The 72089-nt window shown below is 38.5% G+C and overlaps 5 protein-coding genes across 10 annotated transcripts in view; 3 read left to right on the top strand and 2 right to left on the bottom strand.

The window, feature by feature from the left end:
- pall (F-box protein pallbearer) overlaps positions 1-7169 on the top strand; it is a 13184-nt gene extending 6015 nt beyond the window's left edge. Inside the window, exons 4-8 of the mRNA XM_045758707.2 lie at positions 77-293; positions 859-1034; positions 2558-2671; positions 4528-4737; positions 6006-7169. Of these exons, the coding sequence (XP_045614663.2) occupies positions 77-293; positions 859-1034; positions 2558-2671; positions 4528-4737; positions 6006-6419 (1131 nt within the window). The 3' untranslated portion in view covers positions 6420-7169. The remainder of the gene's footprint in view (positions 1-76; positions 294-858; positions 1035-2557; positions 2672-4527; positions 4738-6005) is intronic.
- Positions 7170-13549: 6380 nt separating this feature from the next.
- On the bottom strand, positions 13550-24563 carry mRpL48 (mitochondrial ribosomal protein L48). Of its 3 annotated transcripts, none has more exons than XM_045758442.2 (7): positions 24528-24542; positions 24147-24245; positions 23399-23491; positions 20711-20844; positions 19890-19992; positions 18585-18695; positions 13550-15987 (listed from the first exon to the last, which is right to left on the bottom strand). In XM_045758442.2, the coding sequence occupies exons 2-7, from the start codon at positions 24162-24164 to the stop codon at positions 15910-15912; spliced, it is 537 nt and encodes a 178-aa protein (XP_045614398.1). In that variant the 5' UTR covers positions 24165-24245; positions 24528-24542; the 3' UTR covers positions 13550-15909. The 3 variants fall into 3 exon arrangements, with proteins under 3 accessions (XP_045614398.1, XP_045614400.1, XP_045614399.1); XM_045758444.2 differs by having other exon boundaries at positions 15308-15987; positions 23399-23488; positions 24528-24563; XM_045758443.2 differs by having other exon boundaries at positions 15308-15987; positions 23399-23488; positions 24147-24268; positions 24528-24543.
- Positions 24564-30259: 5696 nt separating this feature from the next.
- LOC123768115 (superoxide dismutase [Cu-Zn] 5) lies at positions 30260-44826 on the top strand. Of its 2 annotated transcripts, none has more exons than XM_045758446.2 (5): positions 30260-30397; positions 38786-38942; positions 40135-40252; positions 42384-42586; positions 43165-44826. In XM_045758446.2, the coding sequence occupies exons 2-5, from the start codon at positions 38823-38825 to the stop codon at positions 43339-43341; spliced, it is 618 nt and encodes a 205-aa protein (XP_045614402.2). In that variant the 5' UTR covers positions 30260-30397; positions 38786-38822; the 3' UTR covers positions 43342-44826. The 2 variants fall into 2 exon arrangements, with proteins under 2 accessions (XP_045614402.2, XP_045614401.2); XM_045758445.2 differs by having other exon boundaries at positions 30269-30409.
- A 15015-nt stretch (positions 44827-59841) lies between these two features.
- On the top strand, positions 59842-66487 carry LOC123768117 (fructose-bisphosphate aldolase). The gene is made up of 6 exons (XM_045758448.2): positions 59842-59983; positions 63780-63994; positions 64554-64673; positions 64870-65115; positions 65253-65435; positions 65776-66487. Exons 2-6 carry the CDS (start codon positions 63791-63793, stop codon positions 66112-66114), a joined length of 1092 nt encoding a protein of 363 aa, XP_045614404.1. The 5' UTR covers positions 59842-59983; positions 63780-63790; the 3' UTR covers positions 66115-66487.
- Positions 66488-69748: 3261 nt separating this feature from the next.
- Ald1 (fructose-bisphosphate aldolase) overlaps positions 69749-72089 on the bottom strand; it is a 15184-nt gene continuing 12843 nt past the window's right edge. For all 3 annotated transcript variants that reach the window (XM_045758447.2, XM_069306923.1, XM_069306922.1), the window contains exons 6-7: positions 72065-72089; positions 69749-71617 (exon numbers count right to left, since the gene is read on the bottom strand). The exon at positions 72065-72089 is cut by the window's right edge and continues 224 nt beyond it. In XM_045758447.2, the coding sequence (XP_045614403.1) occupies positions 71522-71617; positions 72065-72089 (121 nt within the window). In that variant the 3' untranslated portion in view covers positions 69749-71521. The remainder of the gene's footprint in view (positions 71618-72064) is intronic.

Here is a 72089-nt window from a genome sequence, read left to right as displayed (position 1 = left end):
AAAATAATAGCAATTTAGGTAATACTGTATTCCTGATAAAATAAGACCAATATTACTATATATTGCTTTCTTGCAGGTTATTGATGAAATCTACCGTGTTTTACGGTTCGTCCAGTCTAATAAGACATTACCACGGGCTCATGAAATTCTAACAGAACTTAGAGATATATCTAGCATGGCGATGGAGCATTTTGAGGAGAAGATCATCCGCACTCTCAAACCTACGTCTCTAACGCCTTCCTCTCCTCGCTTCTCTCTCTCCACTACCTATTCAACGCTCTCACCTCTGACTTGTAAGTTTCATGTGAACTTGTTGAATTCTTCCACTGAGTTCTTCCCTTAGACATTTAGACAAGCTATCACTAATTCCAAGTTAAGATCTGGCATAGTCATAGTAAGTTGTCATTCTGCACCAGTGTATCTATAAACCTTTAAAATTTACCTCATCGGGTTGTACAGTGCCAGGGAGACATTGTAAAATACTTAATCCTTTCCTATCTGTTGACAGGAAGTGCATTTACTTAAAACTAATAATCAGCACAGCAAACTAGCTAAGTACAGAATTGCCCAATAGGTCACTTTTCCCAGTTGCCAGCACTTGGCAGCATCACCACCACCACAATAAGTTCCCCAAGACAACCTTTTAAGACTTCTAGTCTTGTCTTATCTAGACCAAGATAAACTTCAGCAGTACAGTATGTCCATTTGGTACAATACTAATCCCAGCACAGGGAGTATCTGAGGGTAATCTTCTATATTTCATTTTCAGTTAGATATTAAGGTACAGTATAGCTTATATAAGACATTTGTTGCATGTAATTTTAGAATTGGACTTGACTAATACATCACGTTTGACAGCACCATCTACAGCAAGCACAGCTGGGTCTTCACTTAACCGATCTCTGTCGTCGTCGTCGTCGTCGTCATCATCAGTATCTTCATCAGATGACCTCCCGCATCTGATTGCCTCTAATAAGTACTATAGAAATTGTGTTAACATACTCAAGAAGGAAGTTTCTGACCAAAAATCAAAGGTATTAAAATTAAAAATTCATTATTGAAGTAAGTTTCCAAAGATGGCTAGGGTTATTTTTTGTTTTTATATATAATTATTTCTCTCTTACTTTATTGTCTTTGGCTGATGATGGGCAGCAATGATCATATGTTTTGCAGTACATTCCATTTTAAATGTGCATACAGTTCAATAGTGCACTTTTGTTAGGTGTTCCCAGTAGGTATATCTTGCAGTTTTGCCATGTCTTATGTTTATAGGTTTTCACTTTTAACCCTTGATGTGCGGCTATCATAAAAGGTGCCACAAAAAGTTAAATAATAATTTGTCCTTATAAAATGAAAGATTTGCATGCAAAATGTACAAGAAAAAGAAGCTGCATGGTCGAGTCACTAGGATGGGATATGGTCATTTCGTACATAAGACGATTCAACAAATCTCTTTGCTGTTTGTTAAAAGCATTTATATTGTTAGCTAGGATGTACAGTACAGTATTAGGTTACATTAGGCTGTATTGAGCTTTGGTTGAGTTGGATTAAGTTAAGTTAGGTTAGGTTGGGTTGAGTTAGGTTAGGTAGGTTTCAATATCCGTTAGCAAATGGTATTGTGTATGATATGACTTGTATCCATTGGGACAGTGGCTCGTGGCGACGCAATTTTGTTAACTTGTAGTGGAGAGGGTTGTGATGTTCACGTTAGATGGTTTATATTTTTGCTGTGTCACTTTAGTTTACAAAATGTGTAGAATAACTAGATTTTGTACACACTATAATTGACAAAAACAGTGATTCGGTGCTGTGTACTGTACAGGCCTTCAGTGTAATAGTATGTACACCTATATTGAACATAAATTTGTTCCTGGCAAAGCTGAAGAGAAAGTATCTTGCAACGTACTCCTTTGCTGCTATTATGTCTGGTAATGTTCAAAAATATCCAAACAGAGGTGAGAAAGACCAAATTTTGATTTTAGAATAATGACAGGTTATTAATACATGGTAACTACATTCCATATTTGGCAAAAAAAAATTGTTATGGGGTCTAGGTTAACTCAATTATACCCCCCTATACAGTGGATGTATTATACCCATATTTACATCATTTGTAGAGGTATGACAACCAATGTGTGGGAAGCAGCGTGATTAATGCTAGCGTTTACTATCTGTACTCTGATCCCCAGCTTGTTCAACTACCCTCCTCAACCGCATGTGTTTTGCCTCACTTGTCCAAAACTGTTGTTCCAAGATCTGCCTAGACTATGATAGTCAGCCTTGGACTACTTAATACACTTGGTGCATGAATTATGTTCTGCATATAATAAATACATATAATATTTATGTATTTTTTTCCTTGAAACAATCCAGTAATTCCAAGTCTTATCATGTTACCCAGTAATTTGCTCCATAAATGTTTAACATGGTTCACAAAATAATATTTACCCAAGTTTTATCTGAATCTAAATGTATCCAGTTTACATCCATCGTGTTGTGTCCTATTTTGTGTTGATATATTTAAAACAAGATGACGTAACAGTTGTATGCTTGACAGCTTAATGAGCTGCGGAGGAAGGTGAGCGAGCAGGAACGAGTAGCACTGGAACAGAACCGCATCTTGTCAGAGCAGACGGTGAAATTCACTAGCCAAGAAGGAAAACTCAACGAGGTTTGTCTTTTTTTTTTTTAATGTACTTTCACATGCTTACAATTCATGACTTTTATTTTCAGATATTTTGTTTAACCCCTGCACAGTGCGCGCACGTTAAATGTGGCACTCCTGTGGTGCACACAAAGTTGTTTTCTGAAAAAATTATTTTTTTCTTTTCACATTGTTAATTAGCATCCAGGATGCACAAAAATCTAAGTAAAAAGTCACACTCTCTTGTGGTTTAGCTGTAGTAGCCCAGAGAAGTTGCATTTTTTTTGGTAGAAATGAGGTGTGGTACCACACCAGAATAACTTAGTCGATTTATTTTCTGTGGGGAGCCCCTATGGCTCCCATGGAGCTATCGGGCTAATATGTGATACATAAGACCGGGGCATTAGTCTATGGAGTTCAGCCTACCTGAACTCCAGGTAGCTTGGGCGGCCTTGGGGACTGCCCCTTCTGGATCGGTGGTGGAGGATTGGAGCCTGTCCCTCCTGCCGGGGCTTTCGGGTCTCGCCAGCGGACTGCCTTCATCCCTGCTTTTCCGGTAGACTCTGCCTTTTCTCCAGAGACAGATGGTTTGGAGGACGGCTCGGCCCCGGGTCCTGACTTGGAAGATCCTGGGGTTGGGGAGGAGTTGACTTGGGGGGGCTTGGGCCTCGTTTGACCCTGCTTGGGTGTTGGTACCCTCGCCACAGGGTTTGTTGTTACAGGGGGAAGGGGTTTTTGTGTTTTCCCTCCCTGTACAAGTTTGATATGAGTTCGACTCCACCCCCGGATTCGGTTCCAGGTTTCCTTGGGTTCTTCAGTTCCCTCCTTCACGCATTCCGCCTACGGAGGTGCTGGGAGGCCCTTGCGGCTTACCTCCTGAGAGACCCGGATTTCGCCTTGATAATGGATCCTTCTTCTTTTGAGTTTGGCTCCTCTTTTTCCTTACTGGGTGCATTACAAGGTAACAGAGTAATGCTTCGGAGCGTTCGTGTCACTCATGGAGTGACAATTTGACTCTATTTGGACTGCTCCCCGGTGGTTCATTGCCTGAACCAAGGGGGTTCGATGCAGCCCTTGGCTCTTTGGGGCCAACTTACGAACGACATTCGTAAGTTCGTGACTTTGGCTGCTGTTTTTGGCAATACGGTATGTCCTGGGCTGACATTCGGGCTTTTGGAGGACGAACAGGGTCCTGGCCGTATGGTACCTCATTAATGTTCCAGACCCCTTCTCGGGCTTGTGTAGGCTTGGGTCACAGGTTGTAGCCAGTTGTCTCGACTTCCAGTTGAGGAGCGAGTGGCAGCCGCTTCCCGGGTAAGTCCCTATTTTCCTTTATCTTTGGTTAGGTAGCTCCAAGGAGTTGAAGGGGCTCGCCGTAGAAAACCAGCATTGAATGTACTGTAATGAACTGCCATTTTCTGGGTGAGACCCAGAGGCTCCCCGGCATCCCCCTCTCTGGTCAGTGGCTTTTCGCATTTTTGATATTCAGTCTCTAAACTGGGGTTGGGTAGCTGGTGTGGGGGGACTGGGGTTCATGCTCATGTGCACAGCATTGCTCAGCACAGCAACCTTCGGGTACAGGACTAGCTGAAAACACCTTTCTCTCACAGTATGCACCACCAGCATTATTGATACTACTAAAATTGCGACTATCACCACATTAATGATAGTGGAACCATTACTATTATCAGTGCCATTACCATTGCCACCACCTCTACTACCACCCCCTCTATTCTGTATTCCTAGAACCCTGTAGTCATTGCACCACTTATTTTATATCTGGAGATATGACTGCCAGGGAGATCTTCTCTTGATCCGCTGTGATCAAAACATATGTAGCTATCTGTCCTGTCCAAACTTAATGCTTCATTATACTTTTTTAGGTGAATCGCAAACTGCTTGAATACGATCAGCGGTTTAGTGAGCTTGTAGCGGAGATGGCACGTATGAGAGAAGGGTGCATTGGAGATCCTAACAGCAGCAGTGTTACTGGCGCAAGTTGGGGAAGGGAGGGCAAGAATCATCAGTTTTATGGCTCACATAATCTCCCAAGCCCTGCCATTGGTTCCACTGTCTTTGTAGCAGCCAATATGGTAAATGACTTATATATAAGACTTTAATATTACTGTATTAAGAGTTCAGGCACTGTAGTTATCATTTAGCATTAAATAAGCACAACATAGTTATTTGACAATTTTTCCTGGTATAAGGGGTGTCAACCCTAGGCTCCAGATTATATGAGATGAAAGTGAGTGGGGTCAGGATGTCACTTTGGGTATACAGAGAATGTGCAGAAGTTGGTGCACATTTTGAAACAAGTCCCATAGTATTTGGACAATAAATGGAATTTCTACAAATTTTTTAAATTAATGACGCCGTTTGCATCATTGGGCATACTCCGAATTTTGGTTCCATGGCGGAATATGCAGCATCGGGCAGCGAAAGTGTTAACTCAAAGAATAGTTTTTGCGTTATGGTGCTTGCTTATATGTGATGCTGTATAGTGTTTATGGTATGAGGATGGACGAGTAGTTTTCGTAGTTTTAGCACAACAAGTCTGACCCTGGGCTAGGCTTGGGGAGTAGAACAATTTCCAGAACTCCATCCAGGTACATGACCTTCTTTTACAATATTGTAAACAAAAAACCTCTGGCCTGCTGCCTTTCTACTGCATTATAGTGGGAAAAAAATGTGGTAATGATATTGAAGAAATGATGATTATTATATTATATCTGATCATTTTAAATATAAAAAGTTTGTTTTTATATATAACATGTAATATTTCATATTAGTGTGTTAAGGTTATTCAAAGAATATGCTTAAAGGAGAGATACATAGAATAGACTTTTAAATGGCTGAACACATTAGGAAAGCAGTATGAGCGAAGGTTGAGTGGAAAAAGAACCTCCAGGAGTATCTTAAGAAATCAAGCAGATATATGATTAATCTACATGGATTCCCCTTGTAGCAATGATACAGGTACACTGGATGAATATATGAAAAAGATTTAAGAAGTTAAACACTTATTTAAATATTATCTCAAGTCTTGCTGGAAATATTTGTTGAAATATTCTTCATGTTTCAATAATTATGAAGCAGCAGTTACTACTTATTTAAGCTAATACACGAGCAATATGAGGATGATCGGGTGTAATGTAATAAGGTACACTAGTAGGAGAGCTGGAGTGCAGAAATAACCTAAAGGATGAGTGAAAGGTAGAGAATGGAAAGTAATGATTATATAAAGGAATTTGTAATTTGAGCAAATACAGTATGGCTTTTATGACCAGCTCATACAAAATTGTTTCCTAATTGTTTGTACCTGTCTTGTAAGATTAACTGTTACCATTTTGTCACTTAGGTGCGGCCAAATTTGGTTCCAGTTAATTTAGCCTCTGCTCAACTATCATCGCCAGCTTATGTAACATCGCCAACATTGTCAGGATTCGCCACCGGAGGGATTTCACTCGGTGAGTCTCCTGCTCCTGAGGCATCACCCACCTCCCCAGTACATTCACCGAACATCGTAAGCTCGTCGAATACTTTAGAAACAAGCCAGTGTATGCAAGGAACTGTGTCACAATCTTCAACATCATTGCAAAATCCCACTCAAGAAGACACACAGACTGTAGGTAGCTCGGCATCCTCTTCACAGACCATTTGTGAGGCAGCAGCTTCTGGTGGTAAGTCACATGGAAAGAAATATAGGAAGAGAAAATTGTCTGGAGGCAAGGGAACTGAAGATGCACCACAGTTAAAGTGGAAAAAGATTTGAACATGTTATTGTTAGCTTTGATGTACAGTTTGTATATAACCATAAGACTGAAAGGATTATTAAAAAGGTTCTAAATGAATATAGCAGTGCAATAGATGTGCCATTGCATATTCACAGCTGTAGCCATAAAAAAGATTAAGTTAAACTACTTTTGATTATAAAAAAGGAAATCAATTTAAGGTTCCTTTCATAAGATACTCTCCTGTATACCATATATATATATATAGCATATGATACTTCTATAAGAAGGTACCTCCCGGAAAAACTGGGATAACTCGCGTGAAGGCACTCGACACGACAGGTGATAATGTTATTGTCTTGGCAATCTTCTCACGAGTTAACCCACTGCTTTTGAGTTTTAGTTAAATTATCATGCCATTACCATGGAATTGCCAAAATTTTATATTGTGTATTGTCCTGCTTTGTCTAGCATGCAAACGGGATGTTGCATGCAGAATATGTGGTACAATTACTGAATAATTCTGCCAGGTTAGTTTCATCATTAAGTAAGTGGAGCGGTTATGTTGTTGCCTTATATTAGTACTGTTTGAAAATGATAGCATGTAAAGGAAACAATAAATTACAAGTGCTTTTGGGAACTGCATATATGACAATATGGTGATAAAAGCATTTTTATATAATGCATTTGTTTCCATGCTAGTTATAGTACACTTGAATAGTGTGTGATTTTGCTGCTTGTATCAATATGTGGACTGTGCAAGACTGTTTTAATGAAGGTGAACAAGTTGATTTGTGTGTTTAGATATCCAATATTGGGAATACTGTATTGTAGTGACCTCTTTTTCTCTCTCATTCTTTCTCTCTCTCTTTTTATCTGGAATTGTTTATTTCCAAATAATAGCTTAATAATTTCTCTACAATGACTTAAAATTTTAAACACCATCATTTTCATAACTTTTTTTTTAAATTGTGCAGTGTATTTTAACGTTGGCCATTATTTTATCAAATTTCATTTTTGATTGGGATTTTTAAACCTTGTATGATGATATGGTAGCAATTTCTGTGGGAAGCCCACTATATCAGTTCGCATAGCTTCAGGAAGCCTCCGGGGCTCACCCAGAAAATGGCATTTCATTACATTCAGCGCTGGTTTTAATTTTATATTTTTAGTTTATTTCTAATAGTACCTCAGGGATTTGAGAAAATATAATTGGCTTGGTTAATACCTTATACAGTACTATTATTCATGTATTGTACAGATTTCTCAGCTTTGCAACCTGCAAAGTTTTCATATTCATAACTAATATTTGATATAATGTGATATTTTGTAAAATGTTATTCCAGAAGTCTCTTCCAAATTTATATGTTATTCCAGAAGGTTCTTCCAAACTTATATGTACTATATTTCTTTTAAATAATATCAGAGACTGTTTACCTTGAGGGGGGGGGGGAGGGTATATAAGGGTAAAGATTACTTGTTCTCTCCTGAACAATTTTTGATCATCTTAAGAGTGAAGTGCAATAGTAGTACAACACTGCCTGGAGTTATATTGTAATACTGTATGTTAATCAACTACATTATCTAGGCCTCAGTGGCCATTTGTAATTCTTCCTAGAAAATTTCATGTCCTGTCGTACATTTTATGTTCACATTGGAACTTGTTTATCTAACTCTTAAGACCACTATGAAGGTATTTCTTAGGGTAGTGCATTGAACACTACTCTTTCTCATTTACCGTAATGGTCTTCCCTCTTATCTTCGATCAATCATTATGTGGACATCATCACCATTTGCTGCAGTGATGGTATTTTCTCCCTTCAGCACCAGCTTAGCTTGCAATTGATAGTTTTTCATCCTGAACTACCAGCTGCATGGCTTCTAGTTTTCTCTATTGAAGATTTGTGCCATAACTTTTACTAAATAGCATGTGGTTCCCCATCTGTATTTGTTGTGTTATGGGAGTTCCCCTTTGTAAAGAAGATAATACGAAGCTCTTAGGGTTGATCTTTGATGTCCGCCTATCTTTGTTGTTCCCTGTTCTTTACCTTTTAACTGAGTGTTCCAAGGCAATTTCATTACTCAAGGTCTTATCACATACCTTCTTGGAAGCTGATAAGACGTTCACTTCTTTATTTGCACTATTCTGTAGTCCTGTCTAAACCGAACTATGGTTGTCCTGTATATGCATCAGTTTCACCCTTCACAGCGTCATTGTCTTGATACTTTGCATCATAAGGGGGATGCATCTTGGCTCTAGTGCCTTTCACTCTTCTTCAGTCAATTTCTGAAAACCTGTGTTTTGTTCCGTACCTGCATGAGCAGGTACGATACCTTATACCAACATTATGATCGGTAGTGCCGTCGATATTACAAATGGTCCTTTCAACACCACCATTTTCATTTCTGCTGCGCCTTGACTGCAATATTCTGTTTGAGACCACTTCACTCTCTTTTTTTTTTTTTTTTTTACTTTTACTGCCAGGATGACCCATTTACTGGATTCACAATCACTCCATACCAGGAATGTATCTCACCTGTATAATCATGAAATGCCTCTTGAACATTTTCACTGCCACTCTGCTTATGGATGGGCCAGAGTCTGTTGATGACATTACTTTCTCCATTATTTTTCCTGATCACACTACATGTACAGACTTTCCCCAGAGACAAATTTTTTTACAGTGGAGCTGTATGCAATTCTGTTAGTAACTTTTGACTGATTGTTGATCAAGCATTAGGAATAATAAACGGCATAGTGTTAAGTGTAGACTCTCCCCATAGCCTTCTATTACTATTAGAGGTGGTGGGAAACAGTTCTGGCTAGGCTGTATATTAGTAACACATGCTTAACTCACGGGAACTTAATGAAACAAAGACCTGCACGTTAATGTCCGAACTGCATTGTCTTACTGACAGTCATGCCCCTCCTGGTAGAATGTCCCGATGCTGATTTTCAGAATGATTGGAATTCTTGTTTTCCCAATGTCCCTTGGAGTCATTTATCCCTCAATAAAAGCCCTTGTGAATAAAAAAAATTTAAAATGGCTCATTATACACTTTTTTTTTGTTTACTCTTATATTAACATCATGAATGGTGTTTGGGACTCTTTGGCCACAAACACTGCCAAAGTACTGTGCACTGTCTATGCCACAGGCAGCGCTAAAAAAAAAAAAAAGTTTCGTACTGACCTATACATTTTATTGAGGTACATCTTGACCTTCCCCCAGGATGCAACCCAAGCTCTCGGGTACCTATTTACTGCTAGGTGAACACAGGTATCAGGTGAAAGGAAGTGTTACCCAAGCACTTCTGTGCTGCAACAGGAATTTAACCCTGGGTCTTTTGTCTGTGAACCGATTGCACTGACCATGCTCTACAGGACCCTGTGAAATGATTATGATAGAATGATGTCTCGGTTGTTACTGGGCCATGATGCACTCTGGTGGCATTTTTTAGGATGATATTAGCACTTTATTAGGGCTAAGAGGAGAAGACGACTTAGGAAAATATTACAAAAGAAATAATGACAGCAGCATAAAGCTTTGTGTACACAAATGTCCGACGCCTGGGCATGCTCTCAGTACAGTAGTCTCAGTTTCAAATTGTCACCGTAAAATATTTCATACTTCATTTATTTATTTTTCATGGCAAGAGCAGTTAAAGTTGTTATATTCAAATGGAATGAATAAGTCTTGGAAGTATGTTGTGTAATATTTAAATTTTCAATATTTTACCCAAATGATTTTAGTGCTGTAACTTTGTGTACAATATTTATTGATCAGTATTTACACTGAAATCAAATTTATAATTGGCCTTTGCTCAGCTCCAGCTTCAGAAACTGCATTAATTTCTTGTTTAAACTTTAGTAGGTTTTACTTGATGTATAAGTAACCATACTGTAACAATATTTATTTAGGAAAGTATAGTACATATATACAAAATGGAATACAAGAAGGATGTTGGATATCTAGTATTTACTACACCTAAATCCACTGATACACAGTGTTTTTGGCATCTGTATTCAGGCATATATCTGTACACTAAAGAGCAAATCATGCTGTATTTTAAGTTAATATTTTTGGGGGTGTAGAATGGATTAATTCAATTTACATTATTTCTCATGGGAAAATTCGTTTTGGTTGATGAATTTTTGGATGACGACGTGTCTCTAGGAACGAATTATGATCGTGAACAAAGGTACCACTGTATAAGAATCTGAAAAGATGGGCTTTTCATATACAGTAATTATGTAAATTTAATATAGTATACAACTCTAGACAGATGATGAGTCACAATAAAGTGGCTTGAAGATATGAGAACTAAACCACACAGCAGAAGATGGGGAGATGACGACATTTCGGTCCGTCCTGGACCATTATCAAGTCGATTGTCTTGATAATGGTGAAGTCAACTGAAATGTCAACTCCTCATCGTCTAGTATATGGTGTAGTTTTCATACATCTATAGACATTATAGTAAATGGATATAACTTTTCTGAATGACTGAGGCAGATTAATTGATTGACGGATAAAGATTAAGCCATCCAAGAGGTGGCACGGGCATGAACAGCCCGTAAGTAGTAAAATTTTTGTTCAGTAAATCTATATCGTGTGCTGAGGTCGCATTCAATCGTCGGGCTTCTATCGCGGGGAAGGATACTGCTCGACAGTATTTATGAGGGTGTCCAGCTGCTGGACATCTCTTTTGACCAGAAGAGTGGCAGTGTTGATGGCTTCAGGGTGGTTACTGCAAGATTCAGGGACTCTTAAAGCTCATTGGTTGCTTCACATTCCAGGAGATAGTGAAGTAGTGGCTTCTCTGCGATTGTTTGGCAGAAGATTGGGGCAGATTACTCCTTGTCTGTTATATATTTAAGTACAGTACTTATGAGGGAAGTCAGGTGAAAATGTATTTTACTGTAACACTACAAAATTTTCATATAAGTGTACTGTACAGTTATTTTGGAAATACTATCATACTTCAATGGAGAAGTTCTTTTTTTTTTTGGAGACAATACCGTTGCTGCTAATAATATTTAATACATCTTGTTTTTTTTTTTTTTTTTTTAATAATAAGGCAAGTACAGACCAGCTACTTCACTTCTTATGTTGGTAAACTATTGTATAATAATATGCCAGTGTTAATGATCTGTCCTCATCAACCCAATTTTTAGAGGAAGTATTTTGCATAATGTTAAAATGAAACCCATAAAGTTTACTCTTTCTTGTGTTGCTTGTACATCTCGAACAACTTTTATTTCTGATCCAATACAAATACACCCACCATAACTTGATCTTGACGACCGACTGCCTTGAGGCTTGTCTGCGTACTTGGTGGTTTCACGCTGGAAGTGATTTCCAAGGTACTGATTACCTTGTATCCATATACAGTGTTGTACAGTTACTGTGATAAGTGCAAAGAATGTTTGTTCTGCATTTTTAAATATTCTGTAATGTAATAATAATTAATGATTATATTTATAAAATGCAGTTTGTCTTGATGCAGAGCACTTCATGTAATATATCTGTAATGTTGTATTTATTATTGGTGGTAAATTTATAATCCATAATTCATTTTGTGTAAAATAGTTTACAACGTGCTTTTTTCTGTCGGCTATATATATCGGTAACTCAGTAGGTGTAGTGCTAGTAGTTGTGATAGTGTGTAAATAGTCCATGTACAGTGGGACTCTGTTAGAGTGTATGTGCAGTGGAACTTGGTTAGAGTGCATACTATTGTTATGTGTCTTTGGAATGCACACAAGTTATATTGGTAGAAAGCTCCAGTATAACAGCAGAAAACTTAAATAGAGGTTCTGTAATTTAGAGAAGCAGAATTTATCAATTGTTTGCAAAAACTATACATAATTTTTTTTATATGCTCAAATTCTAACACTAATTAGCCATCCAAGTGGGAAAAGCTTTCTATGTTATTAGATACTTAGAGGCAGTAGAGTGTACACTTTTTTTTTTTAATGGATTTTAGATTTATACTTGCATCATGTTTACCACATACAGTGCATTCTCCAAAATCTGAACCTCCATTTAATGAATTTCTGTAACCAACAGATCAAATCTGTTTACAGAATCTTTGAAATCTGAATTTGCCAGAAAATTTTCGGATTCCAGAGAGTGTCCCGGTGACATTTAGCAGACCTGACGTTTTCCTTAATTTTTGCTGTTTTTTGTGCTTTCATATCATTTAGTGGAGGTCAGAGCAGATGTCAGAAACATTTTGAAAATTGTTGAGACTATCTCTCTTTAATTATTAACTGAAACAGGTTCCCATATTTCATGGAAAATTGTTAGCAGAAGAAAGAGTTTAGGGCATGGAACAGTAGATGGACAAAGTTCATTTGCACAGTTAGGGAAATCATAACTTTACCTTGAAAAAATAAGATTTAGGGGTTGGGCATGGGAAATAATGTAGGCGAGAAAATTGCTTTGCAGACAGGCTCTCCTGGTAGAAACCCAACTTACGAGAGCGAAAATAAAATCAAGGACGTAATAATCAAGGAAACTGCTGACAGCATATTGACTCATATGTGGCAGCTACTATTTATATCCACCTAAACTCGTTCGTACATGTGTCCAACTTGGGCTTTGTTCTGTCAGTCATTCCATAACAATGTATAATTTTGTTAATAATTGGTAATATCCTGTAAACTACTATTTTTTTTTACTAGTGCAAAATAAAGTGCAATGTTAACGTTGAGCAAGTTTATTTTTATGTTAGGACTGTACACGTTTTATGAAAACGACTTAATTATAAGCATATCCTGACTATATCCAGTAGCAAGAACAGTTCATGGCACAAAGTGCTGTCTTAAGACTTTGAATGCAAAGTTGGTGTAATGTGGATTGTACTTGTTCATGTTTTGCAGTGCATTCATTAGTTAATTTGCATTTGTTATACAGGATCTAAGGTTGTAGTAACACACCCACCTTTGTTTTTGTTTTTTTGGCCATTTTTTATATAACTTTCTTACAATATTATAGCCTGACTACAATCAAATAAAAATAAATTTATTGTATCAATTAATTAACCCAATTTTTATTTCTGTTCAGTTAGATGCAATGCAAGTTTGCTGCGGCAGGTTTTCCATTGCAAAATTTATTGTCCCTATGATGAACTAATTTACTTAATGTAAAGCATAAAAACTATAGAAACTTTCTGTAGTTTTTATTCAGTAGATGGAATTATAGTTCACAGGATAAACATCTGTAGAGTTTTGACTTGTATCTTATCCGTTTGATGTTACAGATACAAATTCACAATTTAACTAAGACCTATTTAAACACAACTACTGTACCGTATTTGTTTTCCATTTTCTCTGCTTTTTAGTGGCAAGAGACTATGCTTCTCCAGCCAGATGGCCCAGATGCATGTTAAGTGCATCTACCCAGCTTTGTGTTTTATAGTACATGTTGACATGGGGCCTTGACCAGGATACATTCGGCATTTACATGTTCAATTACCAAACCCGTACATCTTTCCTCAATCATGGTTGTTAAGTTTGTATTTATAAAACAGTTAATGAACTCTGAAGAGCTACGAGCTTGTCTGTGATAATAATGATACTCGTGGGTTGTGAAGTTTTGAACATTGTTAACTTTTTAAATACAGACTAAGCCGCCATGATGGAGGAAAAATGTACAGGTATTGTAAGTGGACACGTAAGTGGTTAATGACTCCTGACCCTGTTCTACACTTGACATTCTTGATATTTTGTTGAAAATACAGAACATCTTGCCACCAAGTCAGCTCAAAATATTTACAAGGAATGTATTGAGAGTTTCAATTAGAAACCCTAAAGGAAACATTGTTATCTGCTCAAAATTAATTATAAAGTTAATTAAGAGAATGAAGAGTAGCATGCATAGAAGATGCATGCTACTAGCATGCATAGAAGATGTTACCCTGTTCACAAAGTGAACAGGGTAACTTTTTTTTTATTTGAAGGCTAAACCCAAGCTCTTATGAAAGTTATATGAAAGTGATAAAGCATTGCAGCCCTAAGGTAATGACTGTTGACAATGTAGTACAGTGGACTTCCATATCGTGGACCAGCTTGGCTGTCTCCTGGAGACAGCCAAGCTCCAAACACAACTAAATGCAGCCCAGACTCCGAAACCCTAAGATTTCCCAGAGCCCAGAGCAAAGGGGAGGTGTACAAGGAATCTATTCAACAATAGCAGAGACAGAGGAAGGAGAAGCATCAAACATAGCACCAGTAGATACATCAGCTGCTCAACCTCTAACACCCCAAAGATTAAGGTGGACCAGCTCCAGGGCAACCACTTGAGCACAAAGCCACACCAATGGGCAAACGAACCTGAAGCAGCTGTCACCTGTGTAGCCTCATCACTACAAAATAAAATAAACCCATACCAACATGGAGGCTTCAACCAAAGTAGGCTGGTGACTCAAGGAGCAGTCCAAAGACAGATAGACATTAGTGATCAGACTGAGCTCTGTTGACATGGGGAGCTGGGGCTCCCAAAGGTGTTGCCATCTGGTGGTGGTGAACTGTAATTAGTGGTTTCAGCCCAAGTACTTGGTGGATGGTTTGTAGAGCCATTTGCTACTTTGTTTTCCCTTGTCTGTATCTTGCAGTTGTTTGTTTTGCTTCGATTACTTTCTGGATGTTTCCTTGGTGAGGGTGATCGTAACAATCCCCAGCATCTGAGCCACTGTGAGGGGAGGCCATGTTCTGGTCTCCAGTAGGCCAGTAAGGACTCCTAAGACTGATGTGACTCAAATACGGAGCTACCTCGGCGACCTAACTCCAGGGAGGCACCATTCAGCCCTTTCAGAAAATCTTTATTGGAAAACTCCATGGTCCTGAAATTCATCCAATTTTCCCAAAAGATCCTTAATAAAATACTAGAGCCCAAACATAAAGGTAAGCAAAGGATATAGCAATAACAACAATATGTATATTGTATTCTTTTAAAGATTACAAAGATGTTAGCAGGGTGATGACTGAAGCCAAGGTTCACATCCACACAATCATGAGTCTACTGTGTTTGAATGTTGTGCATACTGTTGGCAGTTCATTCTTACAACTTTTGTACAAATTGTTGAATAATACCATCATATAACTGTAAATTGCATTGGCAAAAAACAACATGGATGCAATAAATAAATAAAACTTAAAAAGACCTTATTGCCTTCACAAAGATTTTAAAGAAATTTATTTCTATCCAAATAAACTTTTAAATAGACTGGTGTTAAAATATACAAGCTTCAATCTTAAAACTATTTCTCTCCATATTTTTGTCATGAATGGAATAGCCTCAAAATACTTCGTGCTTCTTTAACAAATTAAACTTTGGGGATGTTGCAGTGACTCAATTACCCAGCTCCAAGATTTGTCAAAAGAATAATCTTTGAAAATTGTTGCATACCTATGCATCCTAGATGAAAGTGTTTTCAAAATGTGTTCATTATTAACATTGTAATCATGCTAAAGTGTTAACTACTGTACAGAAAATATACAAAAGCACCACTACATCTAAACTGCATTATTTTTTGGATGATCCTCCAAGGTCGCCAAGCTGCTTTTGTAGATCTTTTAGTTCCAAGTCTGGGATGTACCGCACCTAGAGAATATACCACTCATTAAATAACTATAATAATATATCATGCAGGAAATAATGTATGTACATGTATGCATGTCCTTGTGTGCCTTTACTCACCTAGTTGTGCGAGACAATGGGCTGCTGCACTACAGTTGTTGAGCCTCCTCTCTTACCTTACCTTCCCCTCACCCTGGACCAGATGTAATAGCATCCAAAGCCATGACATGCTCATCCAAAAACAGAACCACAAGCCAAGTTGCTTGATCCAGGCCAATGCAACAAATCCACCTTTGAAGTATGGTACTGTCAACAACCTCACGTGCAGGCGAGATCCTGCTTGAGCCAGAAACCGGTGACCTTACCAGTGTTGGTGACTGGTCACATGTCCCCATGCCACACTGGACTTTGTTTGCTACGCCTGCAACAAACGTGAGCAACAAAGAACTAGAGGGGACTCCTGGTTCAACTTTGATGGTTAGCGGACATCTGGGCACCTCCCTCTGGGAGCTGCCGGATCACGTTCTGTTTTGCAATTTTAGATTTGATACTGCCGTCTGGCATTCCTTTTAACAGTCCGATTTGTACGATGCCTGGCGCACATATCCCCTTGGGTCACAAGACTGTTGATTTTTTTTTTTCCACATTTTCTGGCTGGTTCTCTTGGCGGGGTGACGGTGTCTGGCGATGGCCTGGCTGTGAGGTGCCGGGAGTTGGTTTGTGGATGACTGGGCTCCCCAGTCATCTGCCTGTCTGTGCGTTTATTTGCTGCAAAGCATATTAGTTTCTGGTGTTACGCGTCATTTGTTTTGCCATTGGGATTTGCGATTAACTCTTTATGGGTATGCTGGGGCGCATCTGATCCCACGATCGTTGTCACCTCTTAATTCACAACAACAACTAAAAGAACTAGAGGATGTTCAACTCTGAAAAGCCTGAAAAGGTCCCAAGGCAAAGAGGCTAGACTTACACAATTCCCGAGGCGGACACAAGCAGCCAAATGAATGAGGGATTGCAGAGTCTTCCATTAACTCAACCCAGAGGAAAAACCATGCAGGGAAAATTGAAACACCCAATGAGCTGGTTGGGAACCTTATGCCCAGCTGGTGTGTCTGAAACAATTAAATGTGAGAGAAGAAATGCTCCTGGGCCAACTCCAGCAGACAGAGGAAAGCAGCCCTGGAAATTCAATATGCAACCCGTCATTGAACATGTTTTGATGGCACGAGCTTAACTTTGGCTCATTCACAAGAAAGCTGAACTATCCTAGAATATGCAGGACTGGGTACATATGGCCATTCCCTACCATTTGTGGTGTGGGCATGGTTAGTGGTTTACCCAACAAGTCACTTCTTGGCAAAGTGGGGGGGGGGGGCCTTCCTTTGTTGGGATTTCAGACAGGATAAGGTTTGGGATAGCTAAGCACTTTTGCCCTGACACCTGGGTTTCTTCCTCAGACTGTAGATCTGGTTACTTGCTATAAGCCATGTAGACCTTGTTTGTCCTGGTACTTGGCAAACAGGGTGAAGAATGTTGGAGATGTGCACAACTCTCCTTAAGGTGGTATGGTTTGCATTAAGTTGGGATGCCAAGCATGAGGCCTTGCTTGGCATGCTGGTGCTTGGCACTTGGGCGAAGCACTTTAGAGACATGCAATACTCTGCATGGGCAGCTTTCAGGTGTTAAGTCTTGTGAGGCCTTAATACTCTGCCCCTTTGTGATTCGCTATATGTTGATGCACTTTAGATACGTGCATTACACTGCTTAGGTAACATGAAGTGATGCTGTTAAAGGTGTCTTAACTTCAAGAGCTACATTTTTTATTCTTGCATATTTTGTTGGGGTCAGAATAGATTCACCATCGAGTGTGTGACATCTGTTGTCCACTCCTTCCAAAGCCCTGTCAAGAGATTTAAAATGCATTCCAGTACTTACAAATAGGCAAGTGGTAGTGACCAAAGAATTACATCTCGCCTCCTGTAGACAATGACAGACAAGCACTGGAAAAAGTTCAGCAAAGAACAACAAACATTCATCCCAAAACTAAGTCAATTCTTGCACCAGGAACAAAAAAGTACCTCAGGAATATGAAATCTGCAAACAAGACACGAGCTGATCTAACAGACTTAAAATATTGTACAAATTAAATGATGTTTATCCAAACCACTTTTGTAAATTGTATGCCATCTCTCGCAAGAAGGAACAGCTTGAAGCTTACCACACCACAATGTAGGACAGGCAACAGATGCTTTTCCACATTTAGACTAATCATTTTAACTCATGGAAAGTCTTTGGGAACTTCAGTGGAAACCCACTGAAGCTGTAAAAACCAAAATAATGCTATAGTTCAAAGTACAGCTAGAATAAAATTACAAGTTGCCACCTTCCTTATCCTGCCCCAGTCACTAACTACAGATGTTGGCTATCAAGAAAATTTACATAAATTATCTGATAGCCTAAGTAGCTGGTCAAATCCTTGATATACTGTATTCACATCTTAAATATCTCATTATCAAAATATTTATTCCTATCAGTGTAAGCGTATAATTCATATGCAACCCTTGAAAGTTTTACATGCCAGTAACATGATAGAATGTTTTAGTAACACCTTGGTGACGTACCTTTGTGTGTTCTGGCATGTGTTCCAGAACAGTTAGTTCTACTCCTTGAGGAAGTCCTGCCTGGATCACATCAATAAATAAAGGAGCCATGATCGATGGTAGATCAGCCAGCTGTCAAGTGAAATGCAAATATTAGTTTAAACCTAACCCATTCTGTATTATTAAAACAACTTGAATTTTAACACTGTACAATATTTATAATGTGTGTGTGCATTGCTCTACCTGTAGTGTGGCCAGCTTTAGTTAATAATAGCATCAACAATTTAACATTTATCAAAGTTATCTTCAGTTTTAGTGTTGTGCACGTGTGGGGAACCTGTTCTCTTTATAGCATGTCACATTCGACGTATACTTTACCCAAGGCCACAAACTGATGTACAAGAATATGGTAGTGGCTCTTGAAATTGACATACTGAGCCATGAGGAGGATTCGAACCTATGCGCTGGGTACACCCAACCACGTGCCTTAGACCATTACACTACGACATGGTAAAAAAAAAATGCAACCCGAGATTTAACTGAATTCTCCCAGGGTTCTGAGGCTTCAGCTGAAGCCAAGTCAGGGTTTTCACACAATGCCCCATGGACTCTTGGTGTGGTCTAGAAGTGCACTGCCAATGCTCCACTTCAAATGCACAAAGAAATCACATTAACGTGATGTATTGGTGAGAAATTCATTGATACATCACGTTAATGTGATTTCTTTGTGCATTTAAAGTAGAGTGTCGGAGGTGAACTCCTAGACCACACCAAGAGTCCATGAGGGAAGGGGGCATTACGTGAAAACCCTGACTTGGCTTCAGCTGAAGCCCCAGGGCCCCTAGAGAATTTAGTTGAATCCCAGGTTGCATTGCTTTTGACCATGTTATGATGTAGTGGTCTAAGATGTGTGCTTGGGAGTACCCAGAGCATAGGTTCGAATCCTTCTATCACAATGTGATTTCTTTGTGCATTGACATAATGTCCCATGTTCTGATCATGGGTCCTCTGGCTGGCTGGCTGGCCTGCTGGTTAAGGCACTAATATGACAGTTTCTTGACGTTGGGAATGCTCGCTAGAACGGGTTGGTATGTATGTACTGTACATATTTGTTTAGGCACATTTATATTTGTTTAATACTAAACAATCTTATTCTAACAATTATTATGCAAGATACTGCAATGATTTAATCCTGCTTATCTTCTTCATCAACATAATGACTTCCCAATAAAAATCTGAAAACTGTATTAAACAATATCAACATGGTTATAATTGCATAGCCTACAGCACACTGGGGTCCAGTTACAAGTGGAGGTATGCTCTCACCTGCACAGTTCGCTCATAAATTTGAAGATTGTATTCAGCTTCCACTTTTGCACTTTTTGGTTTGTAAGTCTGGATGAAGAGCTTTTGGCATGGTGTTGCCCAGCTGAAAGAGAGCAAGGACATACATTATTAACCCTCAAACACAATTCTAGTACAATAAAAAGTAAAAAGAGCAATATGATGTTGCATAACTGGGGTGAGAAGCACATCTGCAGGCTCTCATACGAGAGCTTGTAAGCCTGCATATGAGGCTCTCATACGAGAGCTCGTAAGCCTGCATATGAGGCTCTCATATGCAGGAGCTTATAATTTTTTCACAAGCCCACATTCACTGGAATTTATTAAACACCCAATATACAACCGCTCCTCCTGTTTAGATACTGTAGTACTTTTTTGTAACCGTGGACCATTGTACATACGTAGACGTAATTGACAATTAGATACAGTATTAGAATTTGATACTACAGTATTTCCTTTACAGGAGTCCAAAAAAAACTAAGCTAAAATCCAAACTTAAATATTCCTAGGCCTAGTATAGCACACACATGTACTATATTAGGCCTCAGATAACATAAAATTCCTAGAGTAAATACATGCTAAGTTTTTTCTGTAACATCAGTACAAAAACTTTTCCGGATTGTCCAAATTCAATAGTACCAATTTCTACAGTAATGAATAGACTGGTGATGTTTTGAAATACAGTATCCATAACCTTTTACTGTACTATATTGATTCCCTTGTTTCCCTAGGCTGATGCTTCCCTAGTCCCAACCTTATAAAAGTAGGAAAACCAGCAATGATGATGATAACACACAACTTACCTGTCTTCAACATCAATATCCATGTTGAGTGCAGTGTTGTGGACCCACTTGCCATAATGTTCCAACACCGTAAAGTCATAGCCCTTCATTTGTACATTAACTAGAGGATACTCTGGTACCTCTGGGCCCTCTGCCTGCAAAAATTATTATTCATTTTAATAATTAAGAAACTTTCTGAGTGCAGTTGATAGAGGTATACCATGAATATCTCACAGTACAAGCAATACAGCACTGCAGTCTCCAACTTACGAATGGGATGTGTTCCAAAAAGGTTTTCACAAGTTGGCTGTTCAGAACACAGAGTCAAATTTCCCAGACACAATACTATAAATGAGGGATGCATTCCTGGACCATGAAAAATCAACATATAAACAGATCTGTAGGAAAAATAATACACTAAAAACCTACCTACCTCCCCCCCCCCCCCCCTTTTTTTTTTTTTTTTTTTTTTTTTTACTTTGAGGGAGTTTCCCTACTTGCCTAACTATGCCTTTTGAAGTATGAAAAGTTCTAATTAGTTAAGGAAGAGACAATAGAAGGTGATGATAAGTGGAGGGCAGAAATTGGTGGACCATCTTCAGTGTCACCAGTTTCTGTAGATTGCTTAAATTTGAGTCTTGTCCTTCATAATACAGTGGCACCTCCAAAACTACCCCTGAGTAAAATTAAAGGACATACCATTCACACCCTCTTATTCCCACTCTCTATGAGCAAAGTTTACCGAGTGACCACTCACATGATGGATATTTTCACACATAAGTTTTCACTTCCATGTTCAATATAAATAAATAAATAAATAAATATGTTTATTCAGGTAAGGTACATACATACATACAAGTGATGTTACATTAATGGATTGTTATATAGATAGAGCTAGTACATACAATGCCTTTCCCAAGCTCCAGTCTCTAGATGTAAAAATGGGGATTTGGGAGGCCATTTGTAAGGATTGGTGTTTGTAAGTTTAAGGACCCTCTAACCTTTTAGTTTATTGTACATACTGAGAGGGAGAATGAGCATAGATGGATTTGTGAATTGGAGTAAGTGGTGTAGATTAGAGTGTAGAAAAACAGGATTGAGCAGTATGGATTAGGGTGTAGAAAAGTGGGACTGGGCAGTGTGGGATAGGGTGAAGAGGTCAGAGGTTGGGTGGTATGGGTTAGGGTGTAGAGAGGTGGGGTTGGAATGTGTGGAGGTGGGGTGGGGTCATGTGTGGGTAGGTTGGTGGAAGTGGTCACATCATGGAGGTGGGCGGGGTCATGTGTGAGCGAGTTGGTGGAAGTGGTCACATCGTGAATGTGGCTGTGGGTTCGGGTGTGCTTTTGAGCATATGGTGGATGAGGTTTTATGGTTGTATGATTGACAGTGGTGTGATGTTTGAAGAAACAGAATTACCAGCCTCCAATCCCCTTAAGCTGCAAGTGCCTGGATAAGAGAAGATTGGAGTTTCATTGTGCCTACAACCACAGGAAGGAGATGGGAAGTAAGATGTTTAGCGTCTGCAGTAATAGTGCCCAAAGTACCTAAAATCAGGATTCAAGCAGAGTCCTTCTGAACATGATGTATCAATTCCAGAGACTCATATACAACTCTACAAAGATGCTTCTACAAAAGCTGAAAACCAAGATCTCCATCACTGATATTTTAGCACATGAGCCCATAATTCAGCACTGTTTTACAAGCAGTGTGTGTATCAAGAATGGGCAGACTGGGCACACTTGAAGATAAAACCTGCCTTGACTTCAACAGAAAAAATACTGACAACAGAAGGAATGATTGTCAACTCAGTATGACAGTCATCCAAGATACTCGATCATAGTTTTGATAATCATTGTACTGTATTCTCGAGTTATGCACTCAGCCCCCCATGCCAGTCACCCACCTGTCCCCAGTCATTTGCCCCAACCACCCCCCTAGTCACTTACTCCACCACTAAGGTATCACAAGTCAGGCCATCATTAGGGAGTAGAACAACTCCCAGAACCCACTCCAGGTATGGTCAACGTGACAAAGAGTTAAATACTGTACCTGTATTGACTTATACTAATATCAGGTCAGCAGGACGTCTGCCTTGAACTGCAGTACTGAATGGACAAGATGCCCAGGAGCCAGGATTAAATTTTTTGGTTATCTCTACCCTAAATCTGTCTAATACTATGACAAGAAAGGCTAAGGTATGCCTGTGTCCAGAAAAAGAAAAGAACAAATAAATCCTGTACAGTGTAACCATAAAGAGCCTAGGCAAGCCACGACCTAAATAGACATAGAAAGGGCTCTGAATATTTATGAATGACTTTCAAAAGAGGTTATTCCAGGCTAGTTTGAGTATTTCTTTAGTGCTCTCTTGCCTTGCTGTCCTAAGTGGGCATGATCCTGTCTATGGGACCAGAAACAATCTTGCCTTAGAGGGCCACCGAATGAGACAGCTCAGAAATACTGTATATACAGACTACACACATGTAATGTATGGTAATGTTTTTTGGAAAACATAGTTATGTATAGTATATCTGTATACAGTATTTATTGCAATATCCATAACATATATAATAGTAAATTATTACACACAGCTTTTGTAAATATTTGTTGTGTATTTTAACAAGTACAACATGAACATAATGCTATAATACAATTTCCAAAAGCATACAGTACTCATTATTGATAATATAACATGTGCTGTACTTCACTTACATCTAAATATGGTGGTTCAAATTGGATGGCACATCTTGCCACCGAGCAGGAGAGTGAACGCTTCGCCATACAGCCACATCTTGCTGCTACCTGCTAAAGCAGTAAACAAATATATTTTACAATGAAATTTAGTTATGAATACACAATCCAATCAAATTTAATGCAATGTTGGTGCTGAACACAGAACATGAAAAAAACATAATTTTACTCATATATATAAGTGAACGAGACTGGCACAGACGTGCAGTAGACAGTGTGAGACTGGCACAGACGTGCAGTAGACAGTGCGAGACTGGCACAGACGTGCAGTAGACAGTGTGAGACTGGCACAGACGTGCAGTAGACAGTGTGAGTCTGGCACAGACGTGCAGTAGACAGTGTGAGACTGGCACAGACGAGCAGTAGACAGAGACGAGACTGGCACAGACGTGCAGTAGACAGAGACGAGACTGGCACAGACGTGCAGTAGACAGAGACGAGACTGGCACAGACGTGCAGTAGACAGAGACGAGACTGGCACAGACGTGCAGTAGACAGAGACGAGACTGGCACAGACGTGCAGTAGACAGAGACGAAACTGGCACAGACGTCCAGTAGACAGAGACGAGACTGGCACAGACGTCCAGTAGACAGAGACGAGACTGGCACAGACGTCCAGTAGACAGAGACGAGACTGGCACAGACGAGCAGTAGACAGAGAGGAGACTGGCACAGACGAGCAGTAGACAGAGCAGGAGCGAGTACGCACCTTCGAGAGGGAGAACATCTCAGCACTTGGTGAGGTATGGCGGCGGCGGTGGCGATCAGACTTCACCTCTCCTCACTTCACCTCCCTCGCCCTTACTCCCTTATTTAACTCAAACCAATATACTAATTTAAAATATTAATTAAAGTTATGAGCGGTAAACAGAATCAAGTTACAAATAAGGCAGAAAAAGATGATCTTAACAAATTGCAGCAAGAGTGTGCCAAACAACATGTAAACAACAATGCGTTCATTATCCACGAAAATTATTAAGTAATAATTATATATCGCTCTACATAATTCCCTTAAACTGTCACTTAAAAGAGTAAAAATTATTAAATAATGTGAATAATAAAAATAGTCCTAGCATACATTTATATGTACCTCTGTATCAGCCTTTCTACTGTCTAGTGTTTTGTGCGTTTGATCATGTTTGTGGGTCTTCATATGTGAAGTGTTCAAGGGGTCTTGTGAAGCCCGGATTATGTCCATCACATCACTTATTTCAATTTCTTTCTTTATTATGCACCCTATACCCATCCCGTGGGCGGTGGTGGAAAGGGTTACAGAGGGTTGCCAGCGCAAATGTGTGTACGAAAGGGTTCGTGGATAAAAATTTATCAGTGAACGATTTTTTTTTTTTAGTGTACCGAACAGACGTTATCCGAAACAGTTATGTACTAATCGACCAGTCCCCGTTTTCTATTAGTGGATCATGAGAACGTTCTCAAGTTATTCATATCTGACCTTAATAATATACGAGCGCTCAAACAGACTTCATAATTACGATTCTAACTTCATATTAAGATGACACGCACACCTTGAACCAGCCCGCTTTCTCGCAGGCTGTTGTGTACATGACGACGCTACTTGGAGACCCATTTACTTCCCAACTGGCAGGTAATTATTAATTAACATGTTTTACAAGATATTATGTAGCGTCCTCTACGAGTCCACGTGGCTTCCGGGTATATAGTCTCTTTTGTGTATTTCATAGCATCATGAAATACACGAAAAATACTCTTGCATGTAGCACGTTACAGAAATGGTTTGCCATACTTCTTTTCACCTAATGCCTCTGCTCATCTAGCAGTATATAATTACCCTGTAGGAGTTAAACAACTGCAGGGTAATTAATTTGTGGGGCTGCGGCCTTGGTGGCGACCTCGATACGAGCCTAAAGTATATATACATATATACACAGGCTTCCTGTCCCCGACACAACGAATAGCGTCCTCACATATAGTGGGTTAATTGGCTAGTCCATGATGGAGGTCTTGAACCACTCTCACTTCCGGTAAAGTTCGTTGGTCATGAAGCCATTGCTACAGTTGGTTATCGTAGAGCTGGCATCCCAGTGCTACAGAGCCTATATAGTTATCGTAGAGCTGGCAACCCAATACTACAGAGGCTATATAGTTATCGTAGATCCGGCAACCCAGTACTACAGAGCCTACAGTTAGTTATCGTATAGCTGGCAAGCCAGTACTATAGAGCCTACAGTTAGTTATCGTAGCGCTGGCAACCCAGTGCTACAGAGCCTATATAGTTATCGTTGAGCTACAGAGCCTATATAGTTATCGTTGAGCTGGCAACCCAGTGCTACAGAGCCTATGTAGTTATCGTAGAGCTAGCAACCCAGTACTACAGAGCCTACAGTTAGTTATCGTAGCGCTGGCAACCCAGTACTACAGAGCCTACAGTTAGTTATCGTAGCGCTGGCAACCCAGTACTACAGAGCCTACAGTTAGTTATCGTAACGCTGGCAACCCAGTACTACAGAGCCTACAGTTAGTTATCGTAACGCTGGCAACCCAGTACTACAGAGCCTACAGTTAGTTATCGTAGCGTGGGCAACCCAGTATTACAGAGCCTACAGTTAGTTATTATAACAACAAACTGACTTAATCAAAGTTGGCCTTGCCTTTTCCTGTGTGTCATTGTTAAGTTAAGAGAATGAGGATTATATTGTATATAATTATCTTTAATAAGATATATTTTATTGGAATCTTGCCGTAGTGTTGAGGGGGAGGAATAATGGTAGTTGTAGCACTGCAACTACCACTGTTACCTAATGTTACTTAACGTTACAGTTCCTGTTACCTAATGCTCCTGCTCACCTAGCAGTAAATAGGTTCCCCTGGAGTAAGTCAGCCGGGTTGAACTTTTTTGTTTAATATTGCCGTTAAAACAACATTAATGTTGTTTTTAATACTGAACACACTTCTTGTGGGATTGCATCCATGTATATATATACACTGGCTGTCTATTCCTGACACAATGAATTATTAGTATTACTCTTATTATTATTTTTATATCGGTAGGCTACAGGTGGCAACGCGGCTGCTGCCATATGGTGATCATTGTATAGAGGCTTGGGAGCTTATTATATTAATATTCCAAATGATAGTGATGAGTATTTGTCAGTTTGTTGGTCATCTTTATATACCCAGAGTGAGGTTTATAATTTAACTTCATCAATATGTTCAGCATCATCATCGCCACAATTAAACACCTTCGCCATTTGTTGAAGATGAACACACAAACATGGGAAGGGGCGCTAAGGGACTATTACGTCACCGGGTAAGTTCCGGTGACGTCACTGTCTGGAGCCTCAACTGTGACGTCACCAGGTAAGTTCCGGTGACGTCACTGCCTGGAGCCTCAACTGTGACGTCACCAGGTATGTTCCGGTGACGTCACGGCCTGGGTCAACACTGGTGTGACGTCAACATTCATAGGCTTCCACCGCCTGTTTCAACTGTCTAAAATGCACTTTCTAATGCTATTTCGGCAGCTTTGTTTCCTTAATTGGAACATATGTCATCTTGTTCTTGTGTGTGTGTATGTGTGTACTCATCCAATTGTGCTTAATGGGGTTGTGCTTCGGCTCTTTGGTCCCGCCTCTCAACCGTCAATCAACTGGTGAACAGATTCCTGAACCAATTGGGCTCTACCATATCTACATTTGGAACTGTGTATGGAGTCTGCTACACCACATCACACATCACCGCCTAGTACTGTTTTTACTTTAAAAAATGTACTTTAGTACCTTTTACTACAATAGTTTTAGTACGATTAAAGTACTTTAGTACCACTGCCATTTGTTAACTACTCTGACACTGAAAAAGTTCTTTCTAATGTCTTTGTGGTTCATTTGGGTAACCATTTTCCACCTGTGTCCCCTTGTGCGTGTACCACCTAAGTTAAATAATATCTTTATCTACCGTATCAATTCTTCCGAGAATCTAGTAGCTACAAAATGGCTTCAAGAACTGAAAAAGAAGAGCTACGAGAAGAAGTTAGAGGCTTTAAATATACCAAAACTAGATGATAGAAGAAAAAGAGGTGATATGATCACTACGTACAAAATAGTAACTTGAATCAACAAAATTGACAGGAATTATTGAATCCTGCAACTTCAAGAACAAGAGGTCGTAGATTCAATCTAAGGAAACAAATGTGCCGATTTTGTTGTTGTTCGTTTTGCTAGAAAGGTCTACTTTGTAAACAGAGTGGTAGACGGTTGGAACAAGTTATGTGAGAAGGTGGTGGAGGCCAAAACCGCCAGTAGTCTCAAAGCGTTATCCGACAAAGAGTACTGGGAAGACGGGACACCAGGACCGTACGTAGCGCTCAGTCTGTAGCCACATTTAGCTCAACATAATCATAGATTTAAAAAACAGGAAACACGATCATAACATACAAAATATTGAGGGGGAATAGACAAGTTGGACAGAAGCAGGAGTGATAAATAAGATGAGAGAGTATGGGTGGAAATCAGAAACGGAAATGAGCGTTAAAATCTAACCGGAAGCAGGTTTGTGTTATCCATCGCCGGTGTTCTCTGGTTCGTTCTTGACTCACACTCGGGAATTCCGGGTTCGAATTCCGGACGGGACAGAAATATGTGTATATATAAGCCTAGCATGAACAAATCCACAAGGGGCCTTGATATATATACACTGGCATGTATATTTATACACCGGATGCCTTGTCCCGACACAATGAATTCTTAAATTATATGCATAATTGATGTGTTGGCTCTTATTAGCGTGACCCTGGGGATACCAGGAGTGTTTAAGTAGAGTGTGCTGCAAGACGGAGAGTCAGGGTGAGACATGGTTGAAGCACACAGATGGATAAAGTTCCTTCTGAAGATCAGTAATGTATTAATATATGAAAGTACTTAAGGAAATTCTTGCTTCAATTCTTCCTCCGTGGTCTGACACTGTCACATTTTTCATCACGTGTTAATTTTCGTGATTTACACACAAATGGATAAAAATATATAACACAGAGGATATAAACAAGATTTTAAATATATCCTCACGAAATAATAGATACAAAGACGGGTTATAGATTTATAGATAAATTTACCGGGTAACATACTCGATAAAAGCCTAACGTGTATGAATACACTCTGGCTTCCTGTCCCCCCGACACAATGGATTACTAATTATACGAATGAGTTTGGGTGGTTATAAATAGCAGCTGATTCGTTTGGACAAATTGGCTTTCGCAGTCTCTTTAATTATATATGCCAGCTCGTCCTTTGAATATCGCATAATGCAACTCATTCTCATGTTTAAATAGTTCTCTTTGTAAATATGTTGACTATCGTACATATATTGACGTAATGGACAATTATATAATATAATTTGGTATTCGCATTGTAGACCGGAAAAAATAATGGTAAAATCCAAATTCAATTATTCCTAGGCCTAGTTTAACATATGTTGATACTACAATAGGCCTCAGATAGCGTATATATTAGACCTAGAATGGTTTAGATTGCGTTTTATTAGTAACATAAATACAAAAAATCTTTTCCGGCTTGTCCAAATTCAGTAGTACCAAATTCTACTTTCTAATTGTCCGTTACTTCACTACATGTACGATGGACCACATCGTTACTGTAAGTTCTATCTAAGCAGGACTAAGATGGCCTGGCATAACGATCTCTGTCATCGCAGCCTCAGAAGATTAGAATTTCTCCAAAATGAAACGAATAAAAGTGTATCATCGTTCAACTGTGAACCAACAGAGACTGGTTAGGCTATCCAAGCCAGTTCGCTATCAACAGAGCTCAGGGATTTGATATCTGCCTCAGGAAAGATATTTATAAGATTTAAAAGACAGCTTTTAACGTTTTTTTTGGCCCAGTGAAAACTTAAAATGTTCAAATTGTACAACTTAAAATTATTTGCAAAGCTTAATTTTTAATTGTAATAAAATTCATTTCCACAAGCATATGAAATCTGTCGGTGCATCGAGAACGTTCATGTAAAAATCACATAAGGAAAGCGAAAATACCATGAATTCAACTTTGGTTAGCCTGTCATTTGGTAATACATGAAGTGTTAGTGGTGGCTTATGTGGGTAAAACCAGATGAAGATTAAGATTAAGCCACGCAAAAGGTGGCACGGGCATGAATAGCCCGTAAGTGGTGGCCCTTTTGAGCCATTACCAGTATCAAGAGATGATACTGGAGATCTGTGGAGGTGCGACTGCACCCTGCGTGACGGGCGATGTCTCCCGTGGTAAAACCAGCAAACCTTCCAAATATCTAAAGAGGCATCATTTACGGGTTATTCATGCCCGTGCCACCTCTAGGAGTGGCTTAATCTTCATTAATGACTCTAAAGAGGCACATCTTTTCCCGGAGACACAGGTAAGCACATGCGCGCGCGCACACACATGCCATTTAGTGGCTGTCCTTCCCGTGCTTCCCAAGGTTACGCTTAATAATGCGTAGCTTGAAAAGGTGAATACGCACGCGTCCTCAGGTGTGGTCAAGAATATTGACCTGCCCTTTTCCTGGGGGGACACGTATGAGTTAGTCAGCCAAGTTCGCCCACCATATTCTCAGAAATAAATAACACATACATATAAAGATGACATCAGAGGATGTCGGCAGAAGCCTGAGTTAGAAATTCCAGGAATGAACCATCTTCAGAAGCAGTGGTTCTTTTAGTTATAATATATTGAGACTTATACATTATTTGAACTAGGAAGACATGAGACATAGGGGTCAATCAATGAGGTTGTATAATTATAGATTGTGGCGATATATCCTGTTGAGTAAGAAGGGGAGGGAAGGAAATAATGGTGGCTTGTGGCAGCGTGATCCGGAGGATATGAGGCCGGGGCGTGCTGCTGGACGTCAGTGTCGCCCCAACCACCTTCTGTGTCGCCGGCTGCTCCTCTTCTCGTCGCTCCTCTTCTCGTCCCCTATCATCATCTTTTCTCGGTGTGTGATCAGGTAAAACGTCAGAGGAATAGTGTATAAGGAGGGGAAAATATCTCGGCTACATTGTTATGCTCCTTAATTTTTAACGGTTCGAGGTGCTTCTGGTATCATTGTGAGAGTCGTAGTGCATTATAAAGGAATTTAAACGTGTGCTTGGAAGTGTTACATATATATATAGAAACATTGCTACACTCAAAATTGACCTGTATATGTGGAAACACCAATTCGATGTTATCCAGCTGTTAACATGCGATAAACATATAAATGGAGGTGGTATTTGTCCGAAACAATGGTGGCTATGTATTCTTTATCACATACTCTATACATAACATAGTATAATATCAAATCATAAATATTAATTATTATATACATCACCCTGTCATCTACATGGAGGCCAATTAACATGTCCTCTTACAAAGAACGTCGCATTTCGAACGTATGCGTCACCTAAGGCCAAAATTTGTCGTACTAGGAAATGGCAGCTGCTGGCGAAAGTGACGTACTGTCCCCATTTTCTGTTTTGGGTCCTCTGGTAGATTAGGATAAGGCCATTTTAGTACGACAGTTTCTTGTCGTTGGGGAACCTTAGAAGAACGGGCTGGGCCAAGACCTCTGTGCAAATTGCTCTTATATCGAAGTTATTCTTAGTGTTGAAATAGTATCATTCCAGGATAAATGAGGTGACCTTTGACAAGCAGCTGGCTTCTTGTCCTCATCGAGGCCACTAGAGAGATGGCTCCCTCTGGTAAATAAAATCCACCTTGTGGTGGTGTAGCCTCGTAAGGTTCACCTTGTGGCAGCGTGATGCATCAAATGTTCATTTGATGCATCACGCTATTGTGATTTCTGTGTGTAATGAAGTAAGGGCGAAGAGGTTGAACAGCTTATTGACAGAGCTCGGGTGCATGGGGGAATTGTGTAAAATCCTGGTTTGTGTCTCGAAGAGACTGCAGGATCCGTGGTAGGTCAAGTTGATTTCCCGGTTGCATTTCTTATACCATGTCGTAGCTGAGTCGATTAAGGCGCGTCTGGGATCCTCTCGGACGTATGTTCGAACCCTCGTCACGGCCCTTGTGGATTTGTTCATTTGATGCATCACGCTCTTGTGGTTTCTGTGTGTAACCAGGTACCTATTTTACTGTTGGGTGAACAGAGGTGTACAGTTAAGGGTTGGCGCCTAGTCAATCCTCCTCGGCCAGGATACTAACCAAGGCCACCTTGTCACGGTGTTCACTTTCACAACCCCCCCCCCCCATCATCTGCTCCCCTCTTCTGTTGCTGTTGGTTTAGAATAAGCAACTCTGAACAAAATGTAGCACGGTCTATAGTGAGCCCGTAATTCCCCTTCTATATTCCTCCCTCTTGTCTCCTCACCTTCCATGTTCACTAATAGAATGTTCACACACATGCATACATTAATATACATTTTGTATGATTAATATAGACCTCATGGTGAATAACCTTTACATGCAGGCTAATTATACTTATTTATTGCCCTGCAGTTAATGTTATTTATTATGCACTTCATGAACGTCTTTAATAATGTTCATTACGTAATAAGAGAACAGGCCTGAAATATGATAAAATACTGCCGTCTAATGTGAACATTTTTGTTTACCTCAAGAAGTAAATAATTAGAAAGGTTTACTTCATAGCTATAGAGCCTAACGTCCATCATAATAAATATATTTACCTCATTTTGAAAAAGTCTTATTCTGAAAACTTGAGCAGAAATAGGTATAGAAGCGTTCCTCTTCTTTCAAACATTCATTTAAATAACTCGTTACCATCGTTTTTTTTGTATTTGTTTCTTGTACATAATAACGTTTTAAGCTGATGATATGTGGTTAATAGTAAAGCTATCAAACTCTAGTTGAGTTTGTGTCTGAAACGTTGAGTGAAGGAGGTCGCCTTCGACATCCTCAGGATATCCGCCACATCTGAACAAAGATATGTGTTGAAAGACTGGATTTTTGTTGTTGTAATTGTACGCAACTGATGTCTCGGATAAAACTAATATTTTAATCCTAATGAAACTGACTTTCTTGCATAATGAATTTTACCAGCTTTTATTGAGTCATTCTCCCGTGGTCGTCTTTCCAATGCTAAAACTAGGAATATCAAATTTGATAAGTTGGTAAAAATAGTCACAATCTCGTGCGTGGCGACACCAGATTGGGCATTGGTCGTGGCTTGGAATACCCACTTGAACGTGCCGTCCTGTTAGGGCTCTTATACAATTCATTTGTTTCCCACTGTTAGGAAGAGAAAGCCTGAAAATCGAAATTTCCCAAGGTCAGCGACGGACCTTCCCTAGGATGTAACCAAAAATTAGTAGTTATGAAGGTAGAAATAGCCTAAGCTACTCTATCCTTTTGAGATGTACTCCCTTTTCTCAATAAACTTACTTGAATTTGAACAGCAGTTGACTAAAGCCCGTTAGGTCGACCCCGTTAGGTAAACAGCGGTATCAGGTGTAAGGAAACACACTCCCAAAGTCACGCCCTCGAACATCAATCCCGAAATCAGTTGATTCCGCTAGCAAAATCAGTTGCTAGCTGACTGCGCCAGCCCCAGTATAAAGATATGACCTAACCTTCTTGGCTATTGTCTATTTTATCTAGAAAAATACAGCTCTATTTTCTTAACCTACTTGCAACATATTGTTTAAGCCACATACAATGCACTTCATTAACTCAACGGTTCAAACCAACCTAAGCTAACCTCACCGTAAGTCATCGTACACATGCCACATATGCTTGCTTTGTTTGCAAACACTTACCTGTTGCCTGTGGGTCGATATTGGTGTGTGGGTTGGCTGTCGTACTATCCAGTTTGTGCTGGTAAATTGTTTAGTTTTCTCTCTCAAATCTCTTACCTTTATATTCCTTGGTAATATACATTCAAACAATATGTGTGTTCGTGTGTACTTACCTACCTTGTGTAGCTTCCGGGGATCAACAACCTCACGGCCCGGTCTCCGACCAGGCCTCCCGGTTGGTCGTCTGGTGTATGTGTTCTATGTATAAACTCTATGACCCTTGAGGGGGTCATAGAGTTTACAATCGTACCTTGGCTTGGAGACCATTCAAGCTTTACACGCACAGTTTAACTGACCGCTTAACTGACAATGTCTCTTCAACGCAGGCTGAACTCCAAGGAGTATTAGCAGGATTACAGGAAGTAGTCAAATGTGGTAAAAATGCTTGCTTCTTTATTGACAGCAGAGGAGCGTTAGAGTCTTTAAATAGCAGACGCCCAGTATACCAGAATATTGTGATAGAGTGTAGAGAGAATGTTAAGAGACTTGAAAAAACTGGGTATAAAGTAAGATTCATGTGGATCCCTTCACATGTGGGAATACTGTTGAATGAGGTAGTTGATGACATAGCGAAGAGAGCCACTGAAAAAACTCTTGTTGATGTTGTATGTCAGTTAACCTTGAAACAAATAAAAACTAGACTCAAGGTGATTCAGGAGGGTGAAGAAATGATAAAGAGAATGGCAATGGTGGACAGTAGTAACACACTTAAGAATTATTCAATAATAAATACAAATTCGTCCTTCACTTATGGTAAAGGAAAGTCTACTTGGAAGGATTCAATTTACATGAGATTACGATTAGGATATAAATATATCTGGCAATACGGTGTTGATGTCAGTGAAAAAGATAAGGAGTGTAAATTATGTAGTATGCCGTACGCCCACACCTTAGAACATTATGTATTAGAGTGTCACCTTATTGAAAAATATAGAAATAAGGAAATAAATAGTGTACCACATCAAATTGTTTGGATGTGTGATAATGGTATAATAGACAGTATACTTAGGAGCTACAAGAATTTTGCCCCAAGAATGTAACAATTATATGCTGTACTTGCTGTATGCAATGTTAAATGGGATTCTTGTACTGTTATATGTCTATTTGTACTCACTGAATTTGTGCGCCCCTTGAGGGACTTGAAGTAGAGGGGGGTAGAAATAGCCTAAGCTACTCTATCCCTTTGAGATGTATTTATTGCTTATCTCAATAAACATACTTGAACTTGAACTTGAACACGCACAGTGCGACCCCTAGCGTGAAATAACTGTGGCCAAAAATACGCCAGAGTGTCGGCGGGTGCTGGGTGCATGTGGGTCTTAGGATCAATTACATTTCTTTATTATGTACCCCATACCCATCCTGTGAGCGGGATGCGACAAGCTAAGCAAGTAATTACCTAAGTGTAGTTATAGGATGAGAGCTACGCTCGTGGTGTCCCGTCTTCCCAATATTCTTTGTCATATAACGCTTTGAAACTACTGACGGTCTTGCCCTCCACCACCTTCTCATTTAACTTGTTCCAACCGTCTGCCACTCTGTTTGCGAAAGTGAATTTTCTTATATTTCTTCGGCATCTGTGTTTAGCTAGTTTAAATCTATGACAACCTTTTGAAGCTAGTTACACAATTGTTAATGTTACATATACATGTACATATATATACATCCATGTACACAAATACATATACATATCATTAATCTTTTTATATCACAAGTGATTCAACAAGAGGCTCACAAGTGTCTCTATACAAGGCACTTTACATCTATGGTGAGTCACACAGTTACCAGTCTTGCTCCGCACCCACCCATTTGGGTGGCCGCTTTACAGTTATGTACATGCATTACCTACAGTAAGCAAATTTTGAATACTTCGCTAAGATTCCTGGCAGTACATCATTATGAATGAAGTACTTAAACATTTCTTGAACTCCATTGATGGTGTTATCTCTGAATTCCGCGATTTTTTCACATTCCATTATATATTGACGCAAAGTATGCGAATTGTCCTGCTGACAGAGTTTACATTTAGTTAAATCTACATCAGCTGATGTTGCAAATTCCCAGAGGTACTTATAGCCGAGCCTAAACCTAGCAGCCCCGCTCCTGTGCCAGGTAAGTCCGCTACGGTCTCACCATAGCCCGTGCTACTTGGAACTTTTTGTTCCCAGTAGCTGAATCTAAAACAATCCCAACAGCCTTGCAGTGGTAACATATAGAAGTCTGCTAACCTTATTGGATGACCCATAGACGTGTGGTCCTTCCTGCTCTTAGGCCTTTAGACAATCACTGGCTTTGCTATAGTCCCAAACTGCCATGGGGTATGGTACCCTCTCTCAGTCCTCAAGCGTACCGGGTTTGACTCCTAGAGGGGTCATAGAAATTACAGTTGTACAATGGCTTAGGGATCATTCAAATGCTTACAAATGTGTATTACTGTACGTATTTTTTCGATAGAGTTGGGTGGTTACATAAAGATATGGTTCGATAGAGTTGAGTGGTTTTCTAACATATATACTTTACTAGTTACCAGTTCAAATTCAAGAAAAATCCAATGGATTAAACATTGCGTATCACAAACTTACACATGTTGAGCAAACCGCACACCAGAAGATGAAGAGACGACGACGTTTCGGTCCATCCTGGACACATTATCAAGTCGATTGTGATAATTAAGTCGATCACACAATCGACTTGTAATGGTCCAGGACGGACCGAAACGTCGCCGTCTCTTCATCTTTTGGTGTGCGGTTTAGTCATCATATCTTTAACTACGTCATTGTGAGTCATAATCTGCATAAATCTACATACATCTAATTTCAAAACGTCATATGACAAAGAGTACTGGAAAGACGGGACACCACGAGCGTAGATCTCATCCTGTGACTACACTTAATTTTAAGTAATTACATTATTCAAGAACCTCTTGCTTCTCGGGAGCCGGACAGGACATTAATTTTTTTTGCTAACGCATATTTGTATCAACCATCAAAATGTTCATTGAAAAGTCTAATTCATATTAAATTTCCCCGTATATAAACTATTAGGCACGTAACATAAAATTTCCTACTTTTATATATATATATATATATATATATATATATATATATATATATATATATATATATATATATATATATATATATATATATATATATATATATATATATACTGAATTATTTGGAAGCAACCCTCTGCATGCTTGCAAAGTTTGGCTTTGCATGATGTGCAAGTGTAACGGCTGAGAAGTTGAGAACTAATAAAGAGACAAGAGAGAGAAAGCAATATACATACATATATAACCTACTATTGCAGTCACTTGTAATTCTAGAGTCAGAATGTGAAATTGTCGTTCATTATGTATTTATCACGAGAGCGACGCAGCTAAAGGTCATGTTGTTATCGCAAGACAAAGTTCACGTGTCCCTCGCTGACATCTTAATTACGGGTTGTTAAGATCTAAAGTTAATTTAATTAAGAACTAAATACGGGTTGAGGGCTGAGGGTGATAATATGTTGGTACGAAATGGGAGGTTTATTGATGTGGATGTGATAGTGATATAAACCACTCTTGAGTAATATATATTAATCTTTCACAGTGTTTAATTTTGATGTGTTTTATGAAGTAAAAATAAAGTGGTCGCAAAGTGGTGTTTGACAATGCAAGTCAAGAGTCTTTTCAGGTGCATGAGTAATTTAAAACAGGATATTATTTTTGAGGCTTTTTGGATATCCTGCTCCATTTGGTTAGCTAGCAAAATTGCAATATATTATGATTCACAGTCAAATTACATCATGCTGTAATTACATCGATAATAACATGTCGTTGAAAGATAACTTTCCATGTAACGGACGCTAATAGTATACCTGAACACATGAGATGGAAAGTGACGAGGTACGATGATGTCTAGCACAACCTGGTGACTCTCCTCAACATTCTTACCAGCTCTCAGTAATTAAGAGGTTAATCAACCCAAAATGGAGAGTTGTGTAGTTTTAGATTGTGTTATCACCACTCAATTTTTATTTACTCTCGTGGATGTAGTAAATGGGCAGAACGATAAGCTACGATAAACTTGTAGGGTGTTGCTCTACCTTGAGGTTACCTTGAGGTCTAGGCAAGTAAGTACAAATAGAGCGGGTAGAAATAGCCTAAGCTACTTTATCCCTTTGAGATGTATTTTTTCTTGTCTCAATAAACATACTTGAACTCGAAGTACAAGTACTTGCCGTGTCCTAAACGATAGTCAAAACAAATCAATTGTACACATCCAAAACCTACTAACAGAAGTCTCTGTTAGTTTTTTAAGTATCAACTTTATAATATATAGAGGCATTGTACATCCTAGGGAGAGAACCCACTGTTCAACATATCTATCAGTATCTACGAAATTTACTACCCAATATGACCGTGAGGCATCTTTCAGTGAATTTTTTTTTAAGTAACTACTATTTAAAAAAAATCAGGCCATAGAATATCTAGCAATAAAGTACTATTAGTTTAAGAGTTTTCCACATAAATATTATATTTAAATATTTACAACTAAGGAAAATATTTAAACTAAGGAGAAATACGGTAAGCCTAGCGCAATACGGTAGGCCTAGCGCAAAACGCAATGACCGAAATGTTCAAACATATTTTGTCGAGATTTACGGAAGTTTAAAACATTTGTTGACAGGACTGTGCATTGTTCGGTGGGAAGGGGGTCGGCCCGGAGGGGGGAAGGGAGAGAGAGAAAGCAAGAGAGTCTTGAGTCTTCGCGTCAACGCGGAGGTTGACGGAGGGAAGGGGAGAGGGAGGAGATGATGGGGTGGGGGTGGGGGGAGAAAGCAGGGAAAGCTTTCAACGTGCTAATAAGAGTCGGAAGTCATCTGCTCCTGTACTTACCACTGTAAAAGAGAGAGAGGGAGAGAAAGCGACGGAAGTACTGATCGGAACGTGGAGAGAGAGAGAATGCCACGACCGCGAAAGCTTCACTGGTGATCAAATACCTTAAGTGAAAGTCAAGCACGACCTACATTTATATTACTAACCTCTTAAGTGTACTTTCGCTTCTATTGCGTATTTTCTTTCATAGTTCTGTATATCCGACAAAATAGATAAGAGAACTAATTTTTGTGCATTTATCAAGGAGGAAAGCAGTGTAATTAGGATTATCATTTTTGTGAGTCAGATCTATCAGTCACTATCAACTCACTGTGTGACTAACCTTCATGATAATTACAGTAAGAGTAAACTAACCAAAACTGTGAATGGACTTGATGTATATATTTAACAAACTCTGCAATTAAACGAGTGCTGAGGTTCAGTTCCTGAGCCCATTCAGTGCCTCTGTAACCTTTGTCACTACCGCTCACATGATGAGTATGAGCTCCATAATAAATTAATTAAAGTTGTGTGGAAAAAAATAACACTCAATGTCTCACTGTTGATATTCACACACAATCGTCCAGAGTATTGAAAGGTAGAAATAGCCTAAGCTACTATAACCTTTTTGAAACTATCTTATTAGCTCAGTAAACTTACTTGAACTTGAACCCAGAGTCACTTACCCAACCCTTGTCCTCAGAACCTCATAGGAGCAGCAAGAAGCAGCAGCAGCAGCTATGGGCAAGTGTGTGGCATATGTTGCAGCAGCAGTGGTGTGCATCGGCATAGGGGCGTTGGTGGCTGGTTTGGCCGTGTGGTACACCCACCCACAGATGCTCGAGGACTCCCCTAACGAGGTGTGTATATCTAGGTTCACATCCCTGTGTACCTGTTGATCCTCATTCTGTTTCTGATTCGCTATACAGTATACTTAAACTACTCTTTCACTACACCTTGTGCTTATTGGTTCACTAAAACCAGAATTTACTGGTCCACTACACCCACTGACGTCATATTAATCACTGCTTTATAGGAGATTTGTCAGTTACAGCCCCGCTCCTGCGCTAGGTAAGTACACTACGGGCTCACCATAGCCCGTGCTACTTGGAACGTTTTGTTCCCAGTAGCTGAATCTAAAACAACAACAACAGGATATTCGTGAGCCAGTCGTGACACTCCTGCTGGCTGGTGAGGTGTGTTTTTCTTCAGCCCATCCTCTGTTGTTGTTGTTATAGATTCAGCAACTCGGAACAAGTTCCAAGTAGCACGGGCTATGGTGAGCCCGTAGCTTACCTGGCACAAGAGCGGGGCTGTCTCTGGTGTCCCATCCTCCTGTTGTGGTAGTACTTACAGTAACGACGAGGACCATAGTATATATACCGACGTACAACGAAAGTGGAAAATAGAAATCTGAGCTATTGAGTTGAACAAACCGGAAAACTATATTTTACTTGTGTTGCTTTGACAAACTAACCTAACCTTTCTAGACCTAATACACGATATCTGAGGCCTGATATAGTACATATGTGTGCTATACTAGGCCTAGGAATATTTAAGTTTGTTTTTTAGCTTCATTTATTTTAAAATAATTCCTTACTAGTCAGTATACTACTATCTAAAAGCCAAGTATGTACTAATTCGTGACTATTGACGACCGTCACAATAGGGACTACCAACAGGAGGACGGGTTTTCTTCTCTCTCGCCTTCACCTTTCACTCAGAGTAAGGAGATGAAAGGGTATAAGAAATGGGGACATCAATTAAATTTTAAATATATCAACACAAAATAGAACTGGAAACAGTGGGAGAAGCTTAGGTTCAGGAAAGACATGGGTGAATGCTGGATTGGAAACAGGGTTGTTGATTTGGAGGAACAGATACCTGGTAACATAATAGATGGGATCGATGGATTTTTTTTGAGGTGTATGTTTTACAAATACATGATTGAGTTTGCTTGATAGGAACTGCCGCGTATAGGCCTTCTGCAGTTTCCTGTAAATGTATATTCCTGGAGTGTGTTACGCTTCTCACCTGTGTGTATCCCAACAGAGCCGGACGGCGATGTGTGTATTGTCTGGGACGACCAAGGGCACGGAAGTGAGCGGCACTCTAACTCTGAAGCAGAACGGTCCCAAGGTCTTCACCCACATCACAGGGAACGTCTCCGGTAGGTGGCCCATCAACCCCGAACTGCCGGCCCTTTTTCTCGCGGTGGGAGGAGAAGAGAACTATATAGAGAAAGTGCCAAGCCATTACGACTATATAGCACTGGGAAGGGATCAGGATAAGGATTTGGGATGGGACGGAGGGGTGGGGGGAATGGTGGCAAACCACTTGTGGACGGTCGGGGATTGAACGCCGACCTGCAGGAAGCGAGACCGTCGCTCTACCGTCTAGCTCAAGTGGTTGGGGAGAGGTTGCAGCATTCTTTGTTATTGTTCCAACATTGTATCTGATATCTTCTGAACGTTAAATTATATTTAACGAAGGAAAAGGTGCGTTGCGTGACCTATACTTTGATAATTACGAAGATAAACCAAAAACAAACTGAATCCAAAACTTACATTATATAAAGTGAAATCAAATTAATCATTCATCTTGATATCAAAAGGTACGTAACTAGACTAAATATTAATTTAGTCCAAGCTCAGTAAGTTTGTTTGAAGGTATACAGCAGTAACTATATACAGCTCACCTCTACTCTTAGTAACACTTAATTCAGTTTAATTCCCGTTGTCTGGGACAGGAAGCCTGTACTTAAGCCTATCGATGCACCCGTAGGTCGAACTAGTGACCTTCTCCAGAATGCAACTCACAACAGTTGTCTATCTCCCACGTTCCTGTTTACTGCTAGGTGAACAGAGTCATCAGTTGATAGGAAATGTGTCCATTCATCTCTGTCCCGCCCAAGGATCAAACCCGGGATCCTCGTACACACGTCAGGAAGGGCCTGACTCCTTCCACTATGTTCAGCTTAGCATATAAAAAGGAAATTAATTTATAATATCAATGGAGGAATATAGTGAGTTTCGGAGTGTTGAGAGGACATGTGGTTACCCTGGCGAGAAGATAGGCTCATCAGTGCAATGTTGACTTTTTCATGGCAGTTTATATTCCTTTTGATGGCTTCCATATATTCATTAGCAGTTCCGTTGTTGACAAGGATTTACCACTCTGCTGAGTTACCCGTCTACCGTTTTATAACTGATGCTGTGGAAAAGTGCATAGTTAACATAGGCATCAACAGCACATTGCTTGTAGTGGTCAGGGCAGTCAGTGCTAGCATAAAGGAAAATTCCCATATTTCCTTAATTTAGACCGAAGTGCAGAAGCTGCAGTCCTTATTAACTCTGTTGCATCTAAGGAAGATGCACTTCATTCTCCATCTCATAGGCAAATCTAAGCACGGCAATTTACTTGAAAACTTCCTTAAGCAATACCAAGAGTTCCCTGCCAGGTCCCTGTAAGAAGATATCATCAGTTTACCTGGTGTATAGTTCAAGTCTATGGTCCATGTCAACTAGGGCTTTCTCTTCAATGATACTATAATATAAATTTACAAATAGGACACCTAGGCAGGAAGGAACTCGTGGTGACACCATCTACTTGTTTATATTTGAAATCATCAGGGCTCTTATGGTGCACACTTCAAGCAATTGTCTTAATATACATTCTGGGATGTCAAGAGAAATGGAAATTGGATCTGGGTAAACTTTGTCCATGATCATCCACGGACACGTTGGTCAGCAGACTCAACATCCAGCGGACTTTATACCAAGTGCCTGTGAACCTTGCAATAAGGCAACAACGGTCCTTGCAGCCTTAAGACTGAATGTACATGGCACGTATAGAGACAGAGTACGATATGTATTCTCCCACCACCTGAAGGTACTTGCAGAGGTGCTCCAATGTCCCAGGCTAGCTGGAGGGACTGGTAGGTCGTATCCGGGAGAGTAGGAGCCAACTGAAAGAGATTTACAACAGAAGACTCTAATGGACAAATCCACGAGGGTTCGAGCGTCTGGGATGCTCTCGGACGTAGGTTCGAACCCTCGTCACGGCCCTTGAGGATTTGTTCATTTGATGCATCACGCTATTGTGATTTCTGTGTGTAGAAGACTCTAATGTACACAGTTTTATAAATAACCCTGTAACTACTCGTATGCATATGTTATTAATATATGTAGTATTATAGAATCTCTAGATACCAAGTGCTTAGAAATAGATTTTGCTTATCATACAGGGCAGATATTCAGCGAAGAAACATATCCACAGTATAACTGTTAATCCCCTAACAGGTTTGTCTGTTGGCCTCCACGGATTCCACGTACACGAGTTCGGTGTGAATGGAGCCAACGAAGCATGTGTGGATGCTAAGGGCCACTACAACCCAGATGGCTACAACCACTCCGCCCCTAATGCCACTCAGCGCCATGTAGGCGACCTGGGTAACATTGAGAGCTTTCCCAACGGAACAGCTCTTGGCACTGCCATTATTGATGTAAGTATTCGAGTTGTGATTGATTGGTAATCAATTTATCTGTAGTCGAATTAATACATTACTCATTGAATCTTAAGTTAGCTTAACTTCTAACAGGGGAAAGCTTTGCTGGACTCACCAAGGTTTATTCTTAGGAGGAGCAACATTCTTATGTGTCTCGTATCCTCAGACTAGAAGAAGGAGTCTTAAAGAACCACCTTGGACAGGGGTTCAGCTCATAGTCTTCATGATAATTGACATTCGTTAACACTATTGCATTCTCAGTTTTATTTACAATATGCTCTGTTCTTCGTGATTAGTTAAGTTATTTCTGCATGATTTATTTCAGTTGAATTTTCCCTGATTGTGAATCTATTTGTGAACACTTAAATTATTCAAATTATTTAGTACAGTATAAACATTTTTGTTAGCAATGGCTTCTATTTAACTTTATTATAAATATTTGTGCACTTTCATTTGTTTTACTGTTAACTGAGTCTACAAACTGTGTCAACACTTAATATTAAAGTTTTATTATTTGGATATACTCTATATGGTAGCATTGGTAGTAGCGTTAATGTTACTCTTCCCTATACCAGATCAAGGACAGTATTAGCATGTTTGGGATGCGGTCCGTTGTGGGACGGTCCATTGTGATCCACGAGAATAGGGACGATCTTGGTCTAGGCAACAAACCAGACTCCCTCACCACTGGCAATGCCGGCAGTAGGCTGGCCTGCTGTAACATCTACATCGTCCCGAACCCTACCAACTAGACAACAGCAGATTCTTGACTTGTGCAAAAAATCTACATCGTCTAACAACTCTGCCAACTAGAAAACAGCATATTCTTCACTTGTGCAAAATCTACATCGTCCAGAACCCTGCCAACTAGAAAACAGCATATTCTTTACTCGTGAAAAAATCTACATCATCTACAACTCTGCCAACTAGACGAAGACAGTAGATTCACCCTGGGGTAATTACTCTTGAAAGATGTACAATCATCGATGGATTTTGGTAGATCTCAGACTCTATATGATGATGCAACCCATCCTCCTGTTTAGATAGTACCCATTGTTACGGTCGTCAATAGTCACGAATTTGTACGTACTGGTTCTTAGCTTTTAGATAGTAGTATACTGAGTAGTAACGAATTCTTTGAAAATAAATGAAGCTAAAACTTAAAATAAATGAAACAAACTTAAATATTCCTAGGCCTAATATAGCACACATATGTACTATATTAGGCCTCAGATATCGTGTATTAGGCCTAGGAAGGTTAAGTTAGGTTAGTTTAGTTTGTCAAAGCAACACAAGTAAAGAATAGCTTCCAGTTTGTCCAACTCAATAATTCAGATTTCTATTTTCTAATTTCGTGTTGAACGTCGGTATATATACTATGGTCCTCATCGTTACTATAAGTACTAACAAAACAAGAGGATGGGCTGGATGATGATGATGATGATGGTAACACAAATTTGATGACTTCCTAAAGGTCGTGCTTCATAAGTAACACATTTTGAAGATAGTAGTTAAGTGATTCATCATTGGGTTGTTTACAATTTTAATCAGACGAAGAGCCATGCATTGGAAAGTTTCAGTGAGTAAACTTTTCTAAGTGGAAGTAAACACAGTTTACAAAAACATGGCCAAAATCCATCTTGGAACAAGAACAGAATAATCCCCAAAACCCAGCAACTATGTTCATTATGCCTCCCAAAATAAATGAACTGAATGGCTCTCAACAGCGAGCCAAAAAGAGTCGCTATATAAAATTGCCAAGTTTTTGAGTGAGGAGAGTCAGTTAAAGTTCCTAAGCTCCTACATATAAGTAGACTGGCACAGTTGAGCATGCATGGGGGGGAGAGGGATGAGATTTTTCTGTCATATCTAACATACATAAAATAAAACTACACACTGTAATCACTGGGATATATTTATGATGCAGTTGATATTAAACTAAATTTATGAAATTGAAAATTCAAGAGTTTGCTCTCTAAGATGACAGCATTTTTAGGATGTATGGACTTCAAATAATATGACATACTGTCTCACATTTTCTCACACTTTTTAAAGTAAGAAATTTGCAAATAATGGATGAATGGTAATGAACGTTTGATTCAAATATCTGTCATTATTTCGTATTTTCATTGAAATATTTCACCCACACTCAAAACTTCACATTTATTGAATGTTAATGAAATCTTTAAAATAACTTGTTTTTATCTTTATGTTTATGAAAGTATAGTATACATATATACTTATGAATTTCAATAGTAGGTTGATATATATTTTCATACAAGAGGTATTTCAAGTCTAATACTCCCAAGTCTATTGCTTCGATCCACTTGTCTACCCTGAGGACATGCCAGAATCAGTATCTCGTAAGTGTATTTTCCGCACTTAACAAAAAATGATGAGATACAGATAAGTGATCAACATTCCATGGATTATACAAAGTTGTTTAAGGTGTTGACATTTTAAGAGATACTCTTTATATATATATATATATATATATATATATATATATATATATATATATATATATATATATATATATATATATATATATATATATATATATGTATATATATATATATATATATATATATATATATATATATATGTATATGTATATATATATATATATATATATATATATATATATATATATATATATATATATATATATATATATTATCACAGTTAAATAAGTGTTCACTATTACTTTCTATTTCATTGGTACTTTATGTGTTTTATTAATTAATATACCTCAGACAGAATATTTTAAAAATACACACATATATATAAAGACATATATCTTTGCTAATATAATTAGTAGTTAAATATGACTGACTAGTGATTGTATTCTAATGTAATATGATTTGAAAACGCACACACGCAGATGACACAATAATAGCATGAACCAAGTGCACACATGTATATATATATATATATATATATATATATATATATATATATATATATATATATATATATATATATATATATATATATATATATATATATATGACAATGTCAGACCACGGAGGAAAATGAAACAGGAATTTCCTTAAGTACTTTCGTATATTAAATACATCTTCAGAAGGAATCCTTCCTTCTGAAGGATACATGGTTGTAATTTTTAGGGAATGAAATGAATCCTTGATTCCTTCTGAAGATGTATTTAATATACGAAAGTACTTAAGGAAATTCCTGTTTCATTTTCCTCCGTGGTCTGACATTGTTACATTCTTAATCACGTGTTTATTTTCGTGATATACACACACACACACACACACACACATATATATATATATATATATATATATATATATATATATATATATATATATATATATATATATATATATATATATATATATATATATATACACACACACACAAGCAACTACATGCATACACACAGCATTAAGAAGACTGAACCGAGTACATATGTACACATGCTTACATGTACAAACATCTATATGCATGCACACACACTAGGAAACACAGGACCTGACAAGCTCAGCTCTCATGCTGTAACTACACTTTATTAGTTCAATAACAGTATGATACATGGTTGTAATTTTTAGGGAATGAAATGAGTCCTAAGGTTGTTACATGGGACCAATACAAAGGCACAGTTTCAAAAGTAGATATGAGAGAGTCAAAGGGTTCCTCAATTTGTACACGAACCAATGAATTGGTTGTTTGAGGTGGGACCTAAAAGATGAAGCTCTTCCCCTACAAACAGGTAGTCAAGTTGCAACATACAAACGATATGTTATATAAAAGATTCATCTAATGTCACCATCTCAGAGAGTGCTTAGCCATATATATGGAATGCGAATCTAGTCTATTAGCCTTCAGTAACAAAGTTTGGGTAGAGTATGAGAATATCTTATATTATCAGTGAGTGAATGAAATAGTTACAGAGCTGCAGGTACAGTATCTCACTTGGTAACTTGCCATTCACTAATATAATGTTGAAGAATTTTTCTCGCTCATATTCAGAGTTTGCAAATGAGGTCCTCCCTATTTAGAGATTCGTTACCTGCAATTTCCTTTTATAAGTGTGTGTGTATGTATGTATAATACATATACGCGTTTTGTGTAGATATTTTTGTCTACATACAGTACTATATTTCCTTGTAAATAAACTATTTCGGTTCATATCATATCACACTAATTAATTTATGTATTATAATATAGATAAGGGCCTTACTTGTAAGTTCACTTGTTTGTTTATTAAATGTCACCTGAATTATGTGGAATAATTAGTAGGTTCAGTCTTAAAGAACTATCTGCCACGAGAGGTCCTTCTTGGGCTCACTGCGCCCATACTCACAGTTTCACTTGTATTTATTTTGATATCTTGTGCAAGAAAGCCATTTGTGATATACTGCGACTTAATATATATAATAAAGGTGAAAAAATTGCTATGTATTTTTTTCTAAACCGATCCCAACCCATCAATTAAGCCATGTAATGCTCGTCAATGTTTCAGTTGTCATCTGACCTGTCAATGTTCGCGCATGTCTGACTGTGGAAAACACAGGCTGCTGCTGGAATTTCTACCATTGATTTTTTTTTGGGGGGAGGGGAGGGAGTAAAGAGGAAGGAGAGGCATAGGTGAAGGGAAGTATAGAAGTGGGAAATACAGTGAGAGGTATGAAAGCAGGTGGGCTGTCCGCCTTGCTGACACGATGTGTGGGTGTTGGCAGCTAAGCTAAGCTTGCTCCCTCTTGTCAGGGAGCTGTGAGTGTGTGAGAGGTTCTTCACATGTGTTTCACCATTTTACCATTGATAATTCAATATCTGATGTAGGAGCCGCTTGTATACAGACCACAGGTCCTGGGAATCCACCCCCTACCACCACTTACCTGAGTGGCTCAACTAGAGGAAAGGCGTACCCAGGCAGTCCTTCATACCTTGGGGTTGCTGAACCTAGGAAGTCTACACAATCCTCAAGGTCTAAAAAAGTCTCTGCTCCCGTTATATTTTCCAGTCTTCCTTCATCGCAAGATACAACGACCAAGGGGTGGAATGGTCTCTTCCTTTGGCAAGACACTTTTTCTTCCACACGAGTCGGTACAGGAACAGACGCTGAATGACTCCTGTTAGCAGGCTGATAGTTGGTTCTCCCATTCCATAGCAAATGGTAAGTCTTCGCGCCGCAGGAGGTCCTCCTTCACCACGTGGCTTTATGGTGCTTGTAATACAGCGTAGAAACATTGCGGCTCTATGAAATGTACATGAATTGTATCATGACTTGGAACTGGTTTCGAGAATCAATATCCCAGGCTCCAGTCTCTGACCTCCTAGTGGACGGTCTTGTCAACCAGCACAGATGAGGAAGGATGCCCATATTAGTCTCTTCACATTCCTAAGGGTATATTGTGAAGATACGCGTTTCCTAGGTCTGTCTATTGATAAGCTGACATGAATCGTCACCCCAGGACTACGTGCATGCATTCCTTAGGTATTCTGGGTACATTCGACAATACCACATTTGGTGGAGGGAAGGTGGGGCAGCAGACAGCCATGCTCCTTTTTTTCCAGCTGCACAGTGTCTTGGTGTTGTTTGTGGAGGAGTTTGGGTAAGAACCATACTGCTGCCACTTGTTGCTGGTGTTTTCCGGATTTCGCCATACTCGGTAGCCTCTTGTTGGATAATGCACGATATGTTGGCATCGTATTCAAAACATCACTGGAATCTCTGTTTTACCTGTGATCTGAATTAAACCTTAATTTTTTTCGATAGCCTTCACCCATGAGATTTCTCTTAGACGGAGATTATGTACTTCAGATTGCTCTCTGGTATTGCAGAGAGTAACACTAAAATTACGTTGTACATATATTTGAAACATTCTTCCCTGATTTTGGAGTCTGTTCCTAGACATGTTGACAGGTCAAACCCCCAATGCTGGCATCAGATTTGTGGCCGTCGTTCCTGATCGGAGCCACTGTTGGTAGGCTACTTGTCACTATGTTCGTTTTTACGTCGAGTTCTCTGCTTCCCTGCCAGATATTAGAATAGCCTCCTCTGTGCGCTGGCAGTGGTTGTTGAGAGGCCACTGTCGCCACAACATCTTATGGGGTGCATAATAAAGAAAGAAATTGAATTGAATTGACATCTTAAGGAAGATTCCGAAGGCGGGCCATCCTTGGTCTTATCCATATATTACGCAAATGGTCGCTTGTACTCAAAATTTGGCCGTGCTGTTCCGCCGGCTCACAACCGAGAGGTCCCGAGTTTGACTCCTGCAACAGGACACAGACGTTCGACACGTTTCCTTTCACCTGATGCCTCTGTTCACCTAGCGGTAACTAGGTACCCGGGAGTTGTCAGACGCTGCTCTCCTTCAACGGAATCAGTTGTATTTGTTTTTAAGTATGCTTAATATTTCAGTGTTCTACCTTTGCTTATTACCTCATTTATTTCCTATCTTGTTTTAAATATGCGTATTTGTGTTTTATTTTACCATATTAATATTACGGCACCATTAATAAGCTCACCGTTACTATACCAGATACATTATTTAACAATCATTAATACGTTTATCACTGGATATGCGTTAGTATATATATATGGTCTAGTTTTAGAAGTATGAGTTATTTCACACCTGAGAGCATACAAGACTGGTGTCAGTGATGGGGCATCAACATCCTCCTAAAATGACAGTACTTAAAATCACCATTTGGTCGTACGTACAAAATTGGATTGTGCAGCCAACAATATGTTTACGTTCTGCCGTATTACCTTTGTACACGGCACGAAAAACGCAGAAAAAACTAAAATATTCCTAGGCCTAGTACAGTACAACAAATAATTGCTAAAGCTACTATAGCCTCATTGGAGGATGAAACACTATATGATAATATAAAATAATATTAATTTATATTTGAGAAAGGTTCTGTTTTGAATGAACAGCATGTTAAAATTGATGAATGCGTCATTGTGGTCGACCGCTGGATAGAATGGACTTGAGTCGAGGACGAGTTGAATATTTGAGGGCGAATCGAAACGTCATCGTTTCTTCATTTTCTGATGTGTAGTTTGGTCAACAGAACTTAAACTATGCCTATAAATGTTCACAAAATTCTAATATATAATAATATGTACTTATATTTTATAAAATACCGACTTGTAATGTACAATATGTTAAAAACTGATGCTATAGCGTCTTCGGACTCAGCGGCAGCTTGTTGAACGAGCAGCGCCCAAAATTTGATTGATTGATTAAGATTAAGCCAACCAGGAGGTGGCACGGGCATGAATAACCCGTAAATAGCCCAAGATCAGCCCGTACTACTTGTAGAACGAGAAGGACGCTAATTAAGGTGAGAGTTGTGGTTAATGTTATAAATGCACGACCTTAATTATTTATTGTTTTCACCAGAATAATTTCCTCTGTCCTTCCGTTAAGGACGTCTTCACGTACACACTGCTCACTGTGATCTACGGGCTCACCATAGCCCGTGCTACTTAGAACTTTTTGTTCCAGGTAGCGAGTCTTTAACAACATTAGCTCACTGTGTGTACGAAGCTCAACGAATGAACAAACGAAGCTCACACCAGGGTTGCCAGATCTAAATTGCTCAAAGTAGCGAACTGACGGTCTAAAAGTAGCGAATTTGTAATAAGAGTAGCCCAATTTTTTTTAGTGAATGATATGGGTTTCAAAGTAATATATTTTGATATATAGAGTTCACTACACGATGTTAATTGTTTTATTAATATTATTTCTGCACATACACACACACACACACACACACACACATATATATATATATATATATATATATATATATATATATATATATATATATATATATATATATATATAAATATATATATATATATATATATATATATATATATATATATATATATATATATATATATATATATATATATATATATATATGTGTGTGTGTGTGTGTGTATCACGAAAATAAACACGTGATTAAAAATGTGACAGTGTCAGACCACGGAGGAAAAATGAAACAGGAATTTCCTTAAGTACTTTCGTATATTAATACATCTTCAGAAGGAGTGTGAAGAAGATGTATTTCTCTCCTTCTGAAGATGTATTAATATACGAAAGTACTTAAGGAAATTCCTGTTTCATTTTTCCTCCATGGTCTGACACTGTCATATATATATATATATATATATATATATATATATATATATATATATATATATATATATATATATATATATATATATATATATATATATATATATATATATATATATATATATATATATATATATATATATATATATATATATATATATATATATATATATATATATATATATATATATATATATATATATATATAGAGAGAGAGAGAGAGAGAGAGAGAGAGAGAGAGAGAGAGAGAGAGAGAGAGAGAGAGAGGAGAGAGAGAGAGAGAGAGAGAGAGAGAGAGAGAGAGAGAGAGAGAGAGAGAGAGAGAGAGAGAGAGAGAGAGAGAGAGAGAGAGAGAGAGAGAGAGAGATCCATAACCTTTAAGCACCTTTTTGCATTATTATTTTTGTATCAACCCATGTATATCTTGTAACTATCAAATGCATAATAAAGCACAAAAAATAAAAAAGGAAGGGGGTGGTAGGCGAAAAGCACACAGAAACTGTATTGGAGGGGATCTAAACATTCCCTCTAATGCGTTATGCGTGGTTTCCTCCGAGGCTATGGGTCCCCCTTCTTCCAGCTAGAGGTGGTACTCCCTTCCTATACCCTATATATATATATATATATATATATATATATATATATATATATATATATATATATATATATATATATATATATATATATGTCGTACCTAGTAGCCATAACGCACTTCTCGGCCTATTATGCAAGGCCCGATTTGCCTAATAAGCCAAGTTTTCACGAATTAATTGTTTTTCGACTACCTAACCTAACTTTTTCGGCCACCTAACCAAACCTAACCTGTAAAGATAGGTTAGGTTAGGTAGAGTTGGTTAGGTTCGGTCATATATCTACGTTAATTTTAACTCCAATAAAAAAAATTGACCTCATACATAATGAAATGGGTAGCTTTATCATTTCATAAGAAAAAAAATTTGAGAAAATATATTAATTCAGGAAAACTTGGCTTATTAGGCAAATCGGGCCTTGCATAGTAGGCCGAGAAGTGAGTTCTGGCTACTAAGTACTACATATATATATATATATATATATATATATATATATATATATATATATATATATGTCGTACCTAATAGCCAGAACGCACTTCTCAGCCTACTATTCAAGGCCCGATTTGCCTAATAAGCCAAGTTTTCATGAATTAATGTATTTTCGTCTACCTAACCTACCTAACCTAACCTAACCTAGCTTTTTTTGGCTACCTAACCTAACCTTACCTATAAATATAGGTTAGGTTAGGTTAGGTAGGGTTGGTTAGGTTCGGTCATATATCTGCGTTAATTTTAACTCCAATAAAAAAAAATTGACCTCATACATAGAGAAAAGGGTTGCTTTATCATTTCATAAGAAAAAAAATATAGTAAATATATTAATTCAGGAAAACTTGGCTTATTAGGCAAATCGGGCCTTGAATAGTAGGCTGAGAAGTGAGTTCTGGCTACTAGGTACGACATATATATATATATATATATATATATATATATATATATATATATATATATATATATATATATGTCGTACCTAGTAGCCAGAACTCACTTTTCAGCCTACAATGCAAGGCCCGATTTGCCTAATAAGCCAAGTTTTCATGAAATAATATATTTTCTCTAATTTTTTTCTTATGAAATGATAAAGCTACCCATTTCATTATGTAAGAGGTGAATTTTTTTTTATTGGAGTTAAAATTAACGTAGATATATGACCGAACCTAACCAACCCTACCTAACCTAACCTAACCTATCTCTATCGGTTAGGTTAGGTTAGGTAGCAGAAAAAGTTAGGTTAGGTTAGGTTAGGTAGGTTAGGTAGTCGAAAAAACATTAATTCATGAAAACTTGGCTTATTAGGCAAATTGGGCCATACATAGTTGGCTGAGAAGTACGTTCTGGCTATTAGGTACGACATATATATATATACGTGTATTTGTACTCATTGACTTTGTGCGCCCCTTGAGGGACTTGAAGTAGAGGGAGGTAGAAATAGCCATAGCTGCTCTATCCCTTTGAGATGTCTTTTTTTTATTGTTTCAATAAACATACTTGAACTTGAAGTGGACTTTAATGTTTTTTTTGGCATTATCCGTATCCTGATCCCTTCCGAGTGCTGTATAGTCGTAATGGTTTGGCGCTTTCACTTGATAGTTCCCCCACCCCCCTGAATAATATTACTAGAGCAGTATTTACGGGCTATTCATGCCCGTGCCACCTCTTGGGTGGCTTAATCTTCATCAATCGAGAGCAGTACGTCCTAACCAGACATTATATGATGATATCCTGAACAGTTGATAAATAAAAGTAATTGCGGAACTCCAGTTAACTAATACTTATCATAAATGGTATAAAACCTTATCATAAGCCAAGGGATTATTGTAAATCAGTGTTTAAAGGGAATTCGGAAGTAATAATAACACAGCTGATGCCATCTGTCGGCAGAAGAGAACACTATCAACTGGCTGGTCAACAGTGACCATAAGATGCAGCTTACGCCATCTGTTGACATCAAATTACACTTATAACAAATTACCCTACAAAATACAACTAACGCCATCTAGTTTTTTTCCAACGCACTATAAATAGCCAAACAGCAACCCATAAGGCGGGTTGTTGTGCTCGGGTAGGAGGTTCCAAGCTCCGCCCACAGATGGTATGTGGTGCATAATAAATGGCAAATCATTGGTAGAAACTCTTTGTTGACATTCACACAACAGCCAATCACAGGAAGGGATCAGCTAAAGGCTCCATCCACTTAATAAATCATCTTTATTCAGCACACCATCCTTGCTTATGACATTCTGCTTCAACTTTAATCTACGTAAAAAGTGAAATGTTAAGTATTTAAAAGTATTAATATAGTGATAATTAAATACTGCAGGATGTAACGATTGTTACAGAAACATGGGCTGGCTACCTAACTTGTGACGTCATCAGTGGGAGTTGCCTCACACAAATAATATCGGCGATACAATGCCTCCGTCCTCTTATTGGTCTACATTATTCAGTTAGATGGAAATTTCTGTCTTGTATAAAACAGAAATTGTTGTTCTTTTGTACAACAACAAGGTTATTGAGCAAAAGGACGTATTTCTTATTTTGCATTTTATTCATATAAGCGTTGGCATTCCCCGCAACAGCCAATCACGAGAAGGTATTTGTTGGAAACTCTGTCTTCAACAAAATTGATTCCTAATGAACTCTAACAATAAATTCGTTTAATAAACGAGTATTTAGGGTCAAGCTACAGATGAACATTATAGGATAACGGTGTTTTAGCTTGCAGCTTCGTTAGGCAGAATCCCTGGTCTTAATTTTAAAAATAAAGAACTAAAAAGCGTATTTTATTGCTAACTTTTCGAGAAATAAATCCCAGTCTCATATTTGCGAACATTTATGCATTGATTTTTTGGCATAAGTTCTAATCACAATACCTTTTGCAATCTCAACACCATCTGGCTCGTATCTTGTAACTATCTTCGTTACTTAGCCTCAAAACCTTACATTTGTCTTACATATCCTCAACAGTAGATAAAAAAAATTAATTCCAGAATTCTAGTTACCTAATACCAGCATGGTATAAAACTTTATTATAAGCTACCAGACATATAGATCAGTGTTTAAAGTAATAATAATACATTATTATTAATGTAATAATATTATTAAAATAATAATAACACAGCTGATGCCATCTGTCGGCAGAAGAGAACACTATCAACTGGCTTATAACAAATTACCCCACAAAATACCACTAACGCTATCTAGTTTTTTTCCAACGCACTATAAATAGCCAAACAGCAACCCATAAGGCGGGTTGTTGTGCTCGGGTAGGAGGTTCCAAGCTCCGCCCACAGATGGTATGGGGTGCATAATAAATGGCATATCATTGGTAGAAACTCTTTGTTGACATTCACACAACAGCCAATCACAGGAAGGGATCAGCTATAGGTGCCATCCACTTAGTAAATCATCTTAGTTCAGCCCACCAGTCCTGCTTATGGAATTCTGCTTTAACTTTAATTTACCCAAAAGAGTGAAGTGTTAATTATTTAAAGTGTTAATAAAGTGATAATTAAATATTGCAGGATATAACAGATGTTATATAAAAATGGGCTGGCTACCTAACTTGGGACGTTATTATTGGGGGGTTGCCTTGACACAAATAATGATACACGGCTCTGCCCTCTTATTCGAGTAAATTATTCAGTTAGATGGAGATTTCTGTCAGGTGCAAAACAGAAATTGTTGTTCTTTTTCACAACAACCTTGTTGTTGTGCACAAGGACCTATTTCTTAGTTTAAATTTTATTCATAAAAGAGTGTTGGTATTCCCGGCAACAGCCAATCACAGGAAGGTATTTCTGGAAGCTCGGCCTCCTTATGGACTCAGCACATCGCTCTAGCTCATGGCTCTCTGTTTCATCTCTTGTATATACAAACTATGACTTTTTTCGATTACTGTTATAACTAATAATATGAGATATAAAAGTTTTTACACAAAATGGCTAAATTCTGCCATTAAATGGTCTTTGTCTGGTATACATACAAACATACACCAATTTATTACCATTCATTCATTATTAATTTCAAATGTAATGTATACTGTAGTTTTTTTCCTCTCGCCATTACTTGGTGCAATATTTGAAAGTTGTCTATTTATTTATCGATCTATCTATTATCTTGTATTTATATTTACAAGTTTTTGTGCTTGGAAGAAAACTCTGCATTGAATTGGGACTAATTTATTAAATAATATTATTTAGTATTAATTAATATTTACAATTATTATTAATTACAATTATTTATAGTTTAGTTACTTTCATGTAACTCGCAATCGTACAATCTTAACATTAATAGCCCAAATTAGCACATCTTGCTTTTAAATTAGCCCAAAAAGTAGCAAGTAGCGAAATTAAAAATTTGGGAGCGCGGGGCTCTCAAAAGTAGCCCAATTCGCTATTTGTAGCCCAATCTGGCAACACTGGCTCACATTAAGCCTCATTATGGGTATTTTTGTATTGTATTGCATTATGATTTTTTTATCTATTGTACTGTGTTGCATTATGTACATTTTTTTACTATTGTATTGTGTTGTATTATGTATATTTTAATATTATTGTATTATGTTGTTTTATCAGAATTTTTGTACCATTGTACTGTGTTATATTATGAGTATTGTATGAGTCACTGTATAACATTGTATTATTTGTATTGATATTTACCATAGTAATGTGCTCTTCTATTTTTATTATGGTCTACGTATTTTGAGCAGTGTTATTTTATTCAGTTGTATTGTTATTTAATGTAATACAATACTGTAGCGAGTTTCGTCAACATCAGTTGATCTGTTGTTGATTCATCCATCTATTGTTGACTCATCCGTGTTCACCTTCTACTGTGTTCACCCAGTGAGTCATGTGAACACGCTCTCTCCTCTCCACCACAATGTTCATATGTGATCCTCTCTCTCTCTCTCTCTCTCTCTCTCTCTCTCTCTCTCTCTCTCTCTCTCTCTCTCTCTCTCTCTCTCTCTCTCTGTATATATATATATATATATATATATATATATATATATATATATATATATATATATATATATATATATAATATAGGGGATACCACCTCTGGTGCAAGTGTAGGGACCCATGCCTCGGAGAAGAAAATTAAGAGTACTCACAAAAGACCTTGTGGATCCTCACTGAACTCTTTGATATTTTCTTCTCCTACCACCCCTATTATTTTTGTATGTGTGTATATATCTAACTTTATTTTAAAATTTCATTACACAAAATGGGTTACAACATTGGTTACATGCAGAGGTACAAGGCTGCTTGTCACAAGTTGTAGAGTTCCTCCAGCTCCTCAGATGTCGGGCAGGAACCATGGATGCAGTGAGCATTTCCTCTCTGGATCGCCACACTAAGGCGCTGAAAGAGGAATCTTCACCTTCTACTGTGTTCACCCAGTGAGTCATGTGAACATGCTCTCTCCTCTCCACCACAATGTTCATATGTGATCCTCTCTCTCTCTCTCTCTCTCTCTCTCTCTCTCTCTCTCTCTCTCTCTCTCTCTCTCTCTCTCTCTCTCTCTCTCTCTCTCTCTCTCTCCCTGGCGGGTAGAGAGTCCCTGGCGGCTCTAGGGTCTCTACTTGTTTCAGTTGGCTTGGACCCCAGCTCCTTCAAAAACTTGCAGCACTTTTACCCCAGGCACCAAGTGTCTCCGAGGCAATGGGGACAAAATTGTAGTGGTGATCAAGGTCTCTGTATTTACGTGACTTGGCTGCTTCCCGGTGATTGGCAGCGCTTTCTGCCTGTGCTGCACTGAAGAAATTGTATACATATATATATATATATATATATATATATATATATATATATATATATACATATATATATATATATATATATATATATATATATATATTATATAATATAATATAATATAATATAATATAATATAATATAATATAATATAATATAATATAATATGTACGCCGTTGCTTAAGCCCCATTCTGTACCCTTTACCCCCCCTTCAGTTCCCATTAACCGCCAATACCCATTAACCGTACTATAACAGTCAGCAGCTTTCCTAAATACCGTCTAGTTGGCTATGGTGTTGACGTTTGTCAAAACCATAGTACATAGTACATTGTATTTAGCACGTACAAGTACGTGTGCTCACGTAAGTGTACGTGATATTAAAGTTAAATGCCTTACCGTTTACTGGTTCTGGTTTTAAGACCTTCACAAGATTACATACTTGACATTTATTGTCCTTTCTGTCACACTGCATGATAAGCAGTGTTACGTGGGCTGTGACTGTGGCTCATGTCTGTCACATAACACCCAGTGACTGTCTTCTGACTTTCTGGCGGCTCTCGTGTTTCAAGCGATTTGTTTTTATATATAACATTAAGTGGCTAGCACAAGCTTTCCTCTGCTTCTCTCAGTGTGAATGGTGGTACCTTCTTGACTGGCTTAGTCGTGCTCGGCTCCGGCAGGAGGCGCCTTCGTATGTGGTCATTTGAACTGGCTTAAATGGATCATGCTGTGTGACACTATCCCTATCACTTCAGGAACCTTGCTCTGTTGTCAAGACCTTTCATCTGTTTAGTTCCTCACATATCTTCCTGTCGTTCTCTATGACATGTGTCTTCTCCTTGCTTCTATTTCATCATCTGTTCCTTGCTCTGTTGTTCTCCTGCTGAAGTCGCTGTGAAACAAATTTGGGATGGTCTGCGTCTTCGGTTTATAATCGAAGGACCCGGATATGATCCCCCAGAGAGGACAGAAACGGTTGGGTACGTTTCCTTTCACCTAATGCTTTTGTTCACCTAGCAGTAAAATAGGTACCTGGGAAAGTAAGGTAATTATCAGGAGAAAGCGCCAAGGCATTACGAATACAGTATATATTATATATTATATATAATAATAATAATATTGCTCGTATAATACTACTTGGAAGGGAAGTGAGGAAAAGAATTTAGGATAGGACGGTGGGAAGGAATGGTGCCCAGTCACTTGGACGGTCGGGGATTGAACGCCGACCTGTATAAAGCCAGACCATCGCTCTTATCCGGGGGGGGGGGGCTAACCATAGCCCGAGCTTCTTGCCCCGCTCCTGTGCCAGGTAAGTTACGGGCTCACCATAGCCCGTGCTACTTGGAACTTGTTCCGAGTAGCTGAATCTATGACAACAAATCTTATCCGGGAGTTAAGCAACTGCTGTGGATTGCATGCTGATGAAGGTCAGTAGTGTCTCTAGGAAGATTTCTACAATCTCAAGTACAGGATTTCAGTTCCTGACAACGAGAATTATTAATATATCTGCTTTTAAATTTTCCAACTATTTTGCTTCCCTACTCTGAGGAAGTCATTCCTGGTCCCCAACCTGTCCTCTCTCCTCCGAGTCGGTTTCCCACCGATGTCTTGTCCTATTTGGTCTAAATTTGAAGAGGCTGTCATCATTGTTTCTCTCCTTCAGTATTGTGTATGTAGTGATCATGTCCCCTCTGCTTCTCTAAGGTTGTGAGATTGAGTTTCCTTAACTTGTCATCTCATGTTTTGCATCTCATGTTCTCTCATAGCTTCATGTACGACTAACCACCCTGTGAGAGGGGATTAGATGAATATTAGATGATTAGATGAACTCATAGCTACTCCTGAAGATTAACTTTTCATTTATAGTTTCTGCAATCCTTCACACATCATTGGGTAGCAACACCTGCGTGTATCTATGCTGCTATATCGGTATGTTCACTCACAGGGCGAGTAGTGATGCTGCCCAATAAACTAGTCCTCCATGAAAAGTTAAAAATATAAAACATATTAGGCTTGTTAATACAAAAATAGTGGAGTAGATGGTGTGGAGTAGCAGGTGTGGAGTAGATAGTATGGAGTAGCAGGTGTGGAGTAGATGGTGTGAAGTAGAGAGTGTGGAGTAGAGAGTGTGGAGAAGAGGGTGTGACCCTTCAAGAACATGCACTAATTTCGCACCAAAATAAATGAGTATATGCGTCGTATATATATATATTTAGCGTCAGTTCGTTCTATCAACATTGCCACATTTACTTTCATACAATTGAACCTGGTGCAACAGCGAAATGTACACCACTCACATACCCATTTGTGAACACCTGCCCACAAGTGTGTACGGCAGTGTAAACACTTGTCCAACAGGTGTTTATGGCAGTGGCGAGTGTGGGCCCTCATTGGCTGCTGGATCTACAACAGCCAATGAGCATCCGGGCTTGATCACACACCCCCGACACGCCTCCAAGATAAGCGAGTTTGGGCTCTATGTCACGCTCCCGTACGGGTTAGGATACGCTGATTGTTTATTCTGAACTGGTCCCTATAAGCAGCGGTACGTGACCCTCGACACATGTTAGTAAGAGAATATTTCTTACTGTTTGAGACAGACTGAAATTTTGATTCGTTTTGCCTGCCATTTTTTTGCGTTCAGGCTCCAGAGAAAGCAGCGTACTATCAAATGTTTAAACAGAACGTTTCCTTGATTGTTTTCTTAGAAAAGAACGCGTTATGGTCGACGTTAGGGAAGAGTTATGGATAAACAGCGAACGGTAGAATTGGGGAAGTGAACGTAAGAAGGGCTTAGTAACAGGGAGTGTTCTTGAGCGTTGATGCGGGGCCCGACCTGGTCGCCTCGGACCAGGACCCGATCACTCCGTCCTCAACACCACCACCGACCAGACGCTCAACACGACCCCCTGGTGAGTACTCCTGCGACACAGGTACCGTGTACCGTGTATATTGTGGTTCTGCTGCCCTTGTACTTCCTCCACCGTGTCGCGTATGCTGGTTTTACCCATAGCCCGCATCACCCTACTTTTTATTTTGACGTGAGGTGACAGTAGGACTTAATTTATGCTAATGAGTAACTAGTTGGCTTGATAAAACGATGCCAGTTGCTTGCATAACTATTAGATACGCTATTTATATATATAATATATAATGTATAACGCTCCTGCATGCTTAAAGTGGACACGAAGTTTTAATGCGCAATTAATATAGATTGCCGTAGATACGGGTTCAAAGAGTGGACCACAGCAATTTCTAAGCTAAGCTACAGTACATGTCTGCCTGTACCCACCTATGTAAAAAAATAAAAATTGTGAACTAGTCGCATAAAGAAAATGTTGAGGCCACACAATGGGTGTACATCCACATCCCTCAAGAGTCCAGGGATGTGGATGTGTACCCTTTTTTAATTTGACTATAGTTAAAATTGTTAAATACATTACGGGTTATTCATGCCCGTGCCACCTCTTGGGTGGCTTATATCTTCATCAATCTGTTCAATGCCATGCTGCTAATTATATAATATTGGTGCGATTTCAGAGCTTGAGAAGTATATTCCGTAACATCAGAGTCCTTAACATTTGACTGGTCTTGGCACGGGTTCAGTCACTGGCATTATGTAAAAGCCATGTTTTTTGTTTGTGTGCAACTTTAACCTTCTGGCGGTGGAGGGCTGGGGACTCCTCGCTGCTCTCGCTCCTTGCTCAGTATCTCGCCTGGAGAGATCAATCTCGTTAGAGATAATGGCCCGATACTATTATCTAAAGAAATGTAGTATATTTGTATATGGGGGCTGACGCCAGCCGTGCTGGTGGTGAGGGAGGCTCACTCCCTATCCCGCCCATCGGGCGCCATGTAAAGGTTTAAATCTGGTGCAGTCATCGGGAGGACAAACCCTTCATGCAAACTGCTTAATTTTTTTTAACTTGCATGCTTCCCTACCTAAACTGTCACCCCTTACCATCATACATCCCTCACTCGTCTTGCTACCTAGTACTTTACGTTCACCTACTCGGTACGAACTTAGTTATCCTGTATTCTCTTCATGTCCTTGGAAAGTTGTTCACATAAGCACGCACAGCACCTCTCTACTCTACGCCCTTATGGGAACTCCGTCGTGATGTTCATTTACACTTCTGCTTTATAATTTTACTTTATTTTACTTTATGTAGTTTAATAAAAGCAATTCCCCATTCTGTGTTTCGTTCGACCTCGGCAATATATGTACTTTGTCAAACGTCAGTTGCCCTAGAAATGATAGGATACATAACTCTTGCTGCTAACACCACTGTGGCTCTAGTCGATCGGGAGGATCTGAAATTGGTATTACGAATGTACGCAGTTATAGGTAATTACGTTAACCTGTATACATGCAGTTGCCTTACAATAATTAAGTAGTCTTAAATTCAAGTCCAAGTAAGTTTGAGACGAAGATGCATCTCAAAAAGGCTGGAGTAGCTTAGGCCATTTCTACGCCCCCCCCCCTCCCCCAGTAGTCCAAGACCAGAGATTATTTTCAACAACTGATTGGGCAGTTAAGATTACTGAACGCAGAGCGAGGCAAGATTTTTTGAGCGTTTCCCTTCAACTAATTTCTCTGCTCGCCTAGTAAAAAATAGGTGAAACTTGGGTTTATATAAAAAATTATTTTTGATTATTGCCGCCGGAGGCGGCTAGTTTATTGTGCACCCCATACTCATCCTGTGAGCGGTAGCGCAAAAAGCATAACGGAGATTATTACATAAACAATTTCATCTATCCTTCTCGCCGAACTGTCAGTGCATCCTAGGTGGGAAGTAATCAGAAAAAAAAACAATCAGAGAGACTATAAGCATATACTAGCCGGAGGGGGGGGGAACTATCAGGAGAAAGCGTCAAGCCATTACGAGTATACAGCACTTAGAAGGGATAAGGATTTAGGATAGGATGGTGGGATGGAATGGTGCCCACCCACTTAAACGGTCGGAGATTGATCGCCGACCTGCATGAAGCGAGACCGTCGCTCTACCGTCCACTATTAATTAGCCCAGAGGGACATCTATAAACAAACTAGGCTTCTGTCCCTGGCAATGAATAGCCAAATTGGCTAAAGCGGGGATATGTACTTGGTTTAGATCAATAATTTACTCCTTGGTTTTGAGGAAAAAAGCTGTACCTTTTTACAGCTTTCAGAGTTCATATCACACAGGAGATAAATCAAAGCGCTGCATCAAGGTCACCAAGGTGAAAGTTCTTCGCAATTGCATGTTCTGTAGTGTTAAAACTCCAATGGGGGATGCGTGTGCACAGTTACTGTTGGCGATTAAATGGACAAATTTCATGGTTTAGGTTCTACATGTACATATAGTATCTATACGGATGTATGATTGTGACGAAACTGCGGCCTTCGATAAGAATGATAAGTTATCACGTATATGCCTCGCCTTAGTGTGACTTGGGAAAATTTAAAGTTGGAAATGTTTGTGAACTAAGATCAAGAGATCCCCGGTACACGAGGCTTTCATGCAGACATTCATTTGGAATGTGGATTACGTAAAAACTAGTTTAGAAGCAACTCGCTTGTGCTTTAGTGTATATGGATATTTATTTGTATATGTATATTTAGTGTATATGCAAGTCTGTTCCTTGTATATATATATATTAAACAATCTAGTAAATATAGATTTCATTCATATTTGGGTAGCAGTACGTACTCAATCCAACCATGATGTAACAAATTTTAAGGATTTAAAGAATATTCTATCAGCACTTCTGCCTTTCTTTTTGAAGTTAATTGACAGTTCATTTGTCAAGATGGCAGCAATCTTGAAGTTGACTCTGCTTCCCTCCTCTTGTGAGAATTAAAATTTGTGTTCATAGGTTTTTGTAGGTAACGTTATAAACACGTTGAAGAGCTTCCTATACTCGACCCCATTCCTTTCCACATGCCCTCGACCTCTCCTCCCCCTTCCATGCACTCTCTCCCTCCCACCTTTTCCCTTACCATGAGCCCTTGACACCCCCCCCCCATATTTTCCTGTTCTTGTCTCATCCTCCCTTCGCTTAACTATATATGATGATTTTGTTCATGATTGGGGGAAATTGTAAAACTCGCTTTCACAATCTGCATGCCTCCAATCATGAAATGCTGGATTTAACTGTATTCACAACAAATTATATATTGCATTCATAATTACTTTAACCAATGCATGTGGTTAATTTCTTGTAATAATAGTTTTAATGTGAAGGAAAATGTATCGGTCAAAATACCTTTTTAACTGTTAATGCACTATAGTCTGGAAAATACATAAAAATCCCCTTAGGTTCATAGCAGTGTAAAATTTTGTATAGACAGAGGTTTATGCTCAACATTTGTATTATATTTAGCATTAAATTGATATGTCAGATACTGTACTGCAAATCGATGTGTAAATAATTAAAGCATGTTAATTATATGAACAAAAAACCAGATTGGCATTTTTAATTTGTTACTCCAGAAATAAAAAAGAAAAACACATTTTCAACCATAGCATTATAAAAAAAAACGCTAATGTGTGTTGCTTCCTAGGTATCACCATCATGACTAAAATCAGAAATAAAACACCATCTGTGTTTTTTACGCAGCTAGACACAAATGACATTTCTGATACCATCAGAAATAAAAAAATTAAACATATTTTGAACCATAGCATTATAAAAAAACCGCTAATGATGTGTTTTGTCTTCTAGGCATCACCATCATGACTACCTACTTCGATTACCCAGCCCCAGAGCTTCAGGAGGAGCTAAAACGTATTGCCAATGCCATTGTGGCCCCCGGCAAGGGCATCCTGGCCGCCGATGAATCAACGGGCACCATGGGGAAGCGCCTCGCTGACATCGGCCTCGAGAACACTGAAGAGAATCGCCGCCAGTACCGCCAGCTACTCTTCACTTCAGATAAGGTATGATGATGCTACATTCAACGTCCAAAACTAAAATCTTTAAAGTTCCTTAATTAAGGACTTGATTGATAAAGATTAAGCCACCCAAAAGGTGGCATGGGCATGAATTGAAATTGAAATAATTTTATTGAGGTAAAATACACACAAAGGGATGAGGTAGCTCAAGCTATTCTCACCCCGTAAGGGCATGAATAGCCCATAAAGGAAGGACTTGTGGCTATCCAGAAGCCACATAGCACAATGACTGAAATCATTGGCATGTGGGGAATATAGGGGTTATGAGAACTAAATTTGCTTTCTAGATATGCATAACTTGGGTTAAACCTAGGCGTTCTTGTCTTCAGGTGAAATGTTGTGCATGAAATAGATAAGAGATTGTAGATAAAAAAATGCTAGTTAAGGGTTATTTAACTTATTGGGAGTAATGGTTTGGAAACTAGATTACCTGGTTATTACCTGAAATTGTACGTCTTGATGAGCCAAAGAAGAGTATCGGCATAATATTTTGTTAATGTAAAAATGTAGCTATAAAATCTAATAAAGTATGCTACATCAACAGGAACTGGGCAACAATATCTCTGGCGTGATCCTCTTCCACGAGACACTCTACCAGAAGTCTGATGATGGACGCCCGTTTGTCGACCTCATCAAAGAGTTGGGCATCATCCCAGGCATAAAGGTAGGTTTGTGCCAATAACCTTATTTCAGTAATGGACACAAACCTTATTAAAGTTAGTATTAATTACTAGGGATTTCTTAAATGTACTTTTATGTATACAAAATCATTATAGCCATAAATGTAGTAGTAGTACTTTATGCTCCTCTTCTATAAAACTAGTAAACACACTTGGAAAATTGTTGTTTTTGCATCACAGGTGGACAAGGGTGTGGTGCCACTCATGGGATCAGAGGGAGAGAGTACTACCCAGGGCCTCGATGACCTGGCCAAGCGGTGTGCTCAATACAAGGCTGATGGCTGTGACTTTGCCAAGTGGCGCTGTGTCTTGAAGATTGGTCAAAACACTCCAAGTTACCTTGGTATGCTGGAGAATGCCAACGTTTTGGCTCGCTACGCTTCAATTTGTCAAATGAATGGTCTTGTTCCTATCGTTGAGCCTGAGGTAGGGGTTTATATTTATCTTGTTGTGCTTGACTACATGTAAAAGAAAAATTTGATTATTATTTAAGCTCAAATTGCTGAACAATTAGTTAAGACAATAATGCTGAATATCAATACTATAAATTGGTAATTTGTCAGGTGCTGATGGACGGGTCTCATGACCTGGTCCGGGCACAGAAAGTGACGGAGACTGTGCTGGCCTTCACCTACAAGGCTCTCAATGATCACCACGTTTTCCTGGAAGGAACCCTTCTTAAACCCAACATGGTGCTGGCTGGTCAAGAGTGTCCCACAAAATACACACCACAGCAGGCTGCTGAGGTAAAAAAATTAATTGTGCAAATATACTGTACTGTACTATGTTAGTGCAGAAGATAAATGCATGGTAATCTGAACTTGCATTGTAAATACCTTTTTTTATATGATTGTGCAAGATTTGCCAGCTAGATGGGGTAACTAGATACGGCCTGATTGCATGGTAGGATGCCTTTCAAAGTATATGCAGGGATTTTAAATTAAAGGTTTTAGAAAAACTATAAAATAAACCAAGTGTTTTCCTTAAATACTTGACAGTGTCACATGCTTAAGACTTTGCTATTCCTTCCTTTTGTTATAGTGAGCCTTTGATTAAATTGAATATTTAAATTTGTACTTCTTGCAGGCAACAGTGTTGGCACTGTCCCGGACAGTACCAGCAGCAGTGCCTGGAATTTGCTTCCTCTCTGGTGGACAGTCAGAGGAGGAAGCCACAGTGCACTTAGATGCCATAAACAAGTGCACAGCCGGCAAGAAGCCTTGGGCTCTGACTTTCAGCTACGGAAGAGCAATGCAGGCATCTGCCCTCAAGGCATGGAGTGGAAAGGACGTGAAAGCAGGACAGGCTGAACTACTGAGGCGAGCAAAGGCCAACGGAGCAGCATCGCTGGGCCAGTATGTTGCGGGGACGTGCTCTGGAGCTGCCGGCAAAGCTGGTCTCTTTGTGAAGAATCACCAGTATTAGCTGCTATGAAGACTCGTTGTACAGTACATAAATATTGAGCAAAGGTTTAGGTGCTATTTGCATCTATAACTTAATGTTTATTGAAAAAGATGTTTTGCCTAATTTAAAAGTAAGTATTCTACACAAGGTTGATCACTTAGTAGACTTCTGAAATGGGTCCAAATTTCATAAATATTGTAAAATATAAAGAAACATGATTATTAGTTTCCATTTTAAATTAAAGGAACAATCTTAAAATTTGTAACCTTCAATGCAGAATTAATGCACTTGATATTAGTAAATAGATTTTAAATGGATTCAATTTTTATGTCCTTATATTTTAAACCTGTTAATCTTAAAATTAATTACATCAATAAATTATGCTGTTTTCAAAGCTCTTAAATTAAATCCTCATTTAAGTGTCTAGACATTAATCAATATTTCAGGGTAGTGTTATGAAAATGAACGGTAGGTAATGAACAAAGTTGATTTGACGACGAGCGAGGTTGTGCAGATTGCATAAATGCATTGAAAGGTGGTTTTGTAAATATTGCTAATGTGTTGAGAAGGAATCCTAAATGTAGGTGAATGGAGGAGTGGTGAATAAATATTACTGTAGTTAAGTGAAGAGTGTAGTGTGACAAGAAGAAATTTGAAAAGATGGCAGTAAGGAGATGGGGGGAAGGGGCCTAGTGTACTGAAAGCTTTGAGAGAGAAATCCATAGAGTACATAGAGGTAACTTGAGATGAAGTAGAAAAACAAAATAATGGGACCAGATGGAGTTTCACCTTGTGTCCTGAAAGAATGTGCATCTGAGCTTGGCATTGCACTTTAACTGAATTTTCAGTAATCATTGTGTACAGAAGTCTTGGTAGATATATGGAAAAAAGGCAAACATAGTTCCAGTTTACAAAAATGGTAGCAGGAAAGAACATCTTAATTATACTCACCTAGTTGTGCTTGTGGGGATTGAGCTTTGGCTCCTTTGGTCCTGCCTCTCAATCGTCAATCATTGGTGATCATTATAGACCTGTATCATTGACAAACGTTTTAGTCAAAACATTAGAGAAAATAAAATTAAATAAGCACAGCACCTGGAGAAAAATTATATAATAGCAGACAGACGGATGGTTTCCAAACAGGAAAATCCATGAAACAAATGTATCTAATTTCCATGATAGAGCCCCAGAGTTTACAGGAAAAAGATGACTGGGTTGACTGCATTTATCTGGACCTAAACAAGGCTTTTGAGTCTCGCATATGAGGTTGTTTTGGAAACTACAACATACTGGAGAGATGACAGGGAAACTTCTGACATGGATGAAAACATTTCCTAACTTGGGAGAGAGAAAAAAAAGGGGGGGGGGGGGAATATATCAGACTGGAGAAGTATTAATTACTAATGGAGTACCACAGGGTTCAGTTCTAGCACTAGTAATGTTCATTGTCTAAATTTACTAGAATACAGAATTATATAAACATGTTTGCTGATGATGCTAAGGTTACTAAGGAAGAAAAACTTAGACGATTGTTATCCCTTACAAAAGAGACTGGACAAAATAAGTGTGACGTAATACCTGGTAAATGGAATTTAATGAGAATAAATGGCACATTATGGAATACGGAATAGGAGGTAATAGACCCTACACAGCCTACAAATTTTGCAAAAAATCTTTATCTGAATTCTTTACAGAATAAGACTTAGAAGCAGTTCTGGGAACACTTGCCCAAATATCACAAAATGTTGTGCGAGGAGTGCATGCTATGCTTTCCGTTGTTAGAATCGTTTTAAATATCTGGACAGTGAAATATTTGAAGAAATTGTTCATGACTTTTATGAGACCGAAATTGGAATATGCAGCGGTTGTATGGTGCCCATATCTTAAGAATATCAGTAAATTGGAAAAGGTGTAAAGTCATGCAACTAAATGGCTTCCAGAAGTAAACAGCAAGAGCTCTGAGGAGAGGTAGAGGTGTTAAATATGCCAAAGCTGGAAGAAGAAAAAAGGCATGATCGCTATGTACAAAATAGTAATAGGAATCGACAAAAGTGACTAAGACGACCATTTGAAAACTGCATATTCAAGAACAAGAGGACGTAAATTCAAACCAAGTAAACAAAGCTGCCAGAAAAACATTAAAAATGTTCACTTTGCAAACAGAATGGTTGACAGTTGAACAAATTCAACTTGTTGAACTGCACTTGCTGAACTTGCACAAAGTGGTGGATGCCAAAAGTCACGGTAGTTTTAAAGCATCATGTGATAGTACTGGAAAGACAGGAAACACAAGTGTATCTCTCGTCCTGTAACTACACCGTATTACAGAGTAAGAATTCTGCAAGATTTCTTGCACATAATGCTTCAGTTCATTGCCATGTTTTGGTTTTAGGGAATATTGTGTAGTTTCCTCAGTGCCTCCTTATGCATCCTCTGATTTAGAGCACAAGCTTTGCTATACCCAAATAAATAACACTACAGAAATACTCTTTCCCTTTGACATTCTTACACATAATTGCTGCCACTATGTCCAGTACAAACCATAGCTAAAAAGACCATATACATTTGTTTTAATAATCCAGGGAAGAGGTACAGCAAAGCCTTCAACTGAACAGGGATAGAGATTACAAAACTTTCATTAGCAGTATTCTTAAATTGTTCCCTTTTGCCATCTTTGTTAAATATTAAAATTTCCTCCTCCACCTTTAATTCCACAACTCGTGCAACAGTACTCTCTCTTTCTCAAGAGAAGTTTTGATTTTTACACATTACCTGCAATTCATTAAACAGACTATATTATATATTAAACATGCACCACTTACTAATTCTCTGAGAACTACCTACCATGATTAAGGAAACACTGAACAACATGCAAATCTCGTAAAATTTGCTCCCTTTTAAGTGTTAACTCTTGGACATTTAAAAAAAGAAGAAAAGGGAGAATATTCACATGCTGATTTGGCTGTTTTATGAGCCATTGTTTGCTTGCACTGAGATATGAGAATAAACATTTGCCCCTAGCAAGAATATATACAAGTACTGAAAATGAAAAAGAAAGGCACAAAATTGCACAAGAGCATAAATTAAAAGGTACAAAGTATAGAAAGTATGAAGAAACCCTAATATTAATTCACTTTCACCAAATTGATCAGTTATGGCTGTTCAAAGTATCAAGAGGCACAAAGCTGGTAAGACTGTTTAGCACTGCCTCCTGTGTTGTGGTATATTAAAGTAATAAATGGTGTTAGAGATGCCTCTACAAGATCAGAAGTACTGGTACATAGGGCTAACGACATCAAAAGACAATGGAATTTACCAAAAAATCAAATGAGTTATAAGTGACAGGAAACAAAAATAACAAACACTGTTTGTAGACTTCCAACTTGTCTGAACAAAACAAGAGCATGAATGGCAGGAAAAAGCATTACTATCATCTAAGAAAATTTGTTCTACACAATTTACACAGTTTGTCACACTACCTTGAGGTGTTTTCGGGGCTTAGCGTCCCCAGTCCTGGTTGTCGACCAGGCCTCCTAACACTAATAATCACCAATACACATTTTCTCCATACCTTATAAAATCTGAATCTTATGCAAATTATCAATGTAATACAAATATTAGAATCTTAAGTGTTACTCTGGATTAAAACACAACAGAGTGATGAATCATTTATTTCAGTACTTTGACCCTCACATTCATAATTCATGTCTGCTTCGTTCTTGCATTCTCATAAGTGAAAAATATGATTGGGAAAACCATTTGCTCAGGAAAATAATCCTAATGTTGAATTTTTAGCATTATCTATAAATATAAAATGCCTTTCATGCAGCCTGAACCAATTATTAATTTTCTGTAAATCTCCCTTAACCTAAAATGAACACATTACTACCTTTTTCATTGACTAAACATTTTCACTCCTAAATCGTTTCTTTGCCAATGTTTCTGGTTATACAGTTTAGAGGTTTGTGTTCAGTTTACTAGTTTTCTGCAGCTGGCCAAATACTGTAGTTAACAGGCTTTAGCTGGGTTAATGGTGCACCAACTTCAGGTTACTTAATTTATCCTGTGAATAATTTCCTGCCTGGATGAAGTTACAGTGAGGTTGTTACCTACTATATTAACCATATAATTACAGCACAGCTTGTGATGGTATCAACATTATGTCAAGTCCACTTGTAAATGGGGGAAGGGGGCTAGGGCCTAAGACATATAAGTGTGCCTGAAAATGTTCACCCAATATAACATGGCATAATATCCCTATATTACCTTGATTCTATTTCAGAAAGTATCACGTGCCTTTTTTGGGGGCAATTCTTTAATACACAACATTAATAAAATTTTCTGGCAAAGGTTTCACATATATAATATATAACAATAACATACACATTCCAGACCAATATACAAATGTACAGATTGCTCGCCTCTTGCAGATGCTGGTTCCATAGCAGGAGCAGCACCCGATGTCTGTCTTTTGCCTGCTTCTTTAACTGCCCTTGGCAATACCTGTAACACTGCACTACATACGAATACAGTGAACAACATACATTTCAAAAGTTTTTCACTGCTGTGGTTTTATTGCAAGGGACTAAAAATAAAAGGCTCAAAGATCAAATGGTTACAGTTTTGGAACATGCAAGTTCAAGGTCTTTTATAATATTTTAAGTTATCAATGAACCTTTTATAATTTTCACAGAAGCTAATACATAGAAGTTGCAAACTGGCTCATAATGTATCTAAAAGTACAATATACTTCAAAAATACCTTCGTTTCCACTTGACCACTAAAAATTCTCTGGTAGTGGTCGATACAGTTCAACTTTTTTTTTATATTCTGCTTTTCTATATAACCCCCTCTAGTGACAACATTCCTGAAATAGCATTAGAAGTTCATTCTCTTTGCAATCACCATTTCCAACTGTTTTAAATAAATTAAGACAAGCTGAAGTATATATATTTGTTTTCCCATGGCTCTGCTCAAGAGTGAAAACAAAGATATTCTTGTATTACATGTAGGTCTTACGAGGAATGGGGGAAACTAATACTGGGTTTCCTCCATGCTATCTTCCTATACTTCATATTGTGCTTCCTTATTGTAGATGTTAGCAGAAGCAAATAACTTCAATCCTACTTTCAATATGCACACTATGTTTAATATGAATATTTAAACTCAATATTTTTTTTTAAAACAGCATTTAATACAGGTACAACACAGCATCACAAGCAAAATTTATTTTAAATTATGACTTGCAGGTGATGCCTCTACATAGATCGTTAATTAAATAGTGAGAACGTTGAATTTCCACATTATTGTAATCAATCTATTTCGTGATTAACACAGTAAAGGTAAATCAATTATTTTACATAGCCCTTTAAAATAAATTGAAGCAATAAGTGGAGCTTCAGTTCTTTCATGTGTCTTGTGGAGTGACTTAGTAAGCGTGGTCCTTGATGAAGAGCCCAGCATCAGCAGCGTAACCCTTGCACGACCCCCACTGGTAGATGCCCTGTGCCGCTTCACTGTTAGCCTGCAACACAACAGCTTGTTCAAAATCTTTATCAAATACTAAACTTAATTGGTAAAACCATAGAGCAATGTCATTGCCAATTAAAAAACTGCCAATGCTCATCAAAAAGACAAAATAACAAAAAAAGTCCCATTGTTGAGGGGAATTTTACATTACGCTATTAAATTCAAGCCATCTGTATTTTGTATCATATCCCAAAATTTAAAAAGGATTAATCTTAGGCAAATAGTCAAAGATTGAATACCACAAGACAACAGACATTACCATCAGATCATGAGGAAAGAAACCCCAGTAAGGTAACACTATGCTATGTAGGTATACTTTGTACACCATAGTCTTAAATGATATATATCACTGGTTCATGCCAGTCATTACTAAAACATTTATGTTAATATGCAATATTAAATAACATTAACATGATAAATGAATTCAATTCTTTAGACGTACCTTAGCACGTTTCAACAGCTCATCC

This window comes from Procambarus clarkii, chromosome 59, assembly GCF_040958095.1.
Source record: "Procambarus clarkii isolate CNS0578487 chromosome 59, FALCON_Pclarkii_2.0, whole genome shotgun sequence".
NCBI classification, from domain to species: domain Eukaryota; kingdom Metazoa; phylum Arthropoda; class Malacostraca; order Decapoda; family Cambaridae; genus Procambarus; species Procambarus clarkii.
Note: the sequence above shows the minus strand (reverse complement) of the source record. Positions and strands in the feature narration are given on the sequence as shown.

Excerpts from the sequence above, each read along its gene's own strand:
- mRpL48 (XM_045758442.2), bottom strand. Across the intron at positions 20,845-23,398 it reads TTGAACCACCATATTTAGAT|GCAGAGGGCCCAGAGGTACC; the intron begins GTAAGTGAAGTA and ends TAATTTTTGCAG. Across the intron at positions 15,988-18,584 it reads ACATGCCAGAACACACAAAG|GTGCGGTACATCCCAGACTT; the intron begins GTACGTCACCAA and ends TATATTCTCTAG.
- LOC123768115 (XM_045758446.2), top strand. The coding sequence starts at position 38,823 with ATGGGCAAGTGTGTGGCATATGTTGCAGCAGCAGTGGTGTGCATCGGC. Across the intron at positions 40,253-42,383 it reads CATCACAGGGAACGTCTCCG|GTTTGTCTGTTGGCCTCCAC; the intron begins GTAGGTGGCCCA and ends ATCCCCTAACAG. Across the intron at positions 42,587-43,164 it reads TTGGCACTGCCATTATTGAT|ATCAAGGACAGTATTAGCAT; the intron begins GTAAGTATTCGA and ends TCCCTATACCAG.
- LOC123768117 (XM_045758448.2), top strand. The coding sequence starts at position 63,791 with ATGACTACCTACTTCGATTACCCAGCCCCAGAGCTTCAGGAGGAGCTA. Across the intron at positions 64,674-64,869 it reads GCATCATCCCAGGCATAAAG|GTGGACAAGGGTGTGGTGCC; the intron begins GTAGGTTTGTGC and ends TTTGCATCACAG. Across the intron at positions 65,116-65,252 it reads TTCCTATCGTTGAGCCTGAG|GTGCTGATGGACGGGTCTCA; the intron begins GTAGGGGTTTAT and ends GTAATTTGTCAG.